At 40.7% G+C, this 72,089-nt stretch overlaps 1 long non-coding RNA gene across 1 annotated transcript; it reads right to left on the reverse strand.

Annotated features, from left to right (window-relative positions):
* Window positions 1–5,040: 5,040 nt before the first annotated feature.
* LOC115403128 (uncharacterized) lies at window positions 5,041–31,514 on the reverse strand. The gene is made up of 3 exons (XR_003933185.1): window positions 31,438–31,514; window positions 14,127–14,133; window positions 5,041–5,051 (listed from the first exon to the last, which is right to left on the reverse strand). It is a non-coding gene; the product is annotated as an uncharacterized LOC115403128 (long non-coding RNA).
* Between the last annotated feature and the right edge of the window lie 40,575 nt (window positions 31,515–72,089).

Below are 72,089 nucleotides of genomic sequence, written 5' to 3' on the forward strand. Positions count from 1 at the left end.
TTTTGTTTCTTTAAGAGAGAGGAAGGGATGTGAGGTTGGGTTTGCCCGTTCAAGATCAGACATGCATTCTGGGAAACTGGATGCAGCATGTTGTTCAAACTGAACACGGCTAAGAAGGAGAGGTGGAAAGATCCAGTTTCTTACCTCTCCATCTGGTCGAGCCCAGTGAAGCAGAGGGATGAAACACTCATTTGTCCCAGCAGTCATGGAGCTGCCGAGGGCCCAGTGAGCATTAACTGCCTGACCGCGTTTCTGTAGAGTTTGATATGCTTCCTCTTCAACTGAGCTTGAGGAGAAGTGGTTTTGGAATTAAGAGTTGTGAAGCAACACTTGTATAAAGTGTCGAACTAATTAATTTAACTTTAGTGTAACAATTTGAGTCACTTGCATCAAACACCACAAACATAGAGTCAGATTTTAATTATCCTGACACATTGTGTCCAGGGATGTGCTGCATTGAATCAAATAGAATTTTAATAATAACATGTTAGAGAGTAAAGCTGCACTTTAGTGCCACTGTATTTCAGCCAGTAATCCACAAGTAATTATTTCTATCGATGGTGGGTTTGACAAAGATGTGCGAGAAAAAATGGGCTGAACTATTTTGTTTTCTGGAGATTTAGAAATGTAATCCTGAAGACCAAGTTGAAGATCTTCTATCCTCTTTTCCATCGAACTAGTTCGGAGCCAGCTTAGCGAGCACCAACTCTTTGCTGGGCCACAGCGATGCACGGAACTGCCATTTTTAAAAATAGTGTCGAGCATATAGATACATTTTTTTTCCCCCCTTTCACAACATAGATGATAAAGCAGCAGTGTTTTCTGCCGTCGTGATCTGCAAGTGAGAGGCAAAATGAGCTGAAGGGAGCCTCTCAGATCAAACCTGTGTTCGAAGGTTCTCTGTAAACCTGTCTGACTCTATGTTGCTGAGACCTGGAGGATAACCAAAACCACCACAGACAGGGTCCCAGATGTTTGGTAACCAGTCCCTGTGATCAAAACTTGGGAATTTGTTAATTTGGACTGAGACTGTCAACCAGGAAAGAATGGAATACCAGATACGCAGAAGAAAGTGGGGATGGATCAGGCATGTCCTCAGGAAGCCCCGGAACTGTTTGACATGACAAAATTATCTTGGATCCTGCAGGGCAATGGAAAAGGGGACCGACCCAAACGGAATATAATCAGCAGAACAGGAACTCCGTCAAATTGCATAGAATTGCCAGATTACATCATTTTAGATGATGCCCGATGCTTGTCTTGGAAGTGATGGGGTTAAAAAAGCATGAAGCTAGTTACTGATTCGTAAATGTTACATTTCTCCTAAATGACAACATTGGAAGTATGAATTTCTCTGTTACTTGCTCATGAGCTCATGGATAGCTGAATAAACAATTATTATTTCTCTAAGCTCCTGTGTACTGAAGGAGCATCTCATTAATCCCAAACCAACACAATCGATGTGACAGTAATACGTATGATAGACTTCTTAAAGTAACTAGCACAGGATTTCCTCCACCGTTTAGATGAACTACAAATTGAACCGAAGTGCTAATTTATTGCTCAACAATCATATGTTTCCTTTGCGACTGTAAAATGGTTAAATTTGTTTTTTTCCATCAAGTGTGAACCACTTTGTCAAACCTTTTAATGCTTTTTAAAGTTGTTTAAAGGAATTATTTCTGCAAAGTGTTTTTGATTATTTTTGTACCCCCCCCATAAGTTTGGTGTGTGTGTGTGTGTCTGTATGTGTGTACATGTCTGTGAGAGTGAGTACACAGGCTTGAGTTTTCACACTGGAGGTGCCAATTAGCTCTTGGAGATGACAAGAGAGCACGAGTTGGCTCAGCAGTAACGAGCAGCTCCAGCACAGAAAAAGCCCCTCTCTTCCTCCTTCTCACTTTGTCTCGCCTCTCTTCTCCTCCCTCCTCAGACTCTTCCCCCATTTTTCTCTCACCTCGCTGCTTTCCTCCCCTCCTATTCCCTGTGCTCCTCTCATTCTTTCCCACTCTTTCATTTTGTTGCCCACCTTTTCCACTCCTGCCCCCCTCTTGCCTCAGCTCTTGCTTTGTCATTTCGTGTGGGCACCCAACTGTCTTATTATAGCACTGAGCTTCCAGCAGACTTCTTATTCCCTCTACACTTTACCCTTGTGCTCTCTCTCACCCTTCTGTATTCATTCAGCTTTATTTACCACCTCTTCTCTGCTTCCCTTGTTTCTTTAAGCAAATTTCAACAATGATTAAAAATCATCTCCTTTCACTTGTAGCCAAAGATTTTTCCTCATACCCAAGAGAAACCTTCTACTGAAAAAAAGAAGAAAAAAAAATCGTTTTCATTCAGTGAATTCACCCGCATGTAGATGAATAACAGGACATCAGTGGCACAGTCTTCATCTGAGGGTGAAAGTGACCTTTGAGCATTAACTTTTGCTCCAGTCTTATTTCATGACTTTAACTGTATTAATTTTCTTGACGTTCTCTCCTCCTGTCACGTCACGAATGGCTGGGCAGCCTGCTAAGATTCCCACCTGGGCGGCTGTCCAGTAAATCAATCAGGCTCTTCTAAATCTGGCATATCTTGTCCTCTGGAAACGGTCGCTCTCAGAAAGTGGAGGTCCTTGGGAGATTTTCCCTCAACTAAAATGACATATGGAGGAGGGAGAGTTTGACATTGTCATATGGTGCTGGCTGTATGTGGGGTTTGCACATCGGCGAGGGATAGTACCACTCAGATTCTTACAAACTGAGTAAATACCCTAAAACTGCAAAGAGAATATGGACTGTAAGTCAAGACACTCTCCAGGCAACAACTCTTGTTGTCCGTTAACTCACACATGTGCAGAAGAACTTTATGCTACGACTGTGGTGTGAGTACTGTTGTGTAGTGGCAATGTTTCTGAAAAAGCGCATTTCCTCTTCTATGGAGACGGAGCATTTTCAAAAAGTTAAATTTTACCCCATTTCCACGGGGACACAGAGCATTTTCGAGTCGTGTTCTCAGTGGTTCCGAGCACTCTTGCAATGTAAATAGAACCCAAAATATGACGAAAGATTTCCATTTTCTCTTGAAAACATTGCTGTATTGACGGAGTCTCAGATTGCACTGCGCGCCACTTGTAGTCATCACTTTCTACATCTTTCCCAGGTGGGCGGCATGATGTTAGGGGAACATGTGATTTCTAGTTATGTCTTTAAGTATTATGATAACTATATAATTTGCATAGATAGAGATGACATTAATGTATTTGTGCTTAGAAAAATTGAAAAAAAAATTCAATTTCATTTTATATACACATAGAACAAACTATATGTTGCAGATTTTGTGATTATTGAATTTGACTTGTGTGACGAGCTGATTAAAAAATATTGAAATGTTGAAACAAATATTGAAAACACAAACACATTAACTTCTGCAACAGTGTTTCAGTTTACCACAAAGCATACCGTCATCGCATTACCAAACATTATATGCCCATAAAATAATAATCTATAATTTGTCAGTCCTGAAATTAAGAGAGAAAACACCTTTATTTTAAGCTGAAGCAAATCCTAATTTTCAATAGCTGCCTTTAGCAGACTCTAATACTGCTGTAGACAAGTGACATCCAATCACAAAGTTAACAAATCTGTAATATTATTGCTATTGCATTATTTTTCATCGACATTTGAAGTATGCGGTTAATGTTGTGGGTGATGCGATACGGTGCATAAGCTCCCCACTGCTAGTTTCAATAGCTTCACATGTAGGAGGTTTCACCTCATTCATCAGTGTCAGAGTCATTATGATGACACATAAAAGTAAAGCACAGGATGTTGGAAGATCTACATTTTTTCATATACTTGCTGCCCTCGGGGCTCACAGTGCGTAGGCATGTTGATGGATTTCTTAATGTATGTCTTGATAAACACGTTACAAAAAAGTATTGAAACTAAACTGCACCAAAAACGCACTGGACGAAATCAATCCAATGACTGAAGACCTCATCTAATTATTATAGCTCCCAGTTGCTTCCGCAGCACGGACGGCCTCCTTTCATAGAATGCCAGATAAGAAGAGGCTGAAAAATTAGATGTTATTTCTGATTCGTCCTTTGATGCTCAGGCCACTGAAGCTGTGCACTCGTGCTTTGATGTGCTAAAGCAGGTAAACTGAGACTTATGAAAGGTCATCCATTATGTTATCTCTCACAGACGTGGCTGTTTATCCTTCACCTTTTTCTTCTTGTATCAATAGGCGAAACTCCTAAAGATAGTGTTTGATACAAAACACAGGCTGAAAGGCTTTTCAACCCGAACAAAGTGCAGAACCCGCATCGCACTGATCTTTACTGCCCACCTGAGAGTCTCAGAAAATTATTTTAGGATTGCATAGCTTGTTTATGAAGCTTGAGATGATCTTGCTGTTTCATTTCCCATGCTTTCTGCATCTCAAATACTTTTGAGGACTTTGAAATTTGGAAGTGAAAGAATTTCCAGTATTTCTCACCATTCATGTGGACATTTTTCCAAGATCTTTTTTTGTGTTTGTGAATTGTGAGAAGGATTTGGTGAAAGTGAAAGTAATATCCTCTCCACATTTTTATCAGTGAATTTGCTGTTTGTGTGAAGGAGATTAAGCGAATATGCTCCAAAAAACATGAGTATAACAACTGTAGCAGACTATGTGTGAATACTAGATATATAAAACCCTGTTTACAATCTTGCACTTTTTGAGAAGTCCTGTGTTGAGGACAGAAAACATTTTTTGAAGAAATGCAAAGCAACATGAGACTGACCTGACTGAGTCTGACCTTTCATCACGGTGAGGTCAATGTTTTTTACATGTGAAGCTTCATTTTAGGTAGAAATGTTTTTGAGATACCTTAACAATTCCAGTTTCTACATTTACTTTCATCACCGGCATTCATGTCTAAATCTTCTGGTAGCTCATTGTGTTGCTAATTTTGATATTGTTGTGTTGCGTTGTGGTTTGAAATCTTCCACCTCAGAGTCCTTGTAGGCTGGAGCCAGGCTGGAAAACATGGCACTGTGGCATATTTTGTTACTGTGCTGAATTTCTGGCCCGTCAGAAATAGGACAGAACTTCAGAGTTTTATATAAACAGGTTTAGTCACCTTTCATGTTGTTTGGAAAAAGGTTTTAATGAGTCAGATTTTGAGATTGGGGAGGAGTCTCTCAAACTTCACGACTTTAGACTAACAGTTACTTGGCTTGATGCATTTTAAAAAGATCTGACATGTCAAGTTAAAGAAGCAGAGCAGGGTATGGGCACTATAGGAGCTGACTGACCAACAGTAGTGACTTGTTTGATTGATATGATTATTGTTTAATGGGAAAGTCAAGGGTCAAACACATCAAACCAATGAAGGAACTAAACAAACTGTGATGGTTTCACCGAGTTTGTCTGGATAGATTTAAGCTGTTTCAGCTTTGAAGAGGAAAAGTAGAGGTGAAAATAGATGGATGAACTTTCACTGTTGTTTGTTGGCCCGAGGATAAAATGCATTCAGACACTCTGGATTATTTTGTAGCATCTTTTATTGGCAAAGAGTTCACAGCATAACATTTTTTTTGTGGAGGAGACTTTTTTCTCTCTTTTTTTTTTTCTTTCGCCTGAGCCAGAAAATTAGTTTTGAGAGCATGAAACCTCAGAAATTGGCGAAGTAATCACCGAGGTGTTGGTATTGATTTACAAACCCACACAGATTTATTGTGGACATTTTGAACCGTGGTCCATTAAAGCTACACTGACAGGAGTGGAGAGCATTGTGGTGAAGGCCTAGTGAGTCACACTATATCAAACTACTTCAGTAAAAGTCTTTTTTTCCGAAAGAAAAATGTGATTTATTTTGAGCTGATGAAGAGAATTTGTACATTTTATGAACATTTTGGACAGTGGTGATGAAATCCAGATACTGTAATAATAACAGGTAGTCTAACTCCATATAAAAAAACTAATGAAGCTGTCATATTTGCATGCATATTTCAGAATTTTGGCATTTTGTGTTTATATTGGTTATCGTCTTGTAAACCAAACCACAAACTCAAATATTTCACATTTTCCAGGTGTTTCAGCTGCAGTCTTTAAAACCCCAAGTCTCTTTTTTTTTTTTTAATTCCAAAATGTTCTATTGTTTTATCCTCAGTCTTGACAACCATGAGATGATTTTATATTATTTTTTTCACGGGTCTAACAACCAAACAAAATCTCGCTGGAGGTTAATTTGTTCCCTCTGGAGCTTAAGAGCAGACTCTTTCATGTCTCTATCTTTGCACTAGTATCAGTGACTTTCCTTATTTATGATTGTCTACTTTCTGAGAGATAATCTGCAGTAAACAAACATTTTCTTCGGTCTTGGCTCAGCAACACAATGGCTGGTCACTCTTTTCTTTCATGGTATCGTTTCTTTCACCTTCCTGACAGCAAATGTGTAGCATTAATCTGTCTTTTCAACAACTTAATGTGACAGAAATCCTAAGGACTCAGTTCCAGAGATGGTTGCTGAATATAAAAGTTGTGAGTCTCAACCACTTGTGGACAATACTGGTCCTTAAGAACCACATTCCTGCCTGCATTCCTGTCATTCTGCCCTTACTTCAGCACACCTGATCCTAATGATTGCCTCACTATCAGACTTTCTGCAGAGCTTTGCCGTGATAGCCATTCAGTTCAGGTGTGTTGGAGCAGGTCAGTGTTGACAAATGCGTGACTCGAAGTCTTGTATAGTTGGTGCTTTGCTGTAGATGGTGGTTACACTATGAGTTTGAACTGAAACATGGCGAGGCCTCTTTTCAATTCTAAAGCCTCCAACTTTGTATCAATTTACATAAGTTCATGGTTTTTAATCCAAACCACGCCTCCATCCATCGTCTATAAAGCTTAATCTTATTCAGTGTCGCGGGGTTGATCCAGTCTCAACTAACTGTGGGTGAGGGGCAGGAAACACCTGCACAGGCCGCCAGTTCATCACAGGGCAAACACAGACAGACAGAACACTGACACACTCACATTCACTCCTGTAGGGCAATTTAGAGTCACCAATTGACCCCATGTGCATGATGAAGAAAAGAAAGAACAACTTTATGAGGATAGAGATAATAAAATAAGTAAAATATATTGTTTATTGAGAAGTCTGAGCAGTCTTTAGTCTTGTTGGGTCATAAATCCTTTCCATTCTTTTTCAGATGATAATGACCAGATTTTTCTTGCCTTAATGTAGTTGTTGAAGAGTCAGTTGCTTTTCCCTAATGTTTTTTATTTGTCTTTGGCTCCTTGTGCATCACACATTCTGATGTGAATGGGCTCTATGCACAACTCAACCACTTCCTGAACTTCAGGAGGCTCCTTGTTTCCTGTCTTTCATGATAAGACGAGCTGATTAATGCAGGTGTGTCTGACTATTACTGTTGTGGTTACAGAGGTCAGACACACCTGGATTAATCAGCTCGTCTTATCATGAAAGACAGGAAACAAGGAGCCTCCTGAAGTTCAGGAAGTGGTGAAGTTGTGCATAGAGTCCATCGTGTAGCTGCAGGGTTTTCACTGTTGTCTCTACATAATGCGCTTTTCTGCAATTAGGGCTGGACGGTGTAACCTAAAATTCATATCACGGTATAAATTAAATCCCTTCACGGTAACGGTATAAATATTGCGGTGCAAAACCTATAATGGAAGTGTTTCTGAGTGGGCTTTGTAGTTGTTTAATTCACCTGCCTTTGCACTTCAAGCCACTAGGTGTGCTGTTGGCATGTTCAACCTTATTTTCACACAGACACCACAGAAGGATGGCCCTGTTGATGTTTTTAGAAAAAGAGTGTTTAGTCAGCTATTTGTGCACCGGAAGAAGCCGTAACATGTTGAATGATGCAATGCACCGTTTTTCAGTAAAAGAGAAGGATTGAACCATCGTTTCAGCACATTTTATTTACGTAGTAGTGGCAGTTAAACTGTATCAGGTGAGATGACGGTATAGCGGTAGAGTGCAAATCTCTACCTTGGCCCAAATTCATATAGTTTCTACCGTCCTACCGTGTATACCGCGCAGCCCTGTCTGCAATGCATTTTTTCATGCATCTAAAGTGCTCAAAAGTAAGAATTTATTGAATGATTAATAATCACAGCTTTACAAAGCTAAAGCTCCCCTTTAAAGTTTGAGATTTGTATGCTGTTGTTAAGCTTTCAACCCAAAAGATTTCAATAAACTCCCCATGTTGTTTTATTCATCCTGATCGCGCAACACTGGTCCAGGTCAAGGACTACAGAATCTGGTGTCTGCTTTTTACAGATGATGTTATCGTGTTTATCAGAAGTGGGGAAAGGATGGAATGTAAGATTGACAGGGAGATCAGTGCAGTGTCTGCAGTGATGCGGTCATATCGGTCCGTCGTGTTGACGAGGGAGCTAAGCTGAAAGGTGAAGCTCTTAATTTACTGGTCAGTCTACGTTCCTACCCTCACCTATGGTCATGAACTTTGGGTCATGACCAAAAGAACAAGATCTTGAACACAAGCAGCCAAAATGAGCGTCCTCCGTAGGGAGGCTGAGCGCTCTCTTAGAGATAGGGTGAAGAGCTCAATTTAAACTGGAAGAAAACTTCAACAGAATCCAATTTAACGGTTCATGCCGTGTGCCCCAACAGGTTAGCATAAAAGCAGGACCAAATGAACAACAGACAGGAAGCTAATCATCCTAATCTATAGAGCTAATGTCATCAGGATGCTGCTCTGCATTACATCTGACATACAGATACTGCCCCCATCATTACTCATGGTCAGGTTCACAACAAATGATTTAGGAATAACATTAAAGTAACAAACATTCATCACTTTGCTCAATATGAACCGATGAAAGGGTCTGTCTGCTCTCCCTTGAAAGATGAAAATCACACAGAGCTGGTCTCCATGCTAAAAGCACATCAGCCTGATCACTGTCAAAAAAAGGGAAAGATCTTTTTACATTATTAACATAATTAGACAGTTAAAAAATAGACGGCGAAAACGGGAGCAGTAGTTTATCCAGTGAAACATAAAATGAATGGACTTGTGAAATCATTGATGTAATTATCCGAAAGGTTGTTCTAATTTCCTACATCTACATATTAATTTATTAAAATCCGAACTGTTCAGCATTAACAGCTGCTGCCAGCAGCTCATTTAAATCGTTTTTCTCTCTACATTTGGATGGGCACTCAGACTTCACATACATTGACAGTACGGCAGCTTGAAGTCGTTCTGTTTGGTCTCTCCTCACGGTAACCTTAATCCCCAATGTCATACAACCTATGAGACCAGAAGGCAAAGTCAAACCTCCAGGGACTCCGCAGGCCTGATAAAAAAGAAAAAGGCCAATCTAATAACTGTTGTCGTGGTTACTCCTGAATTTGATCTGGGCTGGTCCGAGCAGCTGCAGGCTCGTGGGAAATAATTTAATTGCAACCTGTGTTTGTGAGTCTATACAGATCTGCTGCTACATGTACTCCTGGGATGACCCCAGAAAATGTGAAAATAACAATGAAATTTCAAACTGCAATAAAGGTAACTAGGCTCCGTGATATTAAGAAAATATGCAATATGCTACAGTATAATGCTGTCTGATGTTGCAATCAGAACAGTATCCCCGGCTGACAGCCCTGTTTGAACTTTTAAAAAGGTGGCTTCAGGGGTTTGGTGAGGTTTTTTTTTTTGCTCTTTTCCCATCCAAAATACTGTGCACAGAAGAGAAATGTTCACTCACTGGGGGTCACTTTCTAATCAAAGAAACTTTTTTATGTGTGTATCAATCAAAAATCTCAACAAACAGATCCAGTTTGTTGTGTTTTGGTCCTGTCTCTCCTGCAACCTGTACCTGTTATGACAGATTGGACATTAATATATTCCATTAGTCACTTTGTGCGGAGTTCTCTCTCTTACCCAGGAAGTAGTTGTATCGTGTCCAGAGAACAGTTTGCTGGTGGGGTTAGACTGGGTGCAGCCAGGAGCCACATGTGGGTCTTCTGAAAAATATAAAACTGCCAAAATGTGTAAAAGGTTAAGGTTACCATGTGTACTGTGACTCACACTGCAATTAAAGTGATGTGTTTCATGGTCTATTTTCTCTCTGATATGAAGTAAACCTGTCGATCCCTTTAAAAAAACAGTGTGTTAATATTTGTCTACATTGCAATTTTATACTGAGTAAAAGTGATGGAAATGGGATTCAAAGCCAAGTAAAACATATCTCGGATTGATGGGTTTTTTTAGATTTCTGTGGGGTTTTATTTTCTTTCCTCACATTTTGGCCATCGATCCTATATTTTTGTTGCTCTTTTGGTCTTTTCTTATGTTTTCATTCACTTGGTTTCAAAAAAAGTTTTGTTCTGAGTCAATAAGTCAAGCCGATGCCTAGCATGCAGAATTTTTGATTGTGACTGACATTGTTACAAATTTGACAGGTCATCAAGTTAAGTCACAAATGTTGGTAACTTGACCAACAGAAGGGAAAAGAGCAGTTTTGAAATGTCATCTGAGCCTCAAGGCAAAAAAAAAACAAAAAAAAACCCTGACATATTGCTTTAAGTGAGGGGCAGTTGCTGTGTTTGAGTGCCACATGGCAATGGAGAGAATCGGCACAATCTTATCTTTGCTATGCTCTGTGACTGATTCCCAAGTGGTATACAGAGTGTATAATGAAGCTGGACCGTGAAAACCCACAGATGTTATGGTGAGCCACATTGCCAGCGGTTGGCAGAACAGCCTGCTGCTTGAATTGTCCTACTGTGTGTGTGTGTGTGTGTGTGTGTGTGTGTGTGTGTGTGTGTGTGTGTGTGTGTGTGTGTGTGTGTGTGTTTTGTTGGGATGTGTGGGTGTGGGTATGAAAGAGTGAAAGAAACAAAGCAGCAGAGGGAACCTACTGGTTTCAATGCGCTCTGCCATGTGTTGGTGGAAGTGGGGGAGCGTTTGTTGATGAAGTGTTTTCGACAGGTTCCTCCAACTGCACGTCAGGATGCTCACAACCTGTGTGACACCTTTCTTTGTACTTTCCTCCCACTTCCTGCATGAACTCTGCTGCAGTCACTCCACCATGCAACACCGAAAGAAAAAAAAAAGTTTACTCTGTATATTTACCATGAAACGTTTCTACAAGTCAAAGTACAGTTTAAATGCTGGATCACTGTGTTGTTTTCTCCAGTGAGTAACTCTAAATTGGATCAACGTGGGATGGTTTAATTATACTGATATTTAGGTTGTCACTTACATTATTAGCGGTCTACCCTTGTAGTAAAAAGACCCTGGTCTTTGTTACTGTCAGGCATGATGTTTTTGTAATCCAAATTAAGTGGGGACTGTAGGTTTTCTGTTGGTGTGAATGTGCGCTGGTCCACATCTCTGTGTTTGCCTCGTGATGGACTGATGTCTGGAGCAGGCATCTCCAACATGTCGCTCGTGAGCTACCTGAAGCTTGCGGTGCCTTCGCCAATAGATTGTGAAAGGATGATACATTATTTTGCCTCTGAGTAAAAATGGCGAACGGGTCAGCATTTTCAACCAGTCAAAATCACAGGCGGTAAGACGTCTGAGCAACTTTTGACCAGCCGATTTGTTTATTAACTGTCACACATTTGTGCCATGCTGCTATTTGTCATTGGAGTGGAGGGGGCAGGCCGGGGTGGGGGCAGGTGGATGACAGCTTCCCATGTAGCCAACTGTTAGCATGCTACCATAGCAACAATGGCAGCATTAGGGAGCGGGCTGGCCAGTGAAAAACAAAAAGCATATTCTTTCCACGAGGAGTGGAAAACGGGCTTCTGTTTTACCAACATGAACGGCAAGTGTGTGTCTGATCTGTGGCACGAGCCTGGTAGTCTTTAAAAAAATGCAATGTCGAGCGTCATTTCACTAAAGTTCACAGCAACTTCTCCCAGGACGTTCCATCAGGAAGCATCCTCCATAAAGACAAGGTAGAGCAATTAAAAAAGAACAACAGTCTGTTCACTAAATCAAAGAAGAAAGCCAATGGAAAAAGCCCTTCAATGATGGCGGGATTATTGAGGAGGCGACGACTTCAGTGGCAGAATCATTTGCGGACCACAAAAATAAAACGGCAATTCTTTCTGCTTTTGCCGACGTCCAGCTTGGTGCGAACACTGTGTCATGGAGGATGAGCGCGCGGATGTGATGAGACAGCTGGAGTCGGACCTGAACAGGTGCTCCTGGTTCTCACTGCAGTGTGATGAGTCTGTGGACGCCAGTGACACAGCACAGCTGGCCGTTTTCATACGGATGGCATTCAGTGATTTCTCTACAAAAGAGGAGTTTCTGATGCTGCTTCCACTGAAAACCACCACAAAGGGAGTGGATATTTACAACGCAGTGAGACAATACTTCATTGGAAAAAAGCTCCCATTAAAAAGCAGGAGGCCGTGATGACTGATGGAGCTCCAGCCATGACAGGACATCACTCTGGATTTGTTGCTCTCTGTGAAGCAGACCTGGACTTTCCTAAATTTCTGAATTATACCAACAAGCAATTTGCACAGAAGTCCTGGGATTTGATCATGTTATCTGTCCTGTTGTTCAGATAACTTCGATTCACACGAAGACCAAGCAACACCGGAATGTTCTGCAGAATCCGGTGACGACCTCCTTCACACTGAAGTCAGATGGTTGAGCAGAGGTAAGATACTCGAGTGCTTTATTTCCTTGCTTGATGATATCAAGGCTTTCATGGAGATGAGCGGAAAGGATGCTACCTTGTTAAATGATGCAGAGTGATTGTTAGATCTGGCTTTGTTGGCAGATGTGACTGAAAAAAATAAACTACTTGAACCAGCTGTTGCAAGGTAAAGACAAAAATGTAACTGATATGATCAGTTCTGGGCGTTCAGAGTCTTTTTACATTCAGAAAATGGAAATCAAAAGATTTGAGCACTTACCCGCTGTTGCAAAGATGCTGTAGAGCCATTCTGGAGTGGGAAATTTGTTTAAGGAACAGGGATATAGTGACCTGTTGTCCAAGCTGAGGTGTGGAGTTTTCAGACCGATTCTGTGACTTTGACAAACTGAAACCTTGGGTGACATGTATTGCCAACCCTTTCCTGGATGTACCCGTCGGTGAACTGCCAGGAGAGTTGGCTGAACCATTCTGTGTTGTTCCTGTGGAGATGGAGATGGAGGTCATGAAGTCTCCAAAGTGATGTCCGGCTAAAATCCCAGCAGCATTCACAGCATTTCTGGAGTTTGGTTGAACCAGACAATTACAAAAATTTCACCAGGCTGCACTGAAAATGGCAGCTTTGTTGGGTCAACATATTTGTGTGAATCAGCCTTTTCAGACACGAATGCAATAAAATCAAAGTTCAGAAGCAGACTGACAGATGAACATTTCAATTACTGCCTCAGAGTCAACCTGAGCAGATACACTCCTGCTTCCAGCTCTCTAGTTGCATCAATGCAGTGCCAGTCACTCACTGACTCAAACTGTACAACAAATGGGTGTGACCATATGACGATATGATGTTTTGATTGCATATTTTAATGTGCAAAAGATGAGCATAGTCACATATTTAGCGTGCTGCTTACTTTTCTTTGATTATAATATAGAGGGATCACTTGTTTACCAACAGGGCGGAAGCACGCACAACTTGACTACAAGAAGAGCTGCTTCACTGATTGCGTTGGTAGCTAGCGATGTTGTCTACATTCTCCAACAGTTTATCACCTAGTGATAAAATAAGTTATGCTGTTACATTACCATTGGTGAATAGGATACGCTCTAATTACGCATATATGTCCATCCATCCATCCATTTTCTGCCGCTGGTCCCTTTCGGGGTCGCGGGTGGCTGGAGCCGATCCCAGCTGCTGTGGGCGAAGGCGGGGTATGCCCTGGACAGGTCGCCAGTCTGTCGCAGGGCTGACATATATATACATACACAGACATACAACCATTCACTCACACATTCATACCTAGGGGCAATTTTTTTTTTTTTTTTTTTTTTTTTTAGAGTGACCAATTAACCTGACGTGCATGTTTTTGGACCGTGGGAGGAAGCCGGAGTACCCGGAGGGAACCCACGCACACACGGGGAGAACATGCAAACTCCACACAGAAAGGCCCTGAGCCCCGGCCGGTATTTGAACCCCAGACCTTCTTGCTGTGAGGCACAAGCGCTAACCACTGCACAACCGTGTGGCCCGCATATATGTTAGATGCCAAAATCATTCCTACCATAGCCTCCAGGCCACTCCTTATTGTGGCCGTTCCGGAGAAATAACCCCCCCGCCACACACACACACACACACCCCAAGAAAACAATGCAAAATCCTACCAAACACCCTCAATCACTAAGTTTCAGATTTAGGCTGGACTACTATTATATACTACTGTTCATTCTACTACTAGTATATGGTGAAAGCGGTATCACATCGCTACTGTTGAGCAGTTAACTTCACAAACATCCTTACATTCTTACATTCTTGATAGATTCATGGGTGAACCTAAAACGCCCATGGGTTTGGATATGTCTTTAATGTGCTCTCGTTTACCTGCTGTTGGCAAGATTAAGATCCTGAAACTAGTTGGATAAATCAATGTAGAGGCCGGCATAGAGGCCGGGTGGATGGAGGTTTAATTGTTGTGGTTGAAAAAAGCCACCTCCATGACCAATAAGCCACCCATCCCTTTAACTAACCCTAACTGTACACCTAATCCACATCTGAGATCTGTGTCAACCAATGATAAGCAAACAGCATGGAACTCCAAAGACATGATTTCAGCCTTTCACATGACCATGAGACACAATCGTATTCAGATAAATGAGAAGTATCCTTTTGCTTTGCAGAATGATTTGAGTTCTGAGGCGGGCGAGGAGCATTTGTACTGTGTGGGAACAGTGTTACAAATGTTATCGACATGTTGTCCAGGGAACAGCAGTGAACCTGCTACATGTTATTTATCAAAGAATCATGTGGTCTTCAACCGCTAATGTGCTTCAGATTCTCTGAGGCCTTTACTGTTTTACCCCCTGTTTTCTATGCTAGAGATTTAGACCACATTTACATCACAACTCCTCATGTCGAAACACATCGTTTTTTGTTTTCAGAAATGTTTACTGTGGCTGTGTATGTACAGTAGTAACATTTGATAAAGTCCCATTTTCCTTGTTTTCACTCAGATGGACTTGGAGCATTTTTGAAGTGTTTTTCAAATATTCCGTTTTCAGTGACTTTGAGCACCATTGTCACATAAAAGGACATTCAAAACACAACTAAGGTTTCCCGTATTCACTTGATTATGTTGTCATGTAAACATACACCTGAACACGGCCTTTGTGCTTTTGCAATCAGCTGTTATCTGGTGGATGCATCACTGTTGTGGGTTCTTCTCCTGGGTTGTCTTATCATTATGGATTTGATCAACTCACTTATCTTTTTGTATTTACATTTATCAACTGCTCACACATTACGACACCCACCACATCATTAGGCATTTAAAGGTTATTTTAGTACTACTAGTAGGAAATGTCTTTTTTTTTTTTTTTTTTTTTTTTTTGGGTTGTTGCCGTTATTTGAATCATCCAGACCTGTGCAGCCGTCCCTGATCCATCAGAACTTGGTCACAGTTCATTACAGGACTTTTGACATCTACCTAGAAATGTATTTGCATGATCATATTCATTCCTTCAGCCCTGTGGACTGATTTTATTTAATATTCAGTCTGTTTTAGGCATCCACATTTTTTGATTTGTCTATTTGCCTTGTTTTCAAGGATAAACTGTTAAAATTGGTTGGTCCTCTCACGTTAAGATGCTTTCAATTTTGTCACTGTTCAAAAATTAACCGGTGAGATTGAGGTGGTGGAGGTTTTGGCTCCTCTTGACCTCACAGAGCACAAGCAAAGTCAAAACTCATTAAAGACTTTGACTCTAACTACACATGAATTTCTAAAGTGTTATTGAGGATGACTTTGATTCCCCCCCGAGTCACAAAGCTGTGTGATTTAAAAAAAAAAAAAAAGCATGTTTTCTTTTCAAAATGAATCACTGAGGACATCAATATGATGGTAATTTCTTTTTCCTCAGCTTGATCTGATACCTTTTTAATAAATTTTGTAATTTCCTTCACTACATTCAAGTGTTTGGCTTACATGTCAACTTCACCATCACTCTGTGGAGGAATGACACCATGCAACACCATCCTCAGTTCATTTTGATTTAAATGTATTATTTTTTTTCCAATAACGACTGCACACAACAACACATTATGTTAATTATTATCAGGCAGCATCTGCTGCAGACAGCATGCATCAGAACGCAGGACGGTGCAGGAGTCATCTACAGTGGGCCTGAGCCTGCAGTGGCAAGTCTGTGGCGCCTAAAGCATGAATTCTAATAATCCCAGAATTTCCTCTTATTTTGGTTTATAACCAAAGGCCATGCAAAGCTAATGACATTCCCATCTGCTTCAGCTGGACGTCGTGTTAAGCTTATTAGCAAATATCAGCAGGCTGGCACACTTTAACTAACACGACGAACACAGTCAACATTATATCTGCTAAACATCAGCGTGTTCCCAGCACTCTCATGTTGCCCAAAGCTTGGCTCAGCCCCATTTATCAGTAAACAGTTGCCTCTTTCTCCCTTTTATTTTTTTATTAAGAGAATATCTCTCGTGTGCACGCTGTGGATCATGCGTGATATTTAAGCAAATGTTTATTCATTGGCTCATAGTAAATTACAAGATTTTTTTTTCACAATACGGTAGGGGTGTAACGGTACACAAAAGCCACGGTACGGTACGTACCTCGGTGTAAGGGTCACGGTTCGGTACGTTTTTCGGTACAGTGGGGAAAAAGTAAAAAAAGCTCACAAATGCACCAGAACATTTTTCCCAAGCTTTCCCATGCGACACATTATTGGCCCAGTTTACATGGTGTTTTTTCAATCCGATTGTAAACAATAGTATTAAACGCCAGTGTATTCATGTACAGCATAGAAAACATCCACGATGAATCCTCGTTTACAAGGACCCTGTGACATGCGCACAAAGTCTCACGAGGAACTTGCAGGTCTTCCTCTCTGCAGCAGCAGTCCTCAGCGCCAAGCAGAGAGTTTTTATCTGCTGATATCTGCTTAAATAATGTCCCAAAATCTCCATGATATGCTGCTGAAGGAGCAGCTGCTCCCCTGACCGCAGCACCGCCGTGCGGAGCAGCACGTCTCGGTGTGAGCTCTGCGCCGCATGCTCATGTTTCGAATTAACTGGTGCCCATGTTAACTTGTGACCAATAATGACTGAAACATCTAGTCGTTCTGACGAACGTCGGTTATCGACAGTTACAGTGAGTGTATACGTTTAAAGTCTTTTGTGAGTCTTACTTTAACAACTGCTGTAATCAGCATGTGTTTACACAGACCTCCGCTGTCATTCGTTAACACGGGAACCAGTTAATCCATAACACCAGCCGGCGATCGCTCGTATTCTGCTATGGAGCTCTTTATACAACTAGCTGCTGCGCGAATTGGTTCCATCTCGCCTCTCTAATGTTTTTTATGTCGGGGTTTTGTATTAAAAAAGTGTTTTTCCACCACCGTGGCGTTCTCTGCTGGTTTTTTGACTGTGCTGCTTCCTGTTTACTGGCACGTCACACGTCACTCCGTATGAGGGAACGCACGCGGAACAAATACTCTCCCGTTTAATCCGCTCCGCCACACGCTGCAGCGCTCATTCCGCTTGGACTTTCTTCTTTGTTTGTTCATGTTTGGACCTGCTTGTTCTACTTCTTCTTCTTCTGTGATAATGGTGGTTGCCGGCAGCTTTTAGGCTCATTACCGCCATCTAAGGTTGGAATTTTTTTTTTTTTACTCACTGGTGTATTCGTCGTGTGATTGTGTGTGCCGAACCGTGACCCGAATACAAATACCGTTACACTCCTACAATACGGTAATTCAACCTACTGTGCATATCATCCATTCATGCTCTAAGTCAAAGCAACTCACAGTATTCATACAACGAAGTTTGCAACCATAAATTTATTTTATTGGGATTTTATGAGATCTGCCATCTCAACGTGTTGCATAATTGTTAAGCAGAATGTAAAGTATTTGGGGTTTTTTTCTTTCTTTCTTTTTTTTTTAACAAATGGATTGGAAATAGTGTGGTGTAAAAGTCTTCATCCCCACTGAGTCAACACTTTGGAGCCACCTTTGCTGCAGTCTCCACCAGGTTTGCACATCTGGAGACTGATGTTTTTTCCCATTTTTCTGTAGAAAAAATAGCTCCAGCTCAGTCAGACTGGTTGGAGAGCATCTGCGAGGAACAATTTTCAAGTCATGCCGAAGAGTTTCAATGGGCTGAAGGTGGTACACACTGTAAAACGTTTGACAATCACTGCTCTTTCCCTTGTAGCTCTGGCTGTATGCTTTGGGTGGTTGTCCTGCTGGAAAGTGAACCTCAGTTCTATTGCCAATGTCTTTTAAAGACTCTAACAGGTTTCCTCTAAAGACTTGAGACTGGGGTAGAGAGTCAATGGAAAGGTTTAGATCAAAGCATATGCATGTGTTAGAAAGACCATTTCAAAGTTCCAACCGCAAATCTATGACTTGACTTAAAAATTACTGTTCACAGATGCTCTGCAACCAGTTTGACTGAGCTGGAGCTATTTTTCAAACAATAATGGGCAAAAAATACAGTCTCTACATGTACAAAACCTGTTGTATATACTTGGAAATACAAAACTACCAATGTCTGTCATGTGGAGTATAAGCTGATGACAGCTGTATTAAAAAAAAAAAAAGGTCTGGGCTGTAAAACCGAGAAGACAGTAAAATGTCAAATATATTTGAGAGGACCTGCACAAGTGATTAATCGTTTCATCTCTGTTTTGTAGTTCTTGTGACCCCGATCACAGATGCAGTAATCTAATCCCTTGTTATTATAACTATTGATTTTAGCCCCTTTAACAGCTACACTATTTTTTTTTTTTTTTTTTTTTTTTTTGTGCAATCATGTACGACCTTTTGCTGAAGGACAACAGCAGTCTGAATGAGGTGAATCACCCCGTGCACACACAATACACACTCACTGCTGGTGCCAACGTGCTTTAGATTTGAATAGATAATCATACGTGGCACTCTTGTCATTGTCAGGTGGATGAATGGGAGAATCAAGCCAGTATTCAGAAAAAAGGTTCCCACTCTGAGCAATATATGACGGTAGTGACAACGAATATGTTATTGATATTGTGATATAGTCACAGTTCTCCTAGCTTTAAGCACAAAAGTAACCGAGTCAGGTTTTGGTAGACTGCTTCTTTAAAAGGAAGTGATGTCGACTGCTTCTTCTTTAAAAATAAGTGATCTACATCACAATGCTATTTAAAGACGGCTGAGATCAATCAAAAACTACATTTCCCAGAATGCCTTGCGCCTACTGGGCATGCACAGTTTGAGCCCCGCATCCACGAGTCTTCTCAAACGTAAACAAAGCCTGACTGCTCATAAAGTGAATATGAACTCTCATCTTTGAAGCGCAACACTTGAAAGTAGATCGACACCATGCACCACGCCGCTGCCAATGTGGTAAGTCACCGAGCAATAACAACAAACAGGTTCGGGCCGCCATTAGCACCGCTAGCCGAATGCTAACGCTGCTAGCCGAACCGTTGAACGCCTACAACTCCCAGGTTTCTTACCCCACTACGTGCTGCAACGCTCAAGCAATAATCAACACTGGCCCGGCGAGGCGCACATCGAAGCACATAAATAACATTATGCATGCGGCACGCGCATGCCGCACAGGCACCCTGTCGGCAGGCCTGCCCAACTATGTGAAAGACTGCCCTATCGCTAAATGATAAAGAATCCTTTAAAAAATTCCTCGATTCAGACAGTGATCCGGATCATCACCAAAATTTAATGGATTCTAAGTTAGCCCAAGACCCACCTTTCCACAAAGTTTCAGTGCAATCCGTCCATAACTTTTTCCGTAATCTTGCTAACGAACCAACAAACCGACGTGATTTCATAACCTCCTTGGCGGAGGTAATAACTTTGCTTAAATTGTCTGTATGCCTTTTTTCTCATGGCTCTGCTGCCTGGTTTGTGAAGCCTTTCAGCTTTTGCAACAGTGCGATTAGAGTACAACAACATAAAAAGTGAGGATTGTTTTAGACCTCATTTATGCCACATTTTCAAGTGAAAATGAAAAACACTTGTTGCATACTCAGAGCCACTGAAAAGACAACTTTAAGAAAATGGCTGCCAAGGTGAAACTTTTTGAAATGCACTGAATCCTTAAAACTTTCTGACTCTTGTATTTTTTGAGTTTTTGTATGTATGCATAGGGTTTTTGTGTGGACTTGTTTTTGCATCTGTGTTGCTCTTACATTCATGTTGTGGCTGTAGCATTCATGTTGTACTTTTTTTTTTTTTTTTTTTGCGCTGTGGTAACCTTTCTGAGCCATTGCACATGACAAGTATGACTTTGCACAGTGGGTGGCTTCCAGAAACAAACAGACGTGACAGACACGTTAACACTTACAATGCATGTACACCCCCTCTGAGCAGAGCTCACCGATTCTCTCACACACACACACACACACACGCCGTCTCGCCACTATTGTGCCTCTGTTACCATCTCTGAAGCATGCACAGGGGCGCAACAGCGGTGGAACAAACTGATTCCTCCCTTTGTGCCACTCAAACAAACCGTCGGATGGAGAAAAGGGAAAGACGGTGGAGCAGCCACCATCTGAACTGGCTGTGAGATGAGGGATTTATAGTGAAGTCACTTTTAACTAGTGGACATAAAGCCTTTGTATGAACAGATTATAACGGTATATCACCTTTCATTTCATCAATAAATACAGTACTGAAGGGCATTTTTTTCTCCTTACTGTGGTTTTTGTAGTTGCAGTAAACTATTTTCCCATTATCTTACGTGAAATGACTGTTGGCGAATAAAGTGTTAAAAAAAACCGCATCTGTGGGACGATCTGTGGTGAAGGAGAGAAGAGGGTGGGATGGCGGGGGTGTGGATAATTTTTCCCATCTGCACTCATACAATCAAAACTTTGGAGCATCTTTTTAATTGGGTGTTTTGAGCCATTCGTGAGGCGAGACGTCGGATGAGCTCGCCCGTCTATCCCGAGATGAGCTGCAATATGTTTCAGCCAGGCGCTCACAGCTTGTTACCCAATCAGTTTCCATCTAATCTCACGGCTCACCTCTTATCCGTGTGAAATCTCTCTGTATTTAATTCTCATACTTGACCAAATTTCCAGCAAGCGATGGCACATCACTGTGCAACACACATTAATGAAGGATTTTCTTTCCGCCTTACTCTAAAAGAAAGTTGAAATTTAGCGTGACTCCTGTTAACTGAGGGCCCCAAAATTTGATTGCATTGCATCTAATTGTTGTGATATTCCATTTATAGCAGCAGCTGTCAATCACTCTGCTCACACCAAGCTCCTCTCCTGTCCTTTGATTTTTTTCGGTGGCGTGATTTACTTCCACATCTAAATTATGCCTTTTTAGATCGAACTGATTTGCTGTCTCTTTTATCTTCTTGTTTCTCCCCGATTGAAAAGCTCTTCCCTACTTGTCCTTTTCCCTTTGATGAACTTTGTGCAGTTACTTTAAATAGAGACAAATTGCTGGTTATTGTCTCACAAAACTGGAAGAGTTTTAGTGTCTAGACAGAATTTCTTATGTGCCCCATTAAATCAGCTTCAAAGCCAGCGATCAAAGCCAAGACGGAGAGACTGGACATTACTCTGAGTCAATCATGGAGGTTCACAGAGTCCATTCACATTCCGGTTTATCACAGCGTCCGTGGTCCAAGGAGCAAATACTATTTGAAAGCACCCTGTGTCTTTGCCCATATACAGAGATGATCCATAATACATAAAAATGGACAAACTCATGAATTTGAATTAGTTTGTCAAGACCATGATAAACTGCAGTCTCTCTCAGTCACCTGCAGTTTTTGTGGGATGTTTCTGCTTCCAGTGGTCAGTATCTGCCTAAAGTCACCCAAGGAAGGAAAGGAAGTAAATCGGCAATAAGATCATGAGCACTCAAGGTTCACCGATGCCCTTCAACACTTATTAAGGTCTCACCTCAACACCCACAGGACTTATTAACGGAAGTTCCCAGGTTTGAGTCACACTGCTGACAGGTCACCAGTGCTCCTGGCAGGTATGGCTAAAGGTAACTATGAACTGGATGGGTTAAATGCAAAGAAGCTATTTCCCCAAGGGGATTAGAAAAGTTTGCTTTCTTTTCCTTTCTCTATTTTTTCCCCGAGGAGTTCATTCCTTGATCGGTCAGTTCTGTTTTGACTACAGATGAAGGGCTTACACAGTTTTAGGCAGATGGTCATGATGTTATTTCTGATCTGGATTTTTTTCAATGCAGAAACGGTTTCCCTGCTTTCTGAAGCCACTTTTTTGATGCTTACTTTCTAATTTCTGCTATACAATTGCTCATTTTTAGTTTAAGTTCAGCAGCATAGACCCTGCCAATCAAATGTAGTTGTCATGGAGGCCTTTGGGGTCTTTTTTTTTTTTTTTAAGGTCTTCTTGTAGTTCTGCTTTTCGCCAAGGACAACTGTGTCAAACATAAAGCCAGTGGACCAGAATTGGCCAACAAGAGACTTCAATCCGGCTGGCCAAGCCAAGCAAATTAAAAACAAATTCAAATTCATCTTTGTTGAACAACATTTTCATCATTAAAATTAGCCTTATGTTAATCATTGTTCGTAGTAATTGTTTGGTTTTATGAAAACGTAGACATTTCAATCATGTATACTCTGTGGCACAGTAAAGATAAACTTTCAATTTATAGGTTATTGTGGCAACGTTTTACTGGACTGGACCTCTGAAGATGAAATTGTGCTCTACGTTGCCCCTGAACTAAGATGTGTTTGACAAAATCTATTGAAGTATATTTTTTATATTAGATATATTTTTAGATATTAACATGATTTATATTCACTATCATGATTTTTAACTGTGATTATGATGATCATACCATTTTTTTCAATGATAACTTGATGTAACATGAAAGAAAAGCCAAATATGCTGTTTTTGGCAGCTTTTGCCTTGAATTCGGCTTTTCTTCCACAAAGCTGTTCCTATGAAAATGCTCTATGTGCAAATGAGCTTAAAACCTCGGGGCTAAAGCATCACTGTTAAGTGAGTTGAGCAGACAACCACAACTCATATGTTATTTATTCATACTTTATTTACCCACAAAATGTTCACTGTCATGTTCCCTTTTTTTATTTGATGTGATTTCAGTTGATTATTCATGAAATTACAGCAGATAGAGGGATTAGCGCTTGGTAAGTAATAACAAATGTCAGACAGCTGAAAATGCCTCAGGTTCAGATTGCAGAACGTGTCTTTTATGTGGATTTTTTTTGGGGGGCCAAAACACTAATTACTTCTTAGGGTGATTAGCTTAATAACCACACTATATCCGGAAGAGGTTAATAACAGTCTTGATGAAATCATAACCGCGGCTTTAGCTCTCTGTCCTCGGCCTTAAAGAAGCATATGTGGGCTGATGTACAAGGAAATGCTGCAAGCCCATATTACATCTGATCTGCGCTCCGCCATCACGTTCGTTCAGTTTTTCCAAGCGTTTTGACCTTCTGTTCAAAGATTTAACAAACGGCTCAGCAGAGCTCACAGCCTGACAGCGAGCGAGTGCCCAATGAACCGTGATGCATATTTAACGGGATCCACCAGGCTGCAACATCTCCGCTATAAAACCGCACTCCACCCGAGCAGGCACTCGCTCCCAGTCTCAGGTCTGAGTGTGCAGACAGCCTCGATTATACGCACCATTGGACAATCCGCCGCACATCAGACACTGCTGCTAATGATAATGAAGGATTGTTCCTGTCTCACTTTCCTTTCAAGCACTTCTGCCAAATTCTCTTTAACAGGCAGCGTTCTGGCAACAGCGTATTTGTCCGGATCAACCCAGGAGGTTCTGAGGGTGATCATTCACTCTGGAGTCCTTCGCTCGCCCTGCGCAGGCTTTTTGATTGAGTAATTAATGAGAGTTAGTGAATTGAGCTACCAAGGGCTTTCCTCCGGAGGAATCAAGAAGACACTCGACAAAATTGACGGTTTACTTGGGGGCACCGTTACATGTTGGACCAATTAAAAATATGCTAAGCGCAGGCTTTATAGGAGTCCTACTCAGATTTCTCTCGGGGAATCAGTGGGATTTCATCATCACCTGTGGTAATCAGTGATTTGAAGCCAGCAGTGTGGGTCATTTTTCTGCCCACATCTCAGTTATAATTACAGTCACAGTCATTCTGTCCTTGTGTTTTAAAGTGGGTGTCTGGGCTTTTTCCACCAGAATGCCTGCTTTTCACAACTTCATTTTCTATAAGCTTAACAATAAGTGACTTACATATGTTAAAGGTGGTATGAATGTTTGTACTGACTCTATGCAACAATTTGTTCATACTGGGTTTCACACCTACAGTAAAGCATACGTTTATCGTTCTAATTTTGACTATAAACTCACCAACCCACACCAGTGCAAACAAGTTGAATCAAAGAAGGCCTTTTTCTGAATAAGTTGTTAAATCTGCCCATTTTTAAACCAAGGGTAAGCTGTCACCATCAGTGTGTGAATGAGCATATGGATGTGAATGATTGTGGAAACTATTTTAAGGCTGTTAATGCAGAAAAAGTGAAGTCTGTTTACCACTTGGTACATACTCCAGTATCATTAAATGAAGACAGCGAACTGCCCACTCCCACCACCCTGCTTTAATGTTTATCTCATCCAAATAAGGATTACATTGAGCGGCGTTAATGATTTCCCATTATGCCATGATGTGTTGTGCTGCTGTGTAATCTTGATTTAACAGTGAATCTGTCATGACTCAAAGAAGTCATGAAGGAAACTAGTAATTACGAACGTCTGGCAAAAATAACAAAAATTTGAATGAAGTTGCTGACTTTACCCATAGATTTTTTTGTATCGAGTGTCCCATTCATCAGACATCCACAGTACGTTTCCCTCTGTGCTGAAGCAAAAACAAACATTCCAAATAAAGAGTTAAGAAATATCTGAAATGTCTCAGAATAAAACTCAACACTGCAAGCAACACAACCTGTCTGACAAGCGCTGTTTGATGTAACACTTTGATGAGAGCCACATCTTTATCCCATCTTTCTGCTTACGGATTAAACAACAGATAATATCTAATGCGTAAGATTACAGTGTATCTGGGGTTTGGCGGGGATTACAGTTGTCACTCTGGAGATACGACATGCACCGACAAAGTAAAAGTCTTGGCATTTCCATATTTTTTTCCCTCCGTTGACCAGGCTTGTTTATTTTTATATTTCTGTGAAACAGTTTGTACTTTTTTCACCTTTTCAGCACTAAATGATCACCTTTGACGAGTTGTGGAAATCAGTTACAGTACATAGATTTGTTGCTTCAGTTATAGAAAGGTTAAAAACCGAAATAAGGAAACTGTTTCCATTACATTTGAAATAATCTAAGATCAGTGCCAAGTCCATCAGACTCATCTGTTGTCAACCTAATTGAATGGATTTTTATCAGATCAATAGACATACGCCCACTGGAGCTAAATGATCAGAGCAGAGGTGTCGAACTCGTTTCACTTCAATAACCCATTGTGTTTAACTTTAAAGTTTCTATATTTCCGCAAAACCAATTATTATCAAAAATTATTACAATGTCAACATAAAGTCAATATTAATGATACTTTCTGGTCCAAAATACAGTGAATTGTGAAGAAAACTTCTCCTATAGCTGTTACCTCTCGTTTTCATGGAAGTTTTTACCATTTTCTTGGTGATTTGGAGGACTGGAGTGGAGCCTCTTGTGGGCCGGTTTTGGTCCATGGGCCTTCTGTGATTATTTCCTAGATGACGTGTGGTCGCCATTTTTTTTTTTTTAAACAATGTTAAAGCACTTTGAAGCACTTTCAGCCACCTCTATGCCGTCTTACAGCAGTGACGACAGAGGCACTAGCTTGAGCATCACACCCAAGGACGCTACTACAGATGAGCAGGCACAACCGGGGCTCAAACGACCAACCTTGCAATTAAAAGACAGGCCACTCCACCATCCAAGCTATAGCTGCCTTTAGTGTCTTTTGTAACCCTGATTGAAGGATGGAGGAAGGCAGGAGAAAATTACTCAGCAGTATGGATTCAGTGACAGAGGACGGGATGAAACCGATGTTCTGTCAAGATGTATCGAGTCTGGCAGTCGTCGATTTACCACTAGGTGTGATATCTCAGTTTTTCTACTCATGTTAATATTTAGGTGTTCACATTCTGAACCTGACTCGGTAACGGTCAGTTTTCATTCGTGAGCCAACACGTCTCCACCATCTTAATATTTAACTTCATTTCTTATTCTTTACCATCACGGTTAATGTCTTGACAGTTTGCTGTGCGAGAGCATCGTAGGACTTCTCTTGTCTCCTGCTCCACACAGACACTGCCACAGTAACTCAATTCAATTTCAGTTCAATTCAAAACACACCCATCTCAATGCACATCAGTGGGGAAAAACCTGTCAATTCTGTCTGAACAAGCAGATAAGGTGGTGGAAAAGAGAAACTCATTTTTAACAGGAAGAAACCTGCAGAACCAGGTTCAGAGGAGGAGGCTTTCTGCAGAACCAGACTTAGAGGTGGAGACTGTCAGCAAAACCTGACTTGAGGGCAGAAACTTTCTGTACAGACAGGGAAAAAGTGTTGATTACATGTAACGTTGAAGTATGACTGTATGGGCAGTGAAATAGGAGAGAAGCTTAGTGTAGAGTATATTTCCCAGCAGTCTGAACCTACAGCAACCTCACTAGAAAAGGGCGAGTTTGATTAAATAGAAAAGCCCTAAGCCTAACCTTAAATGTGTGACATGCTAGTTATTATCATAACCATGGAGAGTTAGTTTTTTTTTTTTTTTTTTGCTCACTCACTGGTACTCCATTTACATGACAAGATTTCAAGTGACCACAAGTTTTGCATTTAAATCCTGATTCATCCATCAGCTTGCACAACATGCACAAAAGAATTGTTGACCACGGCAGTTGTACGCAACCGCAGTAGCAGCGTTTCTGCCATCAAATGGAGATGGAGCCCAAGAGTTCTCAAAAACCTTCACCTTGGGAACCATTTTTTTTTTAAATGATGCATTTTCAGTGGCTTCAACCACACATGCCATATGCAGTACATGGCCCCCCAAAAGGAAACAAACATTTTGCGTTTCCACTTGGAAAAAACATGGCCTGAGTCATCTAAAGGGAGAGGTGATCCTGTTTATCCACTTATTAATGAGACATTTAAGAAGTGAAAATCATCCATAGTAATCAAAACAGGTGGATGAAGATGACACGAAGAAGCACTTTCTGTCTGTTCTGTCTAGTTCTGTCTTTTTAAAGTGGTACATTATGGATATCTTGCCTGAAAGAGTAATTTCTAAAATGAAGCTGTTTGTCATCCCCTCCAGATATCCAGCTTTGACAAGAAATCTTTGCTTCCTTTATCTGGTTGGGAGTTTGTATATTAATCTGAAAACATAGCAGCGGTTTGGTCATTTTTCATTTCACATTTCATTATTATACTTAATATACCGACAGATATCAGTATTGACTCCATGGTGTACTCATTAGTCAAGTTCTTTTTTGAGTATTGGGAAGAAAAACATTTTTTTTTTTTTTTTTGGGGTGAGTAATTTGTTGCACTGCGATAGTGACAAATGCAATTGTTTTGTTTTTTTTCCAAGTGTATCAAATCGTTTGTATAAACCGTCCAGGAGTGATCGATATGAATCAGCCTGCAGCTTGATGATCCACCTCAAAGCACACACTCTCAAATAACTATAGCTGCCCAGCTTTGTGAAAATAATTAGCTGGGCATGCTAGCACAATTGTCTCATCAGCTCAGAGTTCGTCCAAACACGTTTTGTATTAATTCTGTCAATCCAAAGCAATCTCACAGAGAGTTTATTCTATTGTGTTTCAGCCACTGAAGTGGAAAACACCATGGGGGGTGGCGTGCGCATGGAAAGGACATCAATTATAGAAAAGACGGATACAGTCTAGCTGGTGGCACCCGTGACAGATGTAATAACGTGTAAAAAGTTGCTCTCAGCAACCACCTGGAGGTGAAAGGACCCTGTCAGTGCAGCGTAATGGGGGACCTGCTGTTATTGCCCGTCTGTACTGGCACTGACCCTGAGCACACAAAGCCCCGTGGACTGATCCACTTCAATTAGCTAATTGCTGTTGAAGGCTAATTCACTCCGCCGTGCCACACGAGAAGCACATCATCTTGATATGGTTAAGTGACTGGGCCAAGCCAATTAAAACTTTGAATGGGACAATGTGACAATATGTGATTGCATTGTTGTGAGGCTGTAATAACCCATCTCAGCACGGTGTGGGCAGAAATTCGTAGGTTAAAGGATGGAGTGGATTATGTGGAGGCTGAGGTCTTATGGCAGCAAGTGTGAAATTTTAATCCAACCCAGAAATGCAGTGTTTTCTTCAAATGCATCCACTGTATTCCAACTGATTGTGAACACATAAGCTTGAGTGGTGAATGATTATGTGCAATCACACGTATTTTGGAAAATACCACACCGTGCAGCAGACTTGAATTCAGGGTAATTATGACATTCAGTAGGTGAAGGGAATTTTGCACATCATACTGAGTTTTGATCAAGGTTGGTACCCGATTTAGAGCTCGGAAAGCTACAGACATTCTACATTTTTTAGGTTGAACAGTTTTTACATCCCCTTATACAACTCTTTTGAAAAGTTGAATCATAAATCCTTCAAAGAAAACAAAATGAAAGCTTTGCATAGTCCGAGTGCAGTCACCTCGTAAAGTCTCTTCCAAACCATCTGAAGCTGCATGTTATTAACATTCTGTGCTCAGAATGTCACTGAGGAATCAACATGGAGAAATTGGATGCCATCTATCCTGTGTGCACTCTCACCTGAAGACCATTACCCATCATGGGATTAGCCTTCCTGATTATTTCCTGTCGTACAGATCTGTTTGCGTACATTGTTGAACTCCTGCAATCTTACCAATAGGATGTTGACCTGTTCAGATTCTACCCTGCCTTTCACCCACTGTTAGCTGTGATTGACCGCAGTACCTCTCAATCATTACTAGGGGGTGCACTTCTGTGTGGAGCTTGTGTGTTGTCTTTGAGCAAGCATGGTTTTTCTCCCACAGTACAAAAACCTATGTGGAGCATTAATTGTTGACCCTAAATTACCGATAGGTGATGGACTGGCAGCCCCTCCAGAGTGTACCCTGATTCCACTACTGTTTGCTGGGACTGGCTCCAGTGCACCACTGCATCGTATGTTACAAAGCCTTGTAGTATTTTTGACTAGTTTTATAAATTGTTAGGCACAAGCCCTGTTTCTGACACTTGTCAGTGCATGGAGGAGCTCTTAGAGAGCTGGATGATCCGACCAAGGCCCTTATGCTCAAGTGTCCATCAAAATCTACATTTTACTGAGTTTCCCTCTTGTTTCTGCAGTAACACCAACTTTGCAACTTCTGCAGGCTTAAGTGGAACTTTTTAATAAGGTGCTAAACAAATCTGTTGAAGTCACCTTGTGACACGTAAACACCGAGTGGGGAAAAAGAAGGAGCCTCTTCATACACCCCTTTGCTTTCCTCTTCCTCCATGCTCTTTTATCCATGTGGTGTTGTGGCAAGCCACCTCTGCTGCATGAACTGCTTCTTTTCAACCCTCGGCAGCCTTTCATCTCTCCTGGAAAAGTGAGTGCCTCCCGTGTTTATCCCTGATTCAAGCGGCACGAGGAGTCGGGGTACGGCGGAGGGGTATAAGGGGAGGAGGATGCACAGCGGCAGACAAAGAGTTGGGTAGATCTGAAGGCAGTCTTTAACTGACAAAGGCCTCAGCTTACTGCATATCTGTGACATTAAGGATTAGCGGCTGAGAGACAGAGCTCTGCCTGCACTTGTTAATCTCTCCCCTCCCTACATCACTCACTCAACCTCATTCTCTCCGTCTCCCACTTTCCTCGCCAGACGCCGCTTCTGCCCCAACTTTAATTAGTTTTAGCGCGGATTGAAGGAAAAGTTGGCGCTTTCTTCAGGTGATAAAACAGTAACTGCCACTGAGCTTAGTCAGGGTTAACAGAGTTGAGGTCAAGTGTGGACTCCTGGGAGTTTTGATCAGACAGCAGCACTGAAGAGCAGACTGGAGGCAGAAGGAAAAGTGGATTAAAAGAGACTGAAATTGGCTGTCTCACCTTTATGTCTTTATCATTGTGTTTCAAGTCACAAAATGCACCTTTCACATTTCCATCACTCATAATTGCAGCAGAAAAGTTTTTCTTACTCCATCTAAAAATGTACATTTTCTCGTGAAACCGAGCTTGAAATTCACCTGCTAATATATTCAACTTAGTTCTTCACTTTGAAGGTCCAGCTCAACGAGATGAGTAATAGTTTTGTGATGAAATAGCCATCTGGACATGGCTGCCTACTCATTAATTATGCAAAGGGGTGCTAATCAGAAATAATGGGCTTCTTAATTATCGTCCTAACAACAAAGCTATAGAACAGGTGACCAGCGGCAGCTTAGCACCTGGACGTTCGACCACATACAGTTTGCACCAGCAAACCGCAAACTGACATAATGAGGTTGACAAACTGTCAGCGATTAATGAATGGTGCTGAAAATTGAGTTAATTGTCTCACAGGTGTCCTGGAGGTGCTGCGTTTCATCTTATCAGTGTGTCACTTTCTGAGAAAACCCAGCTTTGCTCAGCGACTCTGATTTAGGTACCTCACGCAGTGCAGGCACATCTTTCTGTATCAGATTCATTATTTTGTTATTTCATGTGCTCAGCGAAACAAGATGTGCTTACCATGAGGTTGATTTTTGTTTCTTTGAGAGTATTGCTTTAAAAGAGCTTATTAAAGTACTAAGACATACCAAGAGCACATGGTGTGCTACTGCTTCTCAAAGTCATTATTGAGAAACTACAAAGTCTATAGTGAGACCAGTAGGTACTTCATTGTTACTGAGAAAGTAAGGATTCATGTCAACAAGTGGAAGTTACAACAACTTGGACGACAGCTTTTGTGTGTTTGTTAAACGCTCACAGGGTAACGTTTTCCAAATAATGTCCATTGACGTAGAAACAACAAAAATGCTGAAAACGATGTAGTTAGTATGCCAGGCCAGGCTCACGTTCTTTCTTTTTTGCAATGAAACCACACACACACACACACACACACGTGCACAGAAAACCACACTCAATAACTATTAATAGCAAAAAGTTGCATCTTCATTAGCTCTGAACACCGCTGTCGTGCAAATGGTATCAAAAATGCAACAAAGCTTTTACATTTTCGTGGTCCTTCGCTCTCCTCAGCAGCACTGCTCAGCCGTGAGCCTCCATTCTCTGTGACACAGCTTGGAAAACTTTCTCATTCTGAACGACATCGTCCAGCTCTCGCTGAATCAATCTGCACCTCATCAGAAGAACATGCGTGCTGAAATAAAAAGCAATAAACAAATAATAAGATAACTGAACAACCACTGTGCAAAGTGGCACAACAACAGAGGGTTTATGATGAGCAGTTTAAACATGGCTGCGTTTGGCAAGAGTGACGATCGTCTCTAGCAGGGTTGTAGCTCCTCCTTATGAAACTCCTACCAGTGTGCTGGAAACTGCAATGGAGGAGCGACAAAAAATGGTCAACAAGCCCATACCGTACCGTACCAGCACATAATGCTCAGTGGAAATGAGAAATTTGATTCCCTGAAATGGTTTCCTTGTCAGGTAGGCAGGCGAGTAGTAAGTAGCTAAGGCGGTAGGTAGGTGTGTGAAAATGGCTCTTCAGATCTCTTTCTTGATCCAATATTAAGCTCCGTCAGAACATAAAGCTGTTTGAAGCCCCATGGGTCCAGTGCAAACTCCCAGTGTTTAGTCTTGTATTATAATTAACAATTAAATAAACAGCAATCATATTGCATTAATGTCACCAAATGTGCGTAATAGTGAATGTCATATCAAGAGAAAATGTAACCTAAAGTGACAGTGAGTGTCGGGTCTTAAGAAAGGACAGTTCACTGAGACACACTACAAACACCTGAGGTACAATTAAGTCTCATTTTTTAATTTGTAACCTTTGAACAAGCACAGAAAAATGTTTTTCTGTTGGTATTAGAGCAATTACACCAGTAGCCACACTTAGCGTTTCCCCCTCCGGAGGCCTGGGCAGCCAAGTGCTACTGTCTAATGGAGTGAGCAAATTAATCCTTCAAATAGTGGCTGAAGACAAACCTAGGTGGACTTGAATTCACAGCGGACCTGAGAAAAGTTCACTCGAACAGACACGCAAACACTCTCCCCAGGGACTTCGACAAGCAGTTAAACACAGTATCAAAACATTATGTTTCCAGAAATGTCAAATTAAAGTAAATAAGACTCAGACAGAAAAAAACACGCACACACCCTTTCCTTCTTTTAATGATATGGGGTATCTTTGCACATAAATGCACTGAGTTATATTACACAAAACAGAAACGTGAATAGAACTGACATTTCTGACATCAGAATTAATGCAACTCAAGGTTCACTGGCTTCAAAGAGAATCCCTGTACATGATTGACTGAGCCAAAAACATGTGAAATTGCTGGCCTGAATGTGTGTGGTGGGGTTTTGGTTAGGATTTCCTCGTTTGTAGCATTCACAGGACAATACCGAACAAGCAGCACATCGGCCTCCGGCACTGCTGCTTTATTGCTGCTGTCAGAGTCCAAAAAGAGACGAGCGAACTCAGTTCCCACAATTTATGTTCACACTACATCTATACGAGTGTGCTCTTCACATTGGTGTAGTGGTCCTTAAAGAAGTGAGTATACGCTTGATTTTTTTGTCATCTTTAAAAGCAGTCCAAAAAATGCCATGATGTGGAGGCTTTGCCAGGCTGTGGAGACAGTGGTGGGTGTGGTCCTGGACAAAAAGCTGGACTGGTGTGCAAACACAGGCACCATCGTTAAAGAGGGACAGAGTTCCCTCTTCTCTCTCTGGAGGATCTGCCTTTGTTTGCATTGACTTCTTTTACATGTTCTACCACACTGTGGTGGCTCGTTCTGTCATGGCTCCCAGTCCGTATTCCCCTGGGACTTGGTGCTTTTATTGTTGAGTTACCCACAATAGCAATCTAACTTCATCTGTCCATACGAATGTCCATGCACTCGTCATTGTTACTGTTTATAGCATTTTGTTTTCTGTGTGCATGTGTGTGGTTTCCTGGCCAAAACAAACAACTCCTGAAGTTTCAAAAGGTGAATATTTTCTGAAAGAAGAAGTGTTTTCACTTGAAATGTTATCAAATACACAGGGTCTTAGTCTGAAGTGGAACTTGATCCTCCTAAAAGTTACTCAGGACTGCACCATAATTCATTTTTAACATTGTCAACATCGATTGTTAACTGTTTTCTGTTTGATTTGTTTTTATCTTAATACTTAAATGTTTTTATTTGACTTTCTCATAGCTTTTGTTCTAGTACTTATTTTTATTGCTAAAGTACTTTGCTGGTGAAGTATACTTTACAGTATACTTTAAAGTGAAGTTATCTCACCTTGCCCTTTTAATGTAACATTTCAAACATTGTATCTATACACTAAAAATCACTGAAGGAATTTTTAATTTTTTCGTTTGCTTTCACATTGTTTTCTCTCTTGAATGCTTTCTGTTGTTTCTGTAATGATTTTGCAGACAGTGTATAGCTATATATTGAAATGTACTGAATCATTATCCTCGTATTGACATGCATTGTATCACGCACATCTGATGTGATTATATAAGGTCAAACTCAGTTGTTCACTGCTCTACAGAAGCATCCCAGATTCATATTGTAATTATTCTCTTCATTACACTGTTTTAGCTTCTGCACTAAACAACAATTTAATAATTGAAACACTTCTCAGTGCTTTTTCAAGTAAATTCACCATCATCGATTTAATATTTTATGCCTGAAGGAGACAGATATAGCATGGGATTCTCTCCCGACGATTTCAGACTGGTTATTTGTGCGTTCGGGGACAAAGCCATCCTATCAATCTGCCTCCTTGTGCCACTGCACAGCTAATTGAGTGTCACTTTGAATATCACAGCTTGCTATCTGCTTATAGGAAAACTCGGAGACGAGGGGGGAGTGTAGGACGGGGTGTCGGCGCACTCCCGAGTCGTCCACATCATCAATCTTGATTTCAGAGCCTAAAGCAGGATGAAGGGAGACACTGAGAGCGCTGATGATGATTTCTTGTGTTTTGGTTCACCTGCTTGTCCTCGCTGACGAGTCCGACTTGGAGGTAAATAACTCCCATCTTTATTTCTTGTTTGTGTGATATGCAGCGAATCCCCGGTGGACCTCCAGAGGTCTGAAGTGATTAGACAAAATCCAGACTCATTCCGTGCCACATCTCTTTATCTCCATAGTTCAGTCCGACTGACTTTGTTGCTTCTCTGCAGCTACATTAACACGCTTTTGTCCCCGGGGCGATCGCATTAACATTCACACACTGCTCTCACATGGCGGTTGATTTCTCAGCAGATTAAGCATCTTTATATCCTCGCAGTGTGTCCCTGAGTCGGTGACTTCTGGAGCAGTTTTAAAAGCTTTAAAACCTGCGAAGGCCGAATTTTTATTCGGAGCCAGAATAATGGGAGGGCCATGACGGTATTTATCTTCATGTTTACTAGTTTGGAAATCTGCTACCAAGTAGAGAATACACACTTCCAAGAGTCCAATATCCTGCATAACATTTCCAAATTATTTACCCAAACAATAGTATAAACAAAATTATAGTTTTTACAGATGGTGTTTTGTTCAAGATTAGCAATTAATTCTCTTTTGTGAGCTTGGTGCGTGATTCATCAAAACAAACCACTTAGTGACGCATCCAGTGGAAGCAGTAAATGATGAATAAGAGCAAGTGGATCTTTCAGAATTTGTCTCCCAACGTAATACTTTCAGAAATAGAAACTATTTCAATTCTAGTAATTATGTATGAGTGGCAAATTTTTTTTCTGTTAATTACTTTTTCTAGTAGTGTTTTCCAAGTAGCACTGGGACACACAAACTTATTTGCTTGAAAAACACAACAAATAACACTCTAAATGAAGATAGATTAATACAACTTGAATCGTTTAATGATCTGGCTGTCCTTGATCCTAAGTTTCAATCATTAAAATACCCTTTTTTATTCAGAGTCAACACACTTATTTGACGCTCATTTCTACATAAAAGGAATTTTTGTTTGTATTTATAATGGTGTTTAATACTGAATTATTAGACGTAGAAGAAAAAAACATCTCTTTTCTGCTGAAGCAAGGCATTTTGTTTCTTTTTGCTTCTCAGTTCCCTGTTTGCTTGAGACAGAAACTCATAAAAATATGTATTTTACAGCATCTTCATACTTGCACATATTCATAAGTGCACACTTACAGTTGTGATTGAATATAAATACATATCTACCACAGGTGGAGCAGCTGATTTTGAGCAGGAATCCAGTGAACGTGGAGCAAAGTATCGTGTTTTGCCTCAGTCATCTCTCACTGCTCTGGTGAAGGAATCAGGTGTGTGTGAGTGTGTGCTTCTCGGCTTCTCTGAACTCCACATTATCTCAGTGACAAATTAAGGTGTAGTTTTGACTTTTTCCTGATCCGTGGCATCTGATGGGCTTAAAAGTACTTGAGCACAAACTGCAGAACGAAACATATCAATTCTTTTTTTTTTTTTTTTTTTTTTTTTTTTTTTTAATGGGAAAATTTTTTATTTCCAAAAACAAAATGAAACAAAAATGTTTCTCTACAACAAGAAATCCAACTAGTAATGAAACATGAAGATTAACATGTGATAAGATGCAATATTTAGTCGTAAAATGTAATCTGATGTACTTCTAAGTCGCTTTGAAGTCAGTCAAGTACAGAAAAACAAAGTGTTACTGCCCTGTGCTACAGTCTGTATTGAAAACACAAAGTTGTCGTGGGAAAGCAACACACAATCCTTTGAATTTAAAAAGAGATTAACGTTAACGTCATGAACAGCCGTCTTGAAGCCTCTCCACCGCGTCTCCACTGGATTCAGGTCTGGACTCACTGGCTCTCACCAAACAGCTGAATTTCTGTTTCTTGAGACATTTTGTTGGAGATTGAAGGTGATGTTTTGGGTCTGTGTCCTGCTGCAACACTAAACTGCTGCTGTGCAATGATCCCAAACTGTCCAAGCCCAGAGGCAGCAATGCAGTCTCAAACGATGATGTTCCCTCCACCGTACTTAAACCATTGGTAGGATGGTTTTATGTCAAAAAAAGTGGTTCAAGCGGTGGATGTTCTTCTCTTTCTGAGTTTCATCACTCAACACATTTCCCTGTAACACTGTGACGTGTCAAGAACGTTTAAGGAAACTAAAATCTGTAGAGATTCTCTTTTGTTTTGTTATTCCACCATTGACATTGTTTATTCAATGCTATTCATGAGGCAGAGTCCAAAAGGATTGTTGTTGTCTTTCTTTTTTTTTAATTGTACCAGTTTCAGTGAAAAACCTTTAGTGGTTTCTTTTTTTGGTTTTATTTGCTGCGGCGACCATCCAATGTTGTCAACTTCACTGGTGTCCTTTTTTTCGGGAGAGTATCCGCAGCACTAAATCATCTCAAGCTGCGGGCAGATGAAAACCTTTGAAAGGCTTTGTGATGCTTTTGTTGATTTTTTTTTCTTTTTGTTAATTACACTGTCATTAATTGTTAAATCTTTATTGGTTAACAACTTGGTCCTACCTAGTTTTAACAACCGGATTCCAAATTTATGAAGTCACCAATTATTATTCTTGCTCATTGGCATAGTTGTTCAGTTTTGATGGATATGCTCAAAGAAGGCATGAAATATTCTAATTGTTTGTGTGATTTAGAGTAAGTAAATGCTGTGTATCTGTACATAACATCAAATTGGATGTGGTTTGATCACATTTTTGCGACAGTTAATGCAGGAAACTAGGATATTTTCTTGCTTGTCTGTCTTGGAAGGAAATAAGGATCAATTGTACTGGAACTATCAGGCGGGCTTTTAATCAATAAAGGAAAAAGCACAAGATCCTTCATCTCATCTTCTGCTTTCAATCTCTAATGGTAATATAATTACGATGTCATACTTCTGACTTTTCATAAATTCATATTTCATATTTCTGGCTTCATTGGGAACAACAACCCAATCATCCCCATATGAAGGACGATTGCCTTTACAACATGTACAGTTCATGCAGCCATTGTAATCGCTCCAACCTTTTTCTCTCATACATTTGAATAGTTTGACTGTAGATAATATATGGCAAGTAACATGATTTCAAGACGCAATGAACGTATTGGACTGTTCAGATGGTCGGCCTAAAAAGAAGGAGAAGAAGAAAGTGTGCCCCACACTATTTCTCATTTCAGCAAGGCTGTAATTTTCTTTCAAAAAGCCCAATTTTAGATCCGAACCAAAGTGGGGAAGTTGGAATGTACTGAATCGAAGTGCTGTGTTAGATGACAGCATGTTCCTGCACTGAACATCATTTTCAAACTGGACAATCCTTCAAGCACTGCTGGCCACCTCTGGCACAAATAACATGTGCTGATGGCGATTTGCGGCACTCACATCACAGATTTCGTGTTTATATCTTTATATCCTCCCAAAAAAAATCTTTGAAATCATATATACTTGAAGACTGCAAGGTGCCCAGGAGACGTAGCTTGATTGAACCACATTATTTTTGTGAATACGAAATGCAGCAACCAGAAGGTGGATTCATATGCGCCATTAGAAGGATTTCAAATGATTAGCAACAGTTATTCAATTAGACAGCAAAGAGGGAGAGACCTTGAGCTTAAAACACACACAATCTGTAAGCAACATGCCAGCAGTAACATTTAGTGGACATTTTGGATTATGGATTTTAGAGAAAAAGAGGTAAAAACAGACATGTGATCCAATGAATCTCTCATTGCTTCAACTAGTTGCTCTTTTAATAATATGCAGCTTGCTGCGTTGAAGTTGCATCGGTCAGTTTAAAGGTTTGTGGAGGTGCACACACTTCATTTCGGTCTGTTTTTATTTATTCACAATATTTTCACCGGCGAACACTTGACTACAATCCTCCCTTGGAGGAGAAAGGCGTTTAACACCTGAAACAACTTCAAACAACTGTATAAACTAATGTCGAAGACAAGAAGCAGCACGTAAATGAATTGCATGAAGCACCACCATTTAAAGCTAAATGGCGTTAAATACATTTCTGTAAATAGATTTATGCTACTTAAGAGCATCGCACAAACCACATGCAGTCTAATCACATCTTGAGTGGGCTGGATCAGTAAAATAGTCCCATTAGCTTTTAAATTTAAACTAATTTTTTTTTCTTTGAGGCAATGTTTTCTTTGAAAGTTGAACAATTTGTGGGCCAGTGTTGGTCCACAGTCTTTACATTTGACACCCCTTTCCAGATGATTCCTCCTGTGCTGTATTTGTGAGCGTCTAGCCTAATAGAAAAATAAACATCTCTTTTTACAAAGACGATGATCTCTCAGAGCAGCTTTCTATTTATTTTTCAGGATCGGTCGCACAAGTGATCTGAAAAATGGTGTCAGTGAAAAGTGTGAAAGAACCACTGAAGCGTTCAGGTCTCCTCCTTTAATTTGACGTCTGGCCGTCTGTTTTCATGAATATATTCATCGCAGAGAAAGATGGCACTCCAAGAAACTTCATTAACTAATAGTGAACATATGTACGTGTACTCTATAGACGTGCGACTTGTGACATAATGCAAATTAAAACTTTATCTCCGACGTGATCACTCACATTGTCATGGCGATGAGTGACCTTCATCAGTCAAACCCACGTCAACACACATACAGACACACACACACACACACACACACACACACACACACACACACAATTGATAGCATCTGATTAGCTTAAAAGTGCCTCCCACTTTGCCCGTAATTAATTCAACAGCACTTGGAGGAGAAGTAGTCCTGTTAAAGCCAAATCTTCTGCACCATTTAACCGGATAATGGCAGAGATTTTTATGATGTTTTTATTAAAGGGCGACCTTGGCTTTCAAGGTGCTGGCACGAGATGTACTTAGCTGAGAGAGGGAGTGACCAAAAAGTGGGTAGTGTCAACTTCATTCTGATGAGGCTGATGATTCAGAAAATGTGGTGTCACCTCACTTCATTAAGTCCGAGTCGGACAAAACTACACATGCGTCAGAACGGTTTCGCTCCACCTCGTGGGATGCACAGCAGAGAGGATTACCAACATTTTGAAGGAGTCCACTTTGAACAAGAGGCACGGAGGGGACACATGATGAAAGATTTTGCCCTGAGCTGAACACATGAAACAGCTTTGAAAGGGATGAATCATTGGAGTCCGGGTACTGTTGGATCATCTGTAACACTTTATTGAAGTGCTACAAGACCGTTTGGCCCTGATTCTGCTTGTCCTTTAAAGCGTCTCAGACAAAAGATGAAATCATGTAGAGGGAAAGCTTTTGATTTACCTTCACCAACATCCATCGCTGTTGGCTGAAAGGACATTGTGACTTTATCCCGTGAAAGAATCCCAGAGCTGCTTGTAGAAAAGGGGACGTCATTTCCCAGTCATACAAGGCAGGTAGCCAGTTTACATGAGAGGACGTGAAAATGTTTCATTTTAGCATTTTTCATTTCAGAAAAATATTGCATTTACAGTGAAACTGCAGAAACATTGAAAAAGACGCAGCCAGCATGAGATGGCGCTGTTAATCGTTTTTGGAATAAAACCACACACACACACGCACGCAGAGAACAATACACCATAGACATTAGCAATAGTGAGCACATGGACATTTGTGTGGAAAAAGTTGGACTGCTATTGTGAATTCAACTCTAAAACTACCAAGTCTCAGGAGAAAATGGGCTGGGAGTCATGGCAGTCTGAGGAAAACATTTGTTTATCAGAAGCAACTTCTCAGAAAAGTTGCTTCCCCCCCATTTCTACGGAAACAGTCGAATGATTTCAAAACATTTTTAAACCCTTTTCTATGAAGATGCAGTTGAAACGTTTTCAAAAAGTTGCGTTATCCAAAGAGACAGAGTTGGGGAACTGCAGAACTATTATTCATGTTATTAAAAGTTCACTTGTTCCTTTTGATTTATTGTTAAAAAGGAAGCAAGGCAGGCAGAGCACACGCTGAGTATGCACTAAAAATGTGAGCTTTAGGAAAACAGTGTAAATATCATGGTCCATGTTTACATGTGAGTTTTAAAGGTGCATTAAGGAGTTTTACAACCTTAAAAATAATTATTTTCCACCATAAATATGTTACACGTTTTTAATGGTGTGTACAATGTGCCCTGACATATTCATTACAAGTACCTCTAACAGCGCTAAATTGTCACTTGAAAGTCACAGTGCCTGTCCGGCACCAGAATTTTTTTGGGGAGAATTTGAAAGTAATGACGTAATGCGCGCTCCGGCTTGTTCAGTTTCGCTTTGTCCGCCATTACTCCGCCAGATGCTTAGTGAGCAACAACTGAGCAGGAGCTTCCAGAAATTAAGAACAGACTGGCTTCCAGCACTGCCACAGCTCCAGCACAGACTCCACCAGGTAAAATAAACTTAAATCTTACTTGAGCGCTTCTAAACGAGCGAAGATGGAGTCCCCCTCTTCCGTGCACGCGAGCCACAGGGACGAGTTTTTCACTAAGCTGCATTACGCCCAAGGCCTGCAGGGGGTGCTGTTTCGCATAAAACGTGCAAACTCCTTAAGGCACCTTTAATTCCCATTTAATTCCAAATAAAAGTTAATTCTGCTTTAAAATGACCATGGAAACAACTAAGCCTGAATGAAAATGGTTATTCCACTTTAATTCCGGTCGTTCTGTGCATGCTCCTTCCAGACGACTTGCTTGAACAGAGATGATTCATTTATTTATTTATTTTGAGCCTTATAACAGTGGTTCTCAAATGGGGGTACACGTACTCCTGGGGGTACTTAAAAGTATGTTGGGGGTAGGTGATTTTTCTTTTCTTTTTTTAATTCGACAATTCTAAAATTGTTTATAAATATATTTATTGATTAATACTTAAATAAAATATGAACGTGAGTTCATATCAAGTAAGCGCTTTCATCTATTACCTTAAACCCAGAGTTCCCCCATTTCAAGATGCTTTGACCCAATCTGGAATGTTCCACCTGTTCATAATTCGGTTCTCGAAACCAGAAGGTTCTCTATTGTAATCCCAAAAGATTTTAAGTTGATGAGTGTAGAAATCGTTATTTCCAACTGAGTCGTGTGTTTTAGTCATTTTTATATATTCAGTCATATATATCATAATGATAGCTGGGCCGTTAACGGCGATAATGTGCTGCGTTATCGGCAGACTCTTACCGCACGAGAAAAAAAAATGTCGCCGTTAATCTATGCTTTTCAAAGTTGGGTCTGGGAGCTGGGTCTACAAATACAAGCTATGCAATTCACTTTGATATATTTTGTGTGTATGCCTGACCCAGCCTGGCTGAATAACACTGTGGGGGGCGTGAACAAGCTGAACCTGTCCTGCGCCCCGAGAGTCACACCGCGCTCCAGCTGAGTGTCAAAAAAAGCATACATGCACTTTTAGCGGTGAAACACGGTCCGTTCCTCATTATTTGCCATATTGAACTTGGCCGAATTATCAGAAAAATCACGAGGAAAAGGCTGGTATAAGGCACAAACTGAAATAACGAGCGCAAATATGAAAAAAAATGAAAGTGAAACTTAAATTGCGTGTTTTGCCGGCTTGACGTTTCTGCCCGCTGGGCCTTCTTCTGACTCTGGCGCTGAAAACACGCAAAATAAAGTACATTTCCCTTCAACACACAATCTGGCTTAATAAAGTTAAATATGAGGCACGATTCGGCGTGATTGAATTTGTCCTGTCTTCTCTGGCTGAGGGTCGGAGATAGAATGAAGTTTGAGGAAGTGTGTGCTCATAGGAAACTTCCATTCTTTCATCTGCTCTGCTCTTAGCAGGGAGAGGGACCAGTCGCTGAGCTCCCATAATCCCTAGCATTACCTTCACCTGACCTTCATATGCCCAAGGAAAGAGCAAGGATGTATGAAAAGATGTGCCAGTCGTAAAGAGCTAGTAGATGTTGAAACACCATGCAATGAAAGACAGACATGAACTTTGTGCGTGTGTGTTGGGGGGGCAATCTTGGTAAAGACTTGGTATTTTAAGCTATTATAAATCATATTTGATGAATTGCAAAATTATTATGGAACACACACACACATTTTTAATGGCCTCGGCAGACTTCAGACGAGCCATTTTGATCGCGATTAATCACGATTAACTCCAGGATTGGGGTGCGATTAATCGCGATTCAGAAATTTAGTCGTTGCCCAGCTCTAATGATAATAATAAAAATAAAAATCATATATAGCCAATCATAAAAATGTGGACCTTTTGAAAGCTGTAGCATCAAAATTAATTGAGAAAGAAAGAAAACCAAAGGTTATTTTATTCTAATAGATGTAAATACATCACTTCCACCCACTGTCCAATAGAACACGGGTGATTGGTTAAATTGGTAATAAATTGGTTTTTATTGCTCTCAGATCTAATTTCTATCATCAGAAAATTCACTGTAATGGATAACTTTCTTTAGATTCGCACTGGTGTAGTTTTAGTGAAAACATCTTTCTACCATACTAGCGAGTGTCCTGTAGGAAACGGTCAAGTCATCTGTGCAACTAATTTTAGAGCTGCCAAGCAGACGTGTGGCTCTGGCTTCAGAGATCACAGTGACAGTTTCTGCTCCTTTGAGAGTTTGAGACGAGCGAGCGAGCAGCGTATCTGTGGGCGGGGGGAGGAGGACTGGACCCAACGCTGTCTGTGGGAGTCAGGCGGGATGAATTAATCTTCTTCATGACTATTATTTGGTTTTTTAAGTGAATAATGAGCAAACTTGTGTCTTTTCATGACTGAGCAGCAGCTGCAATTATTGCTGCAATTACCACCCTTTTCAGACGCTCTTCAGAAGTGTCTTTTGAAGAATTCATCGCAAGGTCTTTCGATGGCGCTCCGCAGCTTTCTCACACTCAGACACACAAACAATGCAGTCCCACACTTCAGAATATAAAGTATGACTTACTCCGACTTGCCGGCTCGGCTTGTTAGCAAGCTCTCATTGACCCGGGGCTATTAATAAGATGGGCTTCCCAGCAGGCTCGGCTCAGGGTCTCTTGTGTCTGTCTACCTGCCATCTCACGCATGAGTCTCCCGACGTGATGGCTCGCTGGATACGCTCCCTCGAGTTGCTATGACAGGTCATCTTTCACAGGCAGCCGCTTGAGTGTCAGCTGGAAATCAATTGCCGATGACGCCGGCTGCCTCATGCGCGGTGACACGGGCTCAGGAGTGACTCACTATGTTCCTGAGCCTCACTTCATCAAAGTCCGTCCAGCTTGTTTTTTTTTTTTTTTTTTTTCCACGCTGGATGTAGGGTGAGGTGTTGGGACCGATCAGGCCTCCACATGTGTGTGTTTGTACATAAGTACGTGTTGATTTACTGCCATGAGAGAGAAGATATGGGAGCACATTAAAGAGAGATGGATATGGAGGTGGGAACGCTGAGAGGAGGCAAATTAGGCATAAGCTGACACTGAGTGCAGTAAACACCTGTTTAAGGGAGAAAAACTGCATATTCAAAGTGCTAAGATAGGACGGGGTTTAGGTGTTCCTGTGGTTCAATGGAAACCGTTTTGTTGCAGATCCCAGCCTCCAGGTGTGTTTCAGCTCGCCGCATCTCCCAACAGCACACTGAGAAATGCCCGTACAAACTTTTACTGACTCCGAAAATTTCGCAAGTACAAAATCTGTCAGTCTTGACCCGTTCGCCTCCGCCGAGACCAAACCGTGTCTGCCGTCCTTCCTCCCGGGCCGCTCCGCCTGCAAGAACATGAGGGTCACTGTGCTGTAGCAGCCACACAGATCAATGTAACTGAGCGAGGTGCCTTGGGTTATTGTCATTGAGAGGGACATCATTCAGAGGTGAACGTGGACAGTGTGTTTGGTGCTCTGTTGATTTATCCTCTCTGTACGGATTGATTCAGTCTCAGGATCCGCGGCCAGGTTGGATTCTGAATCTGCTGCTCTGGCAATACAACATTTTTCTCCATCTTGAACCAGTAATAAGAGCCAGTGTCAAACCTTTCATATATATGAACTCTGGTATTTTTATTTCCTCTTTTCAATGTGGCACTGTGGATTTAAAAATACAGAAATTTAATATTGTATATATGAAAAGGTTGGCTTGTCATCTTGGCATTTAGATCAATATAGCATTTTTTTTTAAAGCTCCGGAGATATTTTGATCCTTTTTGAGTTTGCAGCTAATACCCATGACATCAGATCACAGAGTGTGTTCGCCTTAAAAGTTCCCCATGAGAGCTCTGATGTGAGAAACACCAACAGCACCTCAGAAGTTAGAGACTTTAAAAAAAAAAACACTTCAAAGTTTTTCTCTATTTCTTGTGATATTTGTGACTGTTATGATTTCTATGGCTTTGTGTGTGTTTTTGTATGTTTCACTGGTTTTATGAGGTCCCCAAGCTGGAGCAAGTTCATTTGTGGAGCTCAAAATACTGTGAGGGGACCAACAAGGGCTCCGATTCAGAGTACAGTCGGATTAAGGGTAGATGCTTTGGGCCGTACTCTTAATCTTAGTCAAATAAAGATTTGAAGTGGGTATCTTAAAATAACTTGGATGAGTAATAAACATGACTGAGTAACATTGTTTTCCTCATTAAATTGCAATGTGCAAATTCAGATGCCATGAAAGCATATCCATTTTATCGATACTTGAAATGAATACATGTTATCAAGGTTGACTTTGATTGATTGGTCACATGGAGTCAGGCAAAGGGGCCTCAGGTAGAAGTCTCTCCATCAGAGCAGAAGAATCAGATTATTTTAATATAATCCAGTCTGCAGTAAAGGTAATGACAAAATATAAGTCACATTTTTCTCCTCTGACATCTATTCATTTTAACTCAGGGACCAGGTACTGTCTAGTTTAGTCTTGAGTAAACCAGTAAAACACTGCCATAAAAACATTTAAATTTAAACCTTAGAGTTTTTCTTTGGTAAGGAGCCCATTATACATTTTGAAGGGTTAGGGTTACTTCAGCAGAGAAGCTAAACAGAAAACAGAACAGCTCGCCTCACCTTGTACTTCCAGAATAAAAGAAAAAAAACAACAACATAACTTACACAAATGTTAAAAATAGAGCTGATGGCATCATTGCGGAGCAGCTTCCTCTTAAAACAGACAACAGGTGAAATATCAGCGGGGACTGGAGCACACACAGTGAAATGAGATGTGCAGCTCAGTTACCGGAGAGCGGGATACTGTAAATCTGCTTGTCCCTCAGCAACGCACAAAAGCAATATTGAATGTGAGCCTGCAGAGCAATTTTACCAGTCCTGTGAGTTTCTGCTGTGAGATGAAATCTGCGAGGCCGTGGTCCGCCTCAAGCAGCGGAGCTTCTTTCAAAAGTCACCGGTGCCTTTGTTACCAGAGTATGGCTTTAATTCACGTGATGCCGTTTATGGTTTCTGCGAGGTCGTCAGGTGTTTGTGTGCGTGTCGCACAAAGAGATTAAGAGTAAGAGGTCAGTCAGTGGCGGCATTGTGTGCGGGAACAATGATGTCCTGCAGATGAATCCATTAGAAGTATGAGTGAATTTATTGAGTTCACTATTGTACTAATAGAGTAATTCGCACATGGAAATAACTAAGTATTTTGTTATTGTGTGCACTATTAGATGAAATGTTAGCATGCGGTTGTAGCTGTGGGGTTAAAAAAAAACAGATTCTGGTTCTTTCCATCTGGAAAATATAGCTAATGGAGTTGGGATTTTTTTTTTTTTTTTTTTTTTTTTTTAAGTGCCTCACATCAACTGAAAAAGTTTTCAAAGAACAACACAAAATACAGAAAATACTAGTTTACTCCAATCTCACACTGGTTTAGTGGTGACAACACACAGACTTCATGTCAAGTTTCCAATGGTTCCGTTTTCCAAGGAGCCAAAGCTTTTTCTTTTTGGCCTTGAAATTTGGAGTGAATTTAAGGATCTTTCTGTTGGGTAGAAAGTTCAAATGATAGCATGCAGATGGAGAAGCACAATTGTTGTATTCAGTTATATTTTCAGTGGTTTCTCTGTGTTCTTGTGGATATTTTTCCTCTTCCATGTCCCACTGTTCATTGTGCTCCAGCATCTTGTCATGTTTTCCATAACACCGTTGCTTTTTATTTATTTATTTTTTTTTAATTGTGTCTGTTTCGCATCTTCCTGCCTCCCCTCCTGGCTGGGACTTGATATTTCTCTGTGCCTTTATATTCTCCACTTTGTGCTACATTAGTGCTGTTAATTTGTAGAAGAGGGATTGTTCTCTAGGGCACAGAAAAGGCAGGTCTCAGTACAAATATATTTATAATTATGGATACACCGATACGAACATTTTCCAAATGTCATATGTTGAATGTGATTTTGCGTGGTTGCCTGTGTTTGCATTGTGATGGACTGGCGGCCTGTCCAGGTGTTTCCTCCTCTCACCTGTAGTTAACTGGGATTGGCTCCAGTGGTCTACAGCCCTGAACAGAACAGAAGATGGATGGATGATTGTTGTCTTTGAGAAAAGGCCCAACCAAGTTTCATTTCATTCTTGGAGAGAATTTAACTTGCAAAACGGATATTCGTTCTGTAAATTCACAAATCTTTGACTGAAGCCGTTTCCATTGTTCGCTCCTAGTCCTTTGTAGACAAAAATCTGAACCAGCTGTAAAGCAGAAGGAATATCATCGAGTTTAGACTTTCAGCAAATTACTTTTTTTTTTTCCCCATCCAACACAAAGAATGGATCCGCGCATGAAATGCATGGCATACAAAGAGAAGCTATTGTCAGCTCTTCCGCTTGCCAATTCGTATTCACCAGGTGCTTGCAGGTTGGCAGGTACCTCACCATTAGTATCAACATTTACAGTGATTAAAGGGTGTAATTTCTCATTAGGGTCACGCAAGTGACAGACAGTTTAATTGGCAGTCTTCTTTGAACGGGACCCTGTAAACGGCTGCTCGTATCAATTACTTCCGAATGGACAAGACTTCAAAGAGCTGCCAAGCCAACGAGGAAAACCGAGAGTCGGCATTTCTTTCAGGGCAGAACGGTGAAGTCATTAGGGACGAGTGAGTGAAGTTTAAAAACATAAAAAAAAGGCAAAATTCTGCTTAAAATCACTGAAAGTTGTTGAGTTATCAAGTTGTGCTTATTCATCTTGTTACTGTCGCTCATGCAAGGCCGTATTCCTCAATTGAAGGAATCCTGTTTGATGAAGCAGGCCTCAGGTCTACACTGTAAATAGAAAAAGCAATTAATTTAGTGAAGATTAATTATTTATTCTTAATTATGTTTTAAAAAATTGGATGTGACAGCGTCCGTAATAGAAATGTGCCTTAATATTTCAATTTCATGGGAATTCACTTCCTAAATTGCCTGAGTTCATCGCTGAACCTTGAGCTGAGGATCATCACCGTCGTCTTTCTTTCAGACTCATTTAAAGGGCGAGTCATGGACCATATTATCCTTATTTCCAACCATTTACAGTCCAGCAATAGATCAGAATCAACACTGACCTGGAATTACTCAACACTATTAAAACTCGCTTTTCTTGCATCGGCTGGAATATCTCCTCCTGAGTCACATTGTTATAGAACTGGTCTTTTTTTATGACATTGCTAAATGCTAGCCTTGTATTGTAGATATTCACGAGGAGAGAGGTGAGGCAGAGAGGCTTTTCTCCCATTTTCCAGTCACTCCATGGGAGTGTTTTTCTCATTCCTGATTCAGTTTTATTTGTTAATGACCTCCATTTGAAAACATTTGAGAAACTTTGTCGATATTAATGACTATGAATCTACAATTACAGCTTAGGGCTATAAATATTTAACTGTTTGGTCTTTGTGACAAACTATCCTCTCTTTTTATCATTTTTTTTATGTATAAATAACGCATCATTTGACAGAAGAGACAGCCACAGAAGTCGTCAAATGCTCGAGCCTTGAAAAATTCAAAATAGAGCTTGAATTTCGACTTGATCACAGTTCCATCTAAAGCTATCGCCTTTGCAAAAGTTAGACTGCTTTCATTTTTATTAGGACCGCTGCTGGTGGAAGTATGAATGTCAGAACCCAAACTCTTTTTCCGTCTTTGGAACTGACAATTAAATGCAAGCAGCTTTTATGATGAAGGAAATTTTTGCCAACATTTCCTTGCCTCCACACAGACAAACGTCCGAGTAAGTAGAGGGAAGCCTTAGAAGAAATTCCTGTGTCTGTTGAGCGCACGGACAAAGTCTGACCAACAAGGGTTTCCCCCCCAGTAATTATATTTAAAAATCGGAGGCGTCAAAGCAACTTGGTTAACCTCATGAGATTGAAAAACAGGTGACAACAGACACTATGAATAAAGGACGAATGGCTTCGGCGGATGGATGTGATGAAAATGACAGCTGGAGTTCAGGAATGAGAACCTGTTGTCACGCAAATATCTTCTTTGTGCTTGACAGCTTTATGTGTGAGAAGATGATGAGTACACTGTCATCTGCCACATGCCGACTGTACAATTAGATTCCTCGTAGGTGGAGAGGTGGAGAGTTCTTTAGCAACTGGGAAAAAAAAGTCATAGGTACAAACAGAACAAAAGGTCCAAGTAAGTACTCAGAAGAAAATAATTACAAAAGCAAGTGTCTGTTGCTCCAGTGTCATTTCTTCATATGTTTGAATTCTGACAAAATAATGGTGTCCTTTTACTTTTCATATATTCCATATTCTCCTGAGCCCTGGTAGTTTCATAATCACCAATAATGGTGAACCAATGTGGTCGTCTGTCCATGCGGATGTGTGTGGTTTCATTTCAAAAACAGTCACCAGCAGCCACTAGTGGCCCAACATGAAAACTGCATCATTTTCATTTTCAACAAACATCGTTTTCAAAATATTGATGTGTAAACGAGGAATTTTTCAGAAAAATGACATCAATTATAGATTTTTACTTGAAATGTTGTGTAAACAGACACTTTGAGTCATCGATTAACCTCGGATGTTTTCAGACTGTGAGAGGAAAGTGGAGTAACCAGAGTAAACCTGTGTCCTTCTCACTGTGAGATGAGAGTGCTAACCAATACGCCACTATGTAATATCTGATACCAAAACCATAAGTGTAACCGTTATGAATATTGCAGCCTAAATATATATATATATATATATATATATATATATATATATATATATTAGGGGTGGGACTCGATTAAAAAAATTAATCTAATTAATTAGGGCCTTTGTAATTAATTAATCTCAATTAATCGCATATCGATATTTGACCCGAGATCAGTGAGAACCTTTCTTTTTCTAATGGATTTTGATATAGTGAATCAATATAGTGATACATAAGCTTAAGCAACAAAACACTGTTCATTTTTTCAGCAAGGAAGGAGGAATTTAACCAAGACAAATAAACCAATACACATTGATTAGTGCAACTTTTGTTGGGCTGGGCGAGGGTCTTTGAAGTAGTCGGAGTGACGTCCTCTTCAACTCTAGCTGTATGCGAGGCTTGCGTGTTGGCCGCTGCTGCGACAGGCTTAGCATTCAGTTGATATAGCAGGCTCGATGTGCTGCGATGGTATGCAAATTCTTTGCTGCACAATGTGCATACAGCTTTGGTTTTATCCACGCTGCCATCCGCTGGCTTTTTAAATCTAAATTTTCTGTGCACGAGACCAAGTAGTGTGCTGTCGTCGGGAGCAGTGTTGCCAACTCCCCAGTAAGGAAAGTCACTATTGGCTGTCCTAAAAGTTGCCAGAAGTCACTAGATGAGGTCGTTACTTAATTTGCCATTTGCATGTAATTGTAATGGACGCTGTAGGAGAGGAATAACGTCATGGGAGAAGCAAAATGTGAGTTAAAAAAACACCCTAAATATGTTTAGAACTACAAATGAATTTTCTTCTGTTGATTCTTGGTTTGTCAGCAAGTGAGCAGCGGCGTATTTGCGCACACGCGATTCATTTGAAGTGTGGAGGAGTGGTGTGGGTCTCCTCTCTGCTCTGACTGCAGCAGGGAGCGCTGCTGAGACTGGCCACTTGTGAGTGCTTTGGGACGGGGGAGGGGCTCACGCAGCACCCGCAGCTCATTGAGGACAGCAGCTGCAGAACGAGACGTCCTGTCACGTCTCCAGAGCACCAGAAAAAGTCGCTAAATTTGTTGCTAGTCGCTTTTGACAAAAAAAGTCGCCAGGAGGCTTTGGAAAGTCGCCAGATTTAACGAGAAAGTCACCAAGTCGGGAGCTGTTTCGTTGTTGTGTCACAGCGAAATATGTCCGGGTGAAACTCGTCCAGTGACAAACGTTCCGCGACAATTTGCGATAATTTTTTTATCGCGTTAAAATTTCTGTAATTAATTAATCGTAACTAACGCGTTAAAGTCACAGCCTTAATATGTATATATATATATATATATATATATATATATATATATATATATATATATATATGTATATATGTATGTATATATATGTGTATATATATGTATATATATGTATATATGTATGTATATATATATGTGTATATATATGTATATATGTATGTATATATATATGTGTATATATATGTATATGTATGTATACATATGTATATATATGTATATATATATATATATATATATCAGATATTCCATATCAAAACACCTGAGAATAAGCATTGTGCTTTATCTTTTACATTAGAATATCTGACATGTGACCAAAACTTGCTTCCTGTGTAAGACAAAGAATGTAGGGGATGGAAATTTGGGAAGAAAGAATGTATTTCAAGACCCCATATACATGAGGTTTTACCGTATTTTACGCACTATAAGGCGCACGTAAAAGCCTGTAATTTTCTCAAAATCCAACACAGCACCTTATAATTCGATGCGCCTTTTTTGCGGGAATTACGGTAATCACCCTGATCATATGCGCAAACAACCCCTGTTTGCTAAGCTGCTAAGCTAGCTAGTTTAAACAGAACGGAGCACGGCACGCGGCTGCACAGCCAGCCGACATGGGGAGCGGTTGGACGCTGGGCTGCAGCCTGCGCGCTGCGACTCCGAGAACGGCCGGCCGCTCACCCGCCGGGACGCCGGGAGCAGCTGGCCGGCTGCGGCTGAGCTGTCGGTGGGGCACTTCACTCAGGCGACCGCAGCTGGCTGAACCCCGGTGACCAAGCGAGTTAGACCAGTCGTGGCTGCGCTCTGAGCTGCACATCCGTGAAGAGGAGCGATCCTCAGTCAAACTCGCTCTGATATGTCACTTTACTCACACATTTCAACCAAGAATGTAACCACCTAGACTGCCAATATGTATTTCTCTCATACTATTCTATACATCCTATGCGCCTTAAAATGTGGTGCGCCCCATGTATGATTTTTTTTTTAATAAAAACCATTCATTGACTGTGCGCCTATTAATCCAGTGAGCCTTATAGTGCCAAAAATACGGTAAGTGAAAATCTTTTTTTTTCGTCTTTTTTTTCCCTGCGTTTTCATGTTATGAAAGTTTCCTGTTTGTTTTTGTAATAGACCAAACACAGAAACACACACACACACACACACACACACACACACACACACACACACACACACACACGTGTGTGTGTGTGTGTGGGGAAAGGGGAGTAACGGAACATTTCAAAAGGAAGAGCTAGCTCTTGCTCCTCACTCCTGTTCTTCCTGCGTCTCTCCTACCTTCTCTTCCTCTTCGGCTCCATGAGGGAGGGGCTTTGTCCCGGTCCAGGGTGCTCATTAATTGCTCATGGGTGCTCATTTATTTAATTCATCATTCTGAATTCTCTAAATTTCTCACAGCTCATTGTCTGTAATTTATCCATTTGTCTGTAAATTGTTTGACATTGTTGATTGATCCATAACATCTTATTAGTCAATGACTTTATGGCTAAGCTACTTAGTGATTTACTCATTTCCAAGTAACCAATTGTCATTATTAATTGATAACATTTTTTTTTCAATTAATAATTGATAAAAGCCTTTTGTGTTTTACTTTAAACAGTCTATTGTCTTATTTTTGATTGTATTAGTGACTCATAGTTAATGACCTGTAATTATTAATTAGTAAATGACAGTTTACTTATATTAATAGTTTGTTAGAATTACTCAAAGAAATGAATTACTTTTGGTAATCCATACTTTAGCAATTTGATGCTATTTGATACTGAAAAGCAAATGTAAAACTCAGCAGTTGTTATTGTCCATTTTCTCACGCATGTGCAGGCGAGCAGTTTACCACGACAGTAGTGCACATGCACAGTAGCAGTGTTTCAGAAACACTGATAATGCTGAACACTTAAAGCATTATTTTCCTTCTTTTCGCAATTATCTTGGTTACCCATCTCACAGGAAACATGATGTTTCATCTCTTCATTTGTCTGTGCCTCTCAGCCAGTTCTTCCAGGTGTCCTGGATGTTTTCGCTGCACGGCTTTCTGGTCATCGCGCCGATCTCATGCTGGCTCTGTCAACATCAGCCCTTGACTTGTGTCGGTCATGGTCGGAGGGAAACCTCCGGAGACTGCACTGTCTTCACGGGGTTGTAGATGTGGCTGGATGTCAACTCACAGCAGAGTATGAAAGTGGTCTTGACTTTGGTCTCTATACCTTGATGAATAAATTACAAGGCGTGACGGCAGTGGAAACAATACGGCCGACCTGTGCGTGCACAGAGGTCATTCATGGAGAAATGTGAAGCTAGTCCACCTTCATGTTCAGCATCTGTCAGCTGCAGGGGCCGAATTTATTCACACATCGTCCCAGATATTATTTTCTCTTCCCTCTTAACAGATTAGGTCATTCAAATCCAAGAAGTAAGCATAAATTACTTACCCTGAAAAGGACTAAGGAGATGTCTTTTTCTGCCTCAACCCGAGATTTTCATCATTTTTAATATTACAGTGCTGACCTCCAAAACCAGAATCTTATGTAAAGCGGCTACTTATAAATATATTAAAAATTCCGACTCGATTCATTTAGACCTGAGTGCTGCATTAATACTGTCTGTCATTTTATTCTGCTCATGAAAAATCTTGACCTCATGACACCCGAAGATAAAAACCAAGCTTCGGCAGAGTTTGTGCAAGCCTGAGCGTATGAAGATGTCTTGTTGGGTTCCCCGGGGTCTGCTTGAGACTCTTTTTAACATCTGCTATAGAGCGTGGTATTCACAGCGCTCATAAAGATGGCTTAGGGCAGTACATAGGTATTCAAATCAATCCTAAATTTGTCTATTATATAAAGAGTTTTGCTTACACTTCACACGTTTCTCCATGGAAGCTTGAACAAAAGCTATCTTGGCTGCTTTCTTTCTCTTTAAGATGTGTTTGGATCCACATCACTGAATATGTGGAGAAGCTGAGACCAGCCAGCTCTGCTTTATTGGTTTTTGCTATATTTCACGACTTTTTCTCCTGTGAAATGGACAGATTTAGTAAGCTCGGTAAAAGACAGATATCACCAACAAACTTCATGTCAATTGTGTCACAGTTATGTTATACTACAGCTCTGGGACTGTGACGTTATTTTATTGACTTCTGAATTGTTTAAATAACAGTAATTAGGTATATTTTTAGATTCATCATCCACCTGAAAATAAGTTATTTGAATATACAGGGGAAAGAAAATGTGTGCTTTTTTAATTTGAAGTTCACTTAACTCTTTTAAGCCTTTGTCAGGTCCTCATTAACAGTAGGAGCATTTTCCACCTTAGAAAAAGTTTTCAAAAACTTGCATGTTGAGTGGCTCCCACCATCATTGTCCGGTAATTTGGTGCCTGCAGATGCAACTGATTTTTTTTTTTTTTTTCGTTTTTGCTTAAAAAAGTCCTGTAAACAGGACCTTATTTTTTATATCTTTTACAAACATCATTCATGTATAACTTTTCAATACTTAAAAAAAAACAAAACAAAAAAAAAAAACACACACACACACATTGAAACAGTGAAAACGTTTCCAGCATAATTTTTTTTTACACTCATAATACTCGTGCAAGATGAAGGGGATTTTAAGAGAGCAATATTTGCAGTTATCAAAACTCACCAGAAGCTAAGCTTTGCACTAATTTACTTTGGTCGAAGTGATAACTTTTGTGTTATTGGCATTTCTGTGACAGATAAACCAGAAAATAATCCAGCTTCTCACTTCTGTGGAGGATATAGTGAAATATTATTGATTCACTCAAAAAAAAAAGGAAAAAAAAAAAGAAAAAGCTTCAGCAGTGAGATAAATCTGGCAGTTCATCCCTTTCTTCCTGGCAGATCCTTTCAAGCTCCGTCAGATTAGATGGGAAGCATCTGTGAACTGCCATCTTCAGGCATCTCTACAGATTTTGTTGGGGGGTTTAAGTCCGAGCTCTGGCTGAGCCACTCAGAGGACAGTCGGACTCATCGTGAAGCCCCTCCAGCACCGTCTTGGCTTTATGAAGGACGAACAATCGTCTCAGTCCGGCGTCAATGAACTCTACAGAGTTCCTCATTACCACCCTATATTCAGCCACTTTCATCCTCTCTTTCTGTTTCTAAAGTACCTTGATAGGGCCGCTAAAACCAAGAATCTGCAAGATACCATAGCTTTCTTCAGTTAAACCTAAATACACACTGCAGCAGCACAGCAGCTCGTGAACTAACCTTTAGGAACAAGGGTATGTGTGTCATTGTGAGAATAAGTCTGAATGGTCTGATTACAATGACTCAATGAATTTTAACACATACTCTAACTTGATCATCCTAGACATCGGGATTGAATGTATAAAAAGGGTGCAAACTCAACATTGCGCATACACACACATGCATGTGGGAGTTGATCTCCTCACAGAATGCAGTGAGTGTTGCATCTGACAGATGTCCGAGATAACACACGCATACTGTTGAATTAGTTTGCCTTCATGAATATGTAAAATCGAGCAGGTATACAAGATCACACAAAATACCATGGGGATGTGATGTTATTGGAAACATCTGGAACCATTTCCAATGTTATTGGCTGTGTCTGTTTTTTTGAAAAAAGAAGTACAGGCAGAGATTGGGTGTAATTATTGTTTTTTCTGTGCTGTCCTCATTTTGAAGTCTTTTCTTCTCTGAATCGGATGGATGGATGGATGGATGGATAACCTTATGTAACTGTTCCCTGTATGCACTACTCATTGGGACATACGATGATGGACGGGTGCTCATTACTGCATTTTGACTTGTGGAAAAAGCACCAGAATATTCTCCTGAATCACACCAAAATACGATGCTTCCAGAATTTCCATAAAACGTTGTGCTAATATGTCTGAGTGGAACCTAATGGACGAACGTAGAAGTTACAGAAACAAAGCGTGCTCAAAGAGAAGTAAACAGTCTTTGAATCCACTGTAAGTGGCAGGGTTTTTGAAGCCTGTGCAGCTTTTACAGACGATCTCTTGCAGCTGCCTCGCTGCCTTGTGCTGTCACCTGCCTGTCATCCTTGAGGGAGCCAGCGGCTGGCACTTCCACCAGTGTGGGCATGATGGGTTACAGTTGCTGTGACACTGATATAATATCTGTGTGCGTGCGTGCGCATTTGCAAGTCTGCGAGTTTTCCTGCATATGTATCTCTTCCCTCGCACTCCCTTTTGGCAAACTCCTTTGTGCCCACAAACATTCAAGCACTTTAAATTTTAAATTCGGGTAAAATCTGGAGTGAATATCAATGACTTTCATGCCCCGCATGCTGCAAATTTACAATATCTGACAAGACAGAATGCTACATTAAATCTATTGTTTCTGCACCTGTCTTCTCCGTGCACGCTCTGTCGTTTCATATCCACCACGAGCAGCAGCGCAGCACCTGCGGATGACACTTTGTCGAGCACATTTCTGTGAGAGTGGGTGTCGGATGCCAGCGGCACTTCTCTCCACTGACCTCCCACATTACCGCAAAATCCAAAACCTTCTGGCCGCATTACTATGCAAGGCGACTGATTGGAGGCGAGCCAAAGTACACTGGAAAAATGTGTTGGTCTGAGCAAATTGTCTGGAGCGAGTCTGCGTGGCAATAACCGTTTAATCAAGACGTGGCCTCCAATCCTTCTTCCACCATGTGCTCACTCCCATCTCTTAATTCTAGTCTGCTCCTGCTCTGCTGCAGCAAACTTCTGATTGGCATGTGGGCGGTTTTGGTTTCAACAAACTGTGGGTGTGAGTAGAAGTGGGTAAAACTGTCCAATAGGTCTGGAATGAATAATGTGAGCCATGTGTTTGCTGGTGGCAGCTCTCAAGAGTGATCTGCACTCAGCTCTGGCTTTAAGACATTGATGACTACTGGGAAGTTACTGAAAATTAGTTGTATTTAACTATTTAATCTTAAATCAGTGGTTATTTTCAAGGGTACTGACAATAAAAATATGATATATCATCAGCAGCCTGGCATGCTAACTTGATCATTTTCAGGATTCCTAATAATTCCATGAAAATGAACATCATTCAGAGCTATGGTGATTGAACAGACTTAAAGAGACTATTCAACGTCAATTTACAACATTTTGGACTGCCTTAGTTTGGTTATTTCATGCCTTTGAGACATTTAAATGGGGTATCATGAATAGTGGACAACACTACATATATTCAGGTCTTAATTTACTTTGCTAGCTTCAAGAAGGAAAACAATCCACATCCACAATCTCCATTCAGTGATCACTGTGATTTCTTTTCCCTCTTTATTCATGCTATTTGTCGAAAGCAGGTAAAAAGTGAAATCAGAGCTTTGATCTCATTTAAATGAAGTAATCCTCCCCGGCTCCTGCTTGTCAGAGCAGTGTAAGACCAAATAGCTGTGCTAAAAATAGCAACATGCCGATATCGTGAGGTGTGAGACGCACTGTGTCAAAGTGTCTCCTCTCATTTCCTTTCTCTGTCATTCTGACTGATAAGATAATTGGCCTTAGCTATTCTCCTTTATCTCCTGCTCTCATCTAAAACGCAGGACCACATCAAAACAGGTGGGGGGAAGGTCTTTCAGAGCTCAGAGTGCCACTTTGACCTGTCTGGACAGTTTCTTTTTTTTTTTTTCTAAGCTTTGAAATACCTCAAGGAGCAGTGAGGTGCTTTAAGCCTTCACAAGGAGGACCAGCAGGGCTCGGTGTGGCTTTTACCAGCTGTTTGAAGTGTGGTCTTTGGCCAAAGGTGACCACAGGTTACCTCCAAGTGTTGTGAATCCACAGTGAGTCCTGCAAGGTTTCAACCATAGCTGCTCCTGATGGATGTGATGGCTGTTTTATATGGCCCATTGCAATGGAGGGATGTGTGTCTTTTTGTGACATGAGCACAAATTACATTGTAACACTACTTGACTGAAGTTGACAGACAAAAAAGTTCACAGGAGTTGTTTTTCCACCATTTCTGTGCTATGAGAGATTTGTTGAACTTAAAAAAAGGACCCCTGGTAGTCACACTCTCTACATTTATAACTGACAGCACAACACAAAAAGCTTGAGGCATAGCATTTGAAAAAAGATGGGTATAACTAGAGTTGTTTCAGATAATGCTATTCTTGTTTTTCTTTCAAGGAACAGTCTTTTTTTTTTTTTTTTACAGTTGAAGTAACTACAATTCTTTAAAACACATTTTGATTATCGTTAAACAATCAATTAAATTTGATTTTGAAAGTGCCAAAGGCAACACAGTCTTTTTAATGCATTTCTATACAGAGAAAATCCCAACAATTCTACATGAGCAAGCAGAGGAGACAGTGGAAGAAGAAAAACTCTTTACAAACCTGCAAGACTCAGAGCAGGAGATTTTCTGCTGTTTCAGCTGAGGGTTAGGGGATAGATGGAGAGAAAAGAAGAGGACAGAAAGAGCAACAAGCTAACAGACATGAAACCACTTGCTAAAGATGGATGGGGCCAGGAGGCTCAGACCACCAACTTCCAGTTCATGGCAGTTTCTCTCAAGCACACTCCACTAAAATATGTCTCTCAAATTCAGCTGCTGTGCCTCTGACTTCTGTCCTGAAAGGGTGATCCTGTCGAACCCAAAAGCAGACTCATACACAAAGCTATCGTTCAAGAGTCTCTTCATAGTCAGAGGCGAAGGCGTCCAAACGAGATCTAAACAGAATGATCCAAAAGTCAGGCAACAGGTGAAAAAAGACCGAGAAACAAGAACACATGAGGGAAAACGCTGGATGTCTGCACTTGAAGGTACTGAGACGATCTGGCGCCAGCACTCAGGGGAGACGGGAATGAATTCACAGGAAAGGGAGAAGACTCAGGTGAAACACATCAACATAATCAGATGCACAGAGGAAGGCCAGACAAGAAGGGCAAGAGAGCGGAGACACAGACACAACAGGTGAACCAAAATAAAAGAGGAAGTGACACAGGCAGGAATAAGGGCACTTTCATGCCAGCACTGTTTGATCTGCACCAGAGTTAACTTCAGGGGCTTCCTGGGAAAGTCTGCTTCATTTGGGCATGTGTGAACATGATCTGAACTCTGATCTGGATCAAACGTGTGATCTCTGGTCCCCTTGAAAATGTGGGTCTCGGTTGACTTGCAAGCAGACTTTTGAGTGAAGCGCAGTGCATTTTGGGTAGTAAATAAAACCAACAAAATGAATTTCAAGAAGCGGACACACAAAGAAAGAGTTGGTAAATGTCTTGTGGGCAGACGTTGAATGGTGACAAAGTGCAGACATTGATTGCTGTCTGGTCAGACGACTACAGATTGCAGTTGCTTGTGGCTACCTGTGGCGGGATTTTCACTTTCAGTCCGGACCACTCAGCCAAGTTTCTTCTTCATCGCTGGTCAGTAATCGTTTTGGGCAAGAACACCCCCAAACGAGAAGTAGTTGTAGTTGCTTGACGTTGTCCAGGTAGTTTGGTCCGTTTTCAGAAATGCAGCGTGAATGCATGCTAAACCAAATGAATCCAATATTGGTACAAATCAATAAATCAGCCAAACTGCTAGATAAATATAGACTGATGAAGGTGGCATTAATTCACGTGAGGTTCATTGTTTATCCATGAAATGTGAAACTGTGATAATGTAGTTCATAAGAGTGAAAGATGAAAAAGAAAGATGGAAATAGTTCAAAGTGAAAAACAGGCTGCCTTGTAACATCAGCAGTAGCATTTTGAAAAGGTGGAAGCCTCAGAATTTTATTTAATATAACCAATTTGATGTGACATACGAAAAAAGAAAACATGCAGCAGGTTCTGTGGTCTACATGAAGATTGTGGGAGAACTTAACTTGAACAACCACTCCGAGAGCGGCCTGAGGAAGTGGTTTTGGTTCGGCTGCAGTCCAGCAGTGTGGCCTGAATGTGGCATGAAAGCAGGTACAGCAGACTGTGGAACAAATGCCATTAAAGCTGAGAAGGTTCCCACCTGAGTCTGATTAGCAATGCAGATGATTGTAGGATTACACATCTATGCAACATATAAGAATTGTAATGTGTATGCCGGTTTGGTAAATGCGTCATGGAGATGGGCTTTAATCACTCTGTGTAACGGTCTGCTTAAAGGTAAAACAAACAAACAAAAAACCAAAACCAATGTCCGGTTTGATCTGCAGTGGGTCCTGCTGTCTCAACGTTATATTTCGGATCCCACCTTGACTGTGCGGTACAACAAATACATGACAGCATTCAAGATCACTTAAAGCAAGTGGTTGATATTTGTTTTACTGCAGACGTCTGGGGCTTTCCATTTATTTATAATTTTCCCTAAACTATTTTCAGTGAAAACTTTAACACTGTGCCATGAATTTGGGTTTATTCCAAAAAGTGCTGTGCAGCAGCTAAGCCAGCCTGTAATGTTGATCCGAGCCTCCCTCTGGTCCCTCAGTCCTCCGTGTGTCAGGGTGGCAGCCAGTGTTGGACCAGATGCTGTGTGACAGCATCATTTCCAGTATCAGCCTGTGTCTTGCTGTATGTGTTTGTATTGTATGTTCATTATAATTAAGTGACCTCCTTCAGGTCACTCACGCTCAAGCGAATAACCCTTATTTCGTTATCGTCTCACTCTTGCACTTAACTGCCTCACTTGTCATAGCAAGACAGCTTCCTGTTGTTTGTGATGGGATACCTGATGTGAAACTGTTGTGGAGAATGTGTAGTTGTGCAGCATCAAAAGTGGCTGTGTCTGTATTTTTTAAGCCCTATTTTCAGATGCCTGCAATTCCAAATTCTTTTCACCTTTTATGCGACTGACACCACTCATTTTTGTTACTGGATCTTATTGCTGCATTAGACCTCTGGTGGCTGGAAATTTCTGGAACTGCATTAAATTGTTTTCAGTCTTACTTGCTAGAGAGGAAATATAATAATTACATATTCCTCTGTAAATATGGAATTATACAATTGAGTGTATCAAAATCACTTGTGGGGTTCCACAAGGCTCTATCCTTGGACCCTTTTTATTTATTATCTACATGTTTCCTATTACTGAAATCAAGGAACATCACATCTTGGCTACAATAAACAAGTTTAAATCCTTTCAGAAACTTGCCTTCCCTAATTCCGACAAATCGCTGATAAGTACTACAACTCTGAACACAGTTTTGAAAAAAACAATCAGCAAACATTGCGGTTAAATAAAGGTTTGTGGTACAGAACCAACACTTGTCATGATAACCACATTTCACATTGTTCTGGCTGCCCGTCTTGGTCTCCTGCTCTGTATCTCTTCACGGCCTGTTATTGACTGCACAATGTCAAGTCAAAGTCTCCCTTGCAAGTGCGTTAGGCGGCGCCTATCTCCGTTTCGTAACCCCAGGCCACACAGCTACTGTGAGTAGTGAAAGCTACAGTGGCAGGGTTAGACCTCTGGTAGCTCTGTGCACAATGTCCCTCTTCTTGTCTTTGTACTCTCTGCAAAGAGTCATCAGCTACATGCTGCAATGCAAGTGATGTCTGAATCACACAAGATAATTTGAAATAAACACCATGCAAAAATAAACATTTAAACTTAGGCTTAATTACTACTGTTTTTTGAAACCCTAAATCGGATTAAGAAGAATTCCATTTTTGCCATTTAAATAACGTCTCCTGCATATTTATTGCTTGTGACAAACAAAGTAGTGCCAAGACCCTTTAGGGATTCTCTAAGTTTAGCTATAATGCTTGGTAACTGAAATATGTATGAATAGATGCTTTGCATACCTAATTAAATTAGTGTGCATTACTGCTCAGAATAGAGTGGTGCATCATTTATTTGCACGCACTTTTTTTAAAAAGACAAAGCCTGCACTTAAAATATTAACCACATCTGTAATTGGTGTTATGCTACAATTCAGAATGGATTTGTAATCAGCGAAAACTTTCCTTCATTTAGCTTTCCAGTCATCTGTAATATCTGCATCACTTCTGGTACTTTTAAAACAAAAGTCCCACCACAACAAAATCATGCACCCAAATAAGCGCTCACAGTCAGGAGGAACGACAATGACTCGATTTTAAAAGCTTTCCAGGCAGATGTTTGGCAGTCAACATCCCCAAAAAATGTGTTTTACAACAGTGAATGATGGGTTATAATGATTATTTACCGTTCAATTAACATTAATTATTATCTCTGGAGATGACTGTTGAGGATGTGACGAGGTACAATCGAGTTGTCTGGCAGCTGGTAAAGCAATAAAGCAGGTAAGAGGAAAGCAGATGGGTATAGAGGCATATGTACTCAGCGGTATAAAAGTCGGTGCATATAAGGGGTGACATTTCCACACCACCAGTCTCCACACACACACACACACACACACACACACACACACACACACACACACACACACACACACACACACACACACACACGGCTCCCTCGCCGTCACTCTCTCCGTCGCCCTCGGATTTTGGCAGGAACGTTTGCACCTTGCGAGACGTCGGGTTGCGAAGCGACCGATACTGAATTACTCGCTACGTTTGCCGGGAAGCGGCAGGTGTTGGTGCTCCCCCGGTGAGCAGATGATGTTTGTTCGGTCTTACCTAATGTTGTGTCAACATTATTCCAAAAGGTCATATCTCACCGACAAAAAGTGGAGCGTGCTAAAAATTGTTTATGCACAACAGAAGGGAAAAGGATTTCATTTGAATTTTTAATAATGTTACACCAATAGATGACAGATTTTTTTGTCCCCCTGGAAGTCAATACAATAACTTCCTCTGTGGATCCATCAAGCTTCGGTGTAGTTCAGGGTTGGTTTGTACCGTGTGTTCAATCCAGGAAAGCTCTCGCCAGGTGATATATGGGATTGGAGACATTAACTTCCACTTGGACAAAAATCTCCACACAGAGACTAATGAGAATTGATTCTAATGAGAATTCAGGATGCCTCCGCTTTAATTAAGTAGTTTTAACCTGGCGCTGGAGGGCCTTTAATTTGAGCTTCTCCTGGCTCCTAATCTGACTATTTTTGTTCTGGTTGAGCCACTTAACACTACACTTAGCCACATAAACACGCGTCTCCCCTTGCCTTGTGGACACATTGAATGAAATAGCAAAGGGGGTTGCACGTCTGTTTCAGAAAAATTTCACAATTACTCAAACATTTTTTTAAAATGGTGTAGGTTTACATTGAAACAGCTCCTCTCCCCTCACTGTGACATCAGACACACATCTACCTTGTGGGTGGCCATCCAAGGGATTTTATATATATTTGTGTGTGTGTGTGTGTGTGTGTGTGTGTGTGTGTGTGTGTGTGTGTGTGTGTGTGTGTGTGTGTGTGTGTGTGTGTGTGTTCATATTGCAGCAGTGATGCAACATGGCCACGCACCTCTTAATGTACACTGTGTTTTTATGTAGTTTTATTTGATAAATTCAAAAGATGTTTTAGTTTGACCACTTTGAAGACTCACATACGAATAACTTTGCTGTTGGCGTGAAGTCGTGTGCTCTTGTGAATTAAATACATCTTTCTGGCAAGATGATTTATATTCATCTTGCTAGAAAGGTGTTTCTGGATCATCCCTGTTCTGTCTACTAACTCAACACACTGGTTTAACCAAGGAAGTTGTATGAGTCCGGGTTATGAGTTCAAAGCCAAATCCAAGGTGTCATTATAGCATACCTGGTCACAAAGAACCAATAGGTGGAAAACATTAGCCTATAGAGTTAAAAAGTTAGTTTTTTTCCCCTGTATTTGCTTTGTTTTGTTGCATTTCCTGTCATCCTCTTTTGTTCCTGTCCACTGAGCATTGCCTCTTGGAGCTTGTGCGTGCAAGTAGCTGACCATGACCACAGCCAGCCCTTCATAAACACACCACATCTCGTGTTAAATTGCTGAGTGAACTCTTGTGCTTGAGCATTAGGGTTGTAATTTCTTCTGGATATTTCAGCCATAACTCTTACTTCATTGTTTTCGGTGGATGGCTGGAGGACACGGTCATAACCACAGAGACGAGGGAGCGTCCGCAGACACAATGGGCTGTGAGATGAAGGGCTGCAGATGGCGTTCCCCACTGTGGTTCGCACAAACCAGCCCCCCTCCAACATGTCATCGGTGCCTTTAACCTTGCCCTGCTGGGATGTGGACAAAACACTGGCACCCAGACCAGCGTGGCTTGGTTAGTCGCTGTTTTTCACAGCTGCATGACACACATGACACACTGTGAATCCACTGCGAGGTGACAGAAAAGCTCTTTTAAAAGCACAGAAGAGCTTGTGGTGATAGCAGAGTGTGTAATTTATTATTAAAGGTGACTGATTAGATCATAAGTCGCTGTGGCAGTCAGAAGTAATGCAGGAATGTGTTTCATGGTAATCATTGTGGAAAATGTTAAAGTAATGAAAATGTTGGGCATGGATATAGTGCTTTATCAAGGACAAACCTCTACTTTGTAAGCATTTACAAAACAAATAGTATAAATGTGTCAAACAGAAATCATTGTTTTCAGTGTCAGAGACATGTATTGCACTCGTGGTGGAGGAAAAAAGCTAATTTTTAATAGTAACAACATACAAAAACAAGGAGATATATAAGGAGTTTGACAGCAATTGTACCATTAACCAGTTCTACTACATCACGCTTGAGCATGTTTATGTGCTCATTGCTTCTGTTTTAAATTAGTGGAAGTAGGTGGCTTGCAGCTTTTTTTTTCCCAGATGCAGTTTGTAATGAGTGAATCAATTAAAAAAAGTTTGGGAACCTTGAGGCCTGATTTACATGACAATTTTTCAATTGAAATTGTGTCTTTTTTGTAATTTAATTTTTAAAAAGTTTTTGCTTTTAGACAGTAAAAACATGCATTCTTTTCAAGATGTTTCCAGGAAACCAAAACCCTGAGAAACTGTATTATTGAACACTGAGAGTTCCATATGAAGAAGATGCATTTTCACATCTAAACCGTCACTCTAAGAGGAAGTGTCACTTCAATCCAGCAGGTCTGAGCTTTTTTTTTTCCATTTGCTTTCCATCACTGTTAACCCAGCGTCGGGCTGTGCATAACTGAAGACGAAAGAGAAACTACCCCTGCCAGTCATTGTGGACTCAACAATTTTGCAACATGCCAACAAGTCCCTCTCTCTCATCAGCAGACTCTGACACAAGCAAAGCCCTGGATAGTTGGGTTTCTGCCAAGCGTACGACATGAGTGTCATTTTTACAATGCGGCTTGACATCGCAGTCCCACCGCAACACTGCAATTTGTGTGATAAAGGCAGCCCGCGCCGCTCCGAACGGGAAAAGGGCACAGGAACAATAAGGACCCCGCTCGGCTTGTTCATCTCAGCTTGAAAGTTTGTTAAATTTAGTTTAAGCACCCTGGGAAGGAGGCAGGTTGCTTTCTATCCCCTGTAATGAAGTGGATGAGCGGTTCCAGCCAAAATGGAAGACAATTTTGGTGAAGTCTGTGAAGGATGCATTTTCCTGTCAGCTTCCCCGCCGAGTCACAGGAACAAGGTTTTCTGGCTGGAGTGACACACCAGGTGGTTTATTAGACTTCTGCTCTTAGCAGGTGCATGGAGACAGTGGATGGCTGAGCAGGGAATGCAAAAAAAAAAAACCAAAGAGAAAATGTACTAGTTAATGTAGAAAATGTAGTGTTACAAGATGAACGAAGTTGCTGTAAAATTTTGAAATGTTTTGGGGGATTGAAGTCGTAGCTTCTTGAATATTAAGTTTAATGCTCAAATCTGTGGTATGACTAAAAATACAAAATAATTCTCATCACATTAAGTGTTTAAAATGATAACAGACTGATCCCTGGAGACATCTATGTTTTGTTTATAGTGTAATTGATAGTCTAAAAATAACACAGATGTGTAAATCACAGTGACAGGAACACTGATGTGTCCTCTCATTCGTTAGGTAATGTGCTATGTTTGATTAAACTCAGTGCAGCGCTCAGTCAAATACTGTGGATTCAATGAAAACTTCAAAAGCCAAAAATCCGTTTACAACTTTTCATAGTTTTTCTGTGTTTGTTGCATAAATGTTTTTCATTGACATGACAAGCTTTTGAAAAAAGATTTTCATCTATAGCGAAACAGCAGAAGCACTGTAGTGCTAGCATGCCAGATTATGAGTTTGCGTTTTGTTTTTGGAATGAAACCACACATGCATGTCTAGAACGATACACTATGAACATTAACAATGGTCAGTATGCACACATTCACATGGACAGACGATGAAGTCGCATCGCTGTTACAGTGACTCTCAACCATAAAACTACAAAGTCCTGGGAGTTATGACACTCTGGAGGCCGTCATTGTTACTGTCACATGAGCTATTTACTGCACCCGTGTTGTGAATGAGTGTTTCAGGAATGCTGTGTATCTCCCCATTTCCAAGCACACAGAGTTAGAGCATTTTCAAAAATTCCCACAAGTGGGAGCCGTTTTCAGAAGGTTTAGTTTTCAGTGGCTCTGAGCACCATTATATAAGCAGACACTCAAGCACTTATGCAAGGTTTCCCTTTTCACTTGAAAATATTGTGTAAACAAGGCCTAAATAAAAAAATAGACTCGATGACAATAATTAACACCTGAATAGTCACAACACACTTTCCAGGATTGCTCTAACTCCCAGATTAGCACACACTATAATTCACACGCTAATGACAACAGCTGCAACGAAAGGTGCTCTCACACCGTCATGAAGTTGGAGTTCAGGTTCTTACCTGAGGAAGAGATGGAGCAGCGGCAAGCACAAGTACGTGAGGCCTGGGCTCTCTGAGCTTACAATACACTTCAACACAGTTCAATACAGATCAGTGAGTAATGGAGGGGTTTTATGTCCAGTTTTACAGAATTGTTTTTTAAGCCCAGATTTGTGTTGAAGGAGTTAAACCTGAAAGAAACTGCACTTCCGCGCATTATTCCACCCTGCACCTTTAAGCTTATTGATCGCAGTACTAAAAGTCTTCTTTTTTTTTTTTTCTTTTTTTTTTTTACAGCAGAATCCTGATCAATTTTAATGACATCTGAGCTCAAGTCAGACCTATTCGCTCATAAAAATATTCACTCATTTACAGCTTTCGGTCAAGACGCCTTTAAATTACATTCTTGCTTTAACTATTTTTTATTTTATTTCTTTTAGAAAATACATACAAATTGAAGCCATTCTCTCCAGGAATCTGTTACAGATCATTTGAGAGTGGGCCCTGAAGGCACCACTGTATCAAAAGTAACCTTCAAGTCCAAATTTTCACCCTCGGTCGATGTGCAGGAAGACTGTGTATTGATATAACTTCACAACAGATAAGCGGCTCCTTTTTTTTTTTCCTCTTCTGTATTTTCTCATTAGTATTCTTTGGGAGCAGTGTTTTGTTGCCTCGCCATTCGATATGAGGTGTGGGTAACATGCCTGGCACCGATCCAAGGCTCTGTAACGGCAAAGCTGGCGGAGAAATCCGACTATTGACTTGATAATTTACATCACGGAATTCTGTGCCAACCATGATTGCATGCTAAGCATCAATAAATAAATAAAGATGTCAGCAAACAAATACAATACACGTCCGAGCAGACTGACAGCACAGACACGATAAGGGCCTCAGTCTTTCGGGACTGGACTGGAGAACATGCTGCGAGCTGAGAGTGTGCAAAGTGGCCTTTTTTCCCCTTTCCTTTGGCAGCTGTCAGTGAACACATCTGACCTGATTTCATTTTAATTCAATGCAGTTTGTGTACTTGGAGAAAAACATGTGAAAGTACTTTTATTTATTTTATTATTTTTTTCTGAGATCTGCAGGCATGTGAGCTCAAGCACTCAGCACATCACAGCCGGTGGTAGTAATCAGGGCGAGTCGACTGTGCTCGTGGAGAAAGTGCTTGACGAGTGTAGTGAAGATTGCATCGTGACAGGATCCTCAAAGCTGTTGCCAATTTCCATTTATTGACACCCTCCTCATTGCACCATATGTGGCAGGTTGTGTGGTTCCTGTCTCAGTTGTTGCATGTTTAAATAGGCCGAGGCAGCACGCTTCGTCTTCATACATGACCTGAGTGGAAGAGTTGATGTTCCTGGAGCTTCTTTGTTAGCTGTCGTCATCTCTTCTGCATTTCATCAGTATACAAGAAAATATATCACTTGTGCTTTGTGGAAATTTTATGATTATTTATATGATTATATCAAGTTGACTTCTGATGGATGTTTCAAACTTGACTGCTGGTGTTAGAATGCTAACAAACTATATACCAGTGTAATTACAGCCAAAAAACAGCCTGAAAATGATTGACAGTGCAACTCTCTTAAGAAATTCACCACCAGCCACTACTGCTAAGAATTCTGGCTACAGTGTCATCTAGATTGCAGCAGCTCAGATAATATCGACGACACTGGGCAAGAAGCTAGCGTCCAGCTCGCCACTTCAGTCTGCTGGTGTCCACCCAAAACTAAAATTCACAGCGCGACTGTCCATCTTTGTGCTGAACTGCTCAGTTTTAAGTATTAAGCTATTATTTATTTTGTTCACAGATGTAGACAATGTATTTATATACCTTGCAGATTCAAAAAAAACAAACAAAAAAAAAAAACAATAAGTAACTCAGGCCACCAACCAATCACAGTCCAGCAAAGGGAAGCTAATCTAAACAGGGGTGAAACGCAGCGTCATGCCCCAAGCTGTTGTGCCTTTTCTTTTAGGAGTACTCTGCAATACATCCATCCAGTGATCTGGGAAGACATTTCAGTTTGTACAAGGTGGTTTTGGCAATATTGACCTGGCTGGATGACCTTGATTTTGTTTTTCTCCAGTGTTTCAAAGATTGTCTTTCATTGAAAATAGCCTTGTCTGTTTTCCTTGACACTTTTATTGGCAAACTTAATGCCTGCAGTTCATACCTGCCAACACTGAGCCAAGAAAAAGAGGGAGACTTCCTGGGCCCGTGGTTGGTACGCTCCATTTGCAACATCCCCACCCTGATGTAAACAAAACGACTTTTAATGAGCCTTAAATCCATACTGACCATGAAATGTGCTACAGTGTACCTTCTAAAATGACTCCACGGCCTTCTTGAAGAAAATGATTTTAATATGTTTAACTGCAAAAAAGAAAAAAAAAAAAGATATATATATTATATGTATGTATATGTGTGTATAGTCTGTTTTATATGCAGATAATTTGATCCATTCGAATGACCTAATATTTAGTCACAAGGTTCAATGGTTGGCGTTGAGCAGGTAGGTGAAGGATGTCTTGTGACATTTCCATAGCTTTGAGTTTGAGGTGCTCGCACTGAACTCAAAAGGATGCCTTCATCTCTGAGCTGAGCTCTTCATGCACTGCAGCTCTGCCATAATATCGCTCTGAGAGAGTGTTGACAGGCCGTTCATGCCGACAGTCCGATCACACCCCACAGTCACGTCCTCCCTCACCTGAGAAACAGTCAAGACAGACGGTTATCCGGTGTGAACTGTTGACCATGATTTTCCTGCTTACTAATGTTTCCCATTAAGCTAAAATCTAGTCACTTTTGTTTGTTCATATTAAAACACAGTTGGAGCAGGATTCGTCAGTGACGTTCCTACCATCTGTTTCTCAAAAAAAAAATTTCACATGAATCTGTGCATTTTGCCAATTAACTGGGTTCTTCTCAGCTTTTTTATACATGCCACTGAGCATGATTGGACATTAATTACTGAATTGTAGACTCTCGTGTAATAAACCTTATAGCAGCTGTGCTTTCTGTGTACCTCACTCATTTAATTAGGTTTTTCTCTTAAATTATGAACTTCATACATTCTATCAATATTGTGTTGACACAGTATGAATAATTGGAGTGTGGTCCCATCTTTTCTACAGTTTCATGGGCTTTGCAAAAAAATTGCTCCTGCATAACACTGACATGGAATCGGCCACTTTGACTGTGGATGTGACATTACAAGGATGCGATATTTGATAGAAACACTTCTACCACGTCTCAAATATCCAAATTTAAATAGGAAAAAGAGCGTCATGTTTCAATTTGAGTCAGTGCATTCAGCCTTTCTGTGTTAGAGTTGAGCTTTGCTGTTTGTGGATGGTCGTGGCTTTATGTAGATGCAGTGGACTTAAAGACAGGGACAAAACTGCCTCAGCTGAATGACAGAAATGATGCAATCAAACACAAAGGTAAATAACACATTAAGGGCACAAAACGTCACTGGCTGGTTTTATTTATTTGTGTTTTGACAGCACTGGCAGTGTGTGAAGTGCAGCCTAATGTTGCTATTTTTTCATGCTGACAGAGCTCTTGTCCCTTCTGAGTTAACATTGTGGAGTCTGTGACATCAGACCCGAGTTTTTGCAATCCATGAAAAACAGTGGAGTGTGTTATCGATACATAATACTATTAAAATCGCAACATTTTTAGATAACATGTATCATATGACAGTTTCACTAGTTTTGTTACCGAATAGCTTCTCACGTGACATGGCAGACACTGAAATGCTGCTGCTGCTGCTGTGCACTATGGGCAGAGCAAATAGTTCTTCCAATTCATGGCCTGGGATGCTAACAACATCATTTTCAGTGCTTGTACCATTTCCATGTAAACGGACAATGTTTTCAAAACTTTCCCATGTAAATGCAAAACTTTTCTGAAACAAAAACACAAAATACAATGCGTTTTCACTTGAAACGTTTTGTGAACACTGTTTAAACAGTGTCAGCTTTGTTGTTTTTTTGCATAGTGAACAACTGTGTTTGGATTGTATTTGATATCTAATAATTTGACTTCAAGTTCCATGGAATATTGTGTGAAGGACACACTGCCTTTACTGGAGCGGAGACGAGTCCAACTTTCAACTGAATAGCAAAAGGATATTATTCTGGTGGCTGTTGCGTAAACTGGGTCGACTGAAGCCATAGCAGACAAGGTTGGAGTCATTAGCCTTACTGTCAGTCAGCTGGCCTGCCAGCAACCCTTGCAATCCTAAAATAAAACCTCCTTGTGCGGTTTCGACACCTTGATGCCTCATCTTTGGCTCTGTTCCACCAAAAATTCCTCAAGAGAGGAAACATCAAAGTAATTAACCCTTTGTCGTAAGATGGGTCCAAAACATCAGAAATGCTAAAGTCAATCTCATCAACACAGAATGGAGATAAATTGAGTCCAGTCATTTCGAGACATCCAATCAGGTGCATTCAGGTTGGTCACACCACCAATGTTTTCAGTTTAAGTTTATTGGATTTCTTTAGTTCAAATGTAAACATATAAATTACACTTCTATAAGAAAATGAATCATTGGTACTGAGGGGAAAAAAAAAGTTCAAAGAGCTTATCAAGTCCACTCCTCTGGAGTCAGAAATAAATTTTAATTGGTCTACCGCTGTTCTACTTCAGCACAATATGAACACAACATTTTCAAGTACTACTTCACAACCTTTTCAAAGTCTCAAAATAATCCTAGAATGAAATTTTGAGTCTCGTTCCAATGTTGAGCAGAGACAATGTTAGAATTTTCTCATATAATGAAAGTTTGTGTACTTTGAATTTAGCATCTGAGATGGATGATTTCAGTCATGCCAGAAAGTCATTCAAATAAACATAAAATAGCATATCAGAAACCTTACTAAGGTTGTTTTAATCGAAGAACTATTTAACAAGTATTCTTTTAATTTGTTCCCCACTTTGAACGTCTCGAGTAGAGGCAACTGGCATGCAGCTATGAAATTCTCTTCCCACGACTAAATGCACTGATGCTACTCACACTCTGTTCATGCTCTTCTGTTGGCGAGCCATGCAACTCAACTCAGATGAGACTTCCCCAGCTCAAAGCTGTTCTCAGCCAGTGGAGTGCGGCATTAGGGGTTCAGCTGCCAACTCTCAGGTCGATCCCTCCAGCGTCAAAATCACACACTTGTAACGACTGTATTTTTCATAAAGGACACAGCCATTGTAACTCTTCTATCCTCGACCCATTTCGTGTGTTCATGAGTTATTTACCGACAATGTCAAAGCCCTTGAAGCTTCTGCTCCCCAGGCATGCACACTCGCGTGCCCATACACAAACAGAGAAGAAAAAAAAAATGCTTTCTTTCCACTGGTACAAAAATAGAATATGCCTTTAATTATTTATATAGGATAGCACACATGTTTATCAGACTTATTTTCATCACTTACAAGTTGTCATATTTCATTGACAATTTGTTATTATTACACTTAGATCTGGGATTAGATTTAATTCATCTCTTAATATCTTTGCATAATTGTCATTGCATATATTTGCATAATATCTGTTAAGGAATCACTATTATGTGCTTCTTTTTTGACTTGATGTCTTCTCCGCTTCAGAAATTCAACTCTAATAATTGCAACCGATTGCGGGCTTGTTTTTTTTTTTTTTTTCTGATCGTACAATTTCTGTCCGAAGGCAATAAACACTCACTAAACCATGGAGGCTGAAAGCCCAGCCCACAGTTCACATGGTTCTGCCTATATGTGCCATGCTGCTGCCAAAATAAATCAA

This window comes from Salarias fasciatus, chromosome 16 (assembly GCF_902148845.1).
Source record: "Salarias fasciatus chromosome 16, fSalaFa1.1, whole genome shotgun sequence".
NCBI lineage: Eukaryota > Metazoa > Chordata > Actinopteri > Blenniiformes > Blenniidae > Salarias > Salarias fasciatus.